Source organism: Anopheles bellator, chromosome 2 (assembly GCF_943735745.2).
Source record: "Anopheles bellator chromosome 2, idAnoBellAS_SP24_06.2, whole genome shotgun sequence".
NCBI classification, from domain to species: Eukaryota; Metazoa; Arthropoda; class Insecta; order Diptera; family Culicidae; genus Anopheles; species Anopheles bellator.
In genome coordinates, this window is record NC_071286.1 from 80,185,128 (window position 1) to 80,240,127 (window position 55,000).

A 55,000-nucleotide genomic window follows, 5' to 3' on the forward strand; every position below is an offset into this window, starting at 1 on the left:
CCCCCCACCAAATTCACGGAACTCAGCTTCCTGCTCAAACTATTATTTGCGGCGACGACGACGGCTGGTTGATTTGGGGCTGTTCCGAGAAGGCATATCGCATATCAGACATGTTTATTTAACATATTTAGATGTAATCGCTATCAAATGTTGGCTTTTCGGTTCAATAATTCACCAAAATCGATCCCTCATTTGTTCAACAACTTGCATCGAAAATCCCTAAAATTGCTTTTACTAATTTTATTACTCAATTCAAAATTAATCTATTGCGTTCGCTATATTCTAGTAAACTTGATTGCGTTACCTCCGGAGCGGCACATAAATCGAAAGAAGTTCAAGAGAGAAAAAGAATCGAGCATAAAACACCCAAAACACGGATCCGTTTAGCATGTTTTATGTTGCTCGTAAAAGGTGCCAAGTAAACTCGGCACACAACTCGACCGAAAAAACCACACAAAACCGTCACTTTAATCCCAATCTGGTCTGGCTGGTTGCAAAATAAATTAAAACGACCGAAAGCGGCACCCTGAGCCGTTGGGCGAATCCTACTGATGGGTGCCTCCGCCACCCGTTGCATCCGACCGACGTGGTCACTGGTACACGGCCGGGGTGGTGGTACATAAAACCGGGCACCATAATCCCACGCCGAGCTCGAGCATAAAACCCTTCGGAACACGGGCCGGACGGAAAATCGATTTTTCGCATTTTCATTCCAGTTTGCGCCGGCCGATGCGTTGCACCTAACTCGCACACAGACACGGACACGGACACGTGTTCGCAGCATGATTTTCGTTCCTTTGGCTTTCCCTCGGCACTAGCTGGAATGTGCTGCAAATGCCATCGCAACGCCACGAAAGTGATTATGATTTTGAGCCTTTCCGTTTTCTTCCGCTTCCGGTGTCCGTCGCGGGCCCCTGACTGTTTGTGGTTTGTGGTGAGGAAAAGAGCCCCCCCCGCGGACAAAAAAAGGAACCGGAAAAACAAAACATAAAGTTATACGACCGAGCGCGCTTCCCGGGGTGTCACTTGTCTTATCTCGTTTGTGGACCACTAGCAACCTTCCCCCCTGGGTGGCGTGAAGTAGAACATCGAAAGCCAACAAGCCACCTCCGGGGCTCCGGACAAAAAAAACGAAAACACGCAATCGACAAAAAAAGCCACGGAATGACGGCCATTTTTCGATGTTGCCCCGAAAAAAGCCGAACCGCACTTGGCACACATATCGCAGGGCGGCCAGCGCCGGCCTGCATATAAGCGAAACCAGACCAACTCTATTACATGCGCCCATCCAAACCCCCCCCCGGAGCGTGAGCGTGTATCTGTGTGTATCGACCTGCACTGGGGTTCCGCCGCGCGCCCGCTCGCCCCGTCGGTGCCTGCACTTCCTGCATCCGATTTTGATGGCTTTTGCAACGCAAACCCAACACTAACACACCGGCACACACAGGCGCACAGGGACGGTGCACGGACACACGTTCGTCCTTCAGGGCCATTCCGGTCGTTATCCCTTCTATTTGCCCTCGGCTCCGTCGGCCGCTCTCTCGTTCTCTCTCTCTCTCTCGCGTGCGCTCTCTCTTCCTATTTACGGCCAGCGCTATGTGCCGAGCTTCACTTTCACTTTCTCTCAGACATGCCCGACGGGGTGGGTGGGTCCGCGAGGGGGCCGCACCCTTCCCGCCCACCCTTCCTTCGGCATTAGCTCATCGTGCACGCTGTAGCATTTGGTACATTATTGCAACGGGTGTTCCGAGAACCGTGCGCAGAGACGACGGGGGGGGAGCTGTCCCGGTCCACCCTTCGGGCGTACGGATTTTCCAGGCCCCGAGGTTGCGATTTCCGTTGCGTTTTTTTCCACTGCAGTGCACCCCTTTTGAGGCCTCGGATGTCACCTGTGTTTCCGCGTGTGTGCGTGTCAGCACTCTCGGACCCTCTCTCTTTCGCACCCGCAACGGATTATCCGGCCCCCTGGCGGTGAACGCATACATCGAAAAGTGCATGCCAAAAACGGACACGGGTATCCTTCGCGCGCCCCGTCGGATGGAATGCTCATCGACCGCGGAGAGCTGGTGTGAGTGAGTGGCCAGTTTGTGTGTTGGTGCCAGAGAGTGCAACCCGTAAAGGACGACCATGGACGTCAGCACGGCTTCTGCGCATCACGAGGCAAGCCTCGCGATCGGCCCCGGTGGCCGTGGAAAAGCGCAGAGCCGGCCGGGCACGGGTGCAGCAGCAGGGCAACGGCGATGGGAAAATGGAAATACGCGACGCGGAAATGTGGGCCACGCACCCACGGAGAGAGAGCGAGAGCGAGAGAGCGAGCGCGTGCCGGGCGGAAGTGTGTCCGTCGCTCGGCTTTTCTTATCCAATTTCCTTGAATTTTCCACGAAAACGGCGCTGCTGCGTTTGGTTGCAGTGACGCGGTGTCCGACGCCGCACACATACACAGAAACGGTTGGAAGGGACACGATTTACATAATCGATTCGAGTCCAGTCCCAGAAGCCTCCTCCTAGGAGGGGTCTCCTGCCGTGCCCGGCTCGAGCCTTTGTGGGCTACAGGGCGCCCAACGGCTCCTCTGGGCTCCGGGCTCCTGGACTGGCAGAATGTTTGAAGATGCAGAATTGAAATTTATTTGCTGCCGTGGCCGTGTCGGCAGCGTTCTCGGTTCCTTGCCGACGGCCAACTGGAACGCGCTTGAAATACGCTATTTGTTTGAGTTTTATTGATCCATGCCGAGCGCTCGACGTTTCGCAGGCGATAGGAGGCACTGTTGAAGGGCAGACTTTAAACTAGTTTTGCCATTGGGAACCTCTACATGTGATGCAAATTGAGTTTATTTTGGAACTAGTCCCGAGCCGTAGATGTAACGTTGGTGATGAGAAAGACTAGCCGCAATGCATGGGAAAATCGATCCTAAAGACGCACTAAGCAGATTGTCCTTGATGGGTCTTGACGTCATAGTAAATTATGCAAAATAATAAATGCTAAAAGGAGTTAACTTATCTTTAGGACTTATTAATCCACGCGTTATGTTGTGGCGTTTCCGGTTAAATCCATACTGCAGGATTATATGATTCGGAAGTTGATTGAACCGTGTTTTGGGTGGCTCAAACGATTGCAATCGATTCTTTCTTCCGTTGTTGACCTTACTTAAGGCTGAGATCTTGAAAGGAGTAGCTATTACCACAACGCACTCGGTTCCGCATAATTAATTCAAATGGATCAGCTCCAATCGGCAACGATGCCGCCGGAAAGCTTCATAATCGAAAGACAAGCTTGAAAACATCACCCCAAAAAAAACGCCAGACCGCGAACAGGTGTGTGGATGTATTTTTATGTAAATGAGAACCGCCAGCAGAACAGAAAATGGCTCCGTTGTTCTAACTTTAGCTTCCTCGTCGAGCACCGTCGAGCGGGATCCGTGACACTTGTCACAGCTGTGGCTCGCGGTGGACGGACGGATTGGACGGATGGCACTTCCTGCCACCGGGTGGCAGTAAATTATAAATCACACATAGACAACTCCCGGACCAGTCGGGGAACACGGGTGGACACTACTGCGTCCACAGGAGGTCCGAATTTAGAAGACGGCTCAAACAAACCCCGGAATCGACTCCGAAACAACCGGGAAGGACGGGAAAAGTGCCCAGGCCAGGTGCGAATGTATTGATTTTTCCCGGGAAGGCCTCTCGGGTTTCGGGGCTGCAAGCCGGCTGCTCCTGTTGACACTCTAAAACAGTCGAACATGGGCCATCCTGGCTTTTCTCCCGGTTATCCATTATTCAGATCGGTCATCGGCAGCGACAGTACCGGTGCATTTTGGAAGTTGGTAGAGGTTTTCCGTGGCTTGAAGGAGGCGAGCAACAAAAACAAAAAGAAATATTTGTCGGCCATCGCAAAGGCCACAACCGGCCACACGTTGAGGTGTTTAAGTGAGCCAATCTTCGGGTAGCTTCCGGGGTGGAATAGAAGAAGCCGAAAGGGCGAGAACATGAATTAAGGGATCTTTAAGATTACACAAAGGAAATGGCTAGCACCGCTAGCTGAAGCCCAAGATGACTGAAGCCGCATCCTTCTTCTTCAATTCAATTTGATTTTCATTGAAATATGCAATGGACATTGGGCAGAATAAATTGTATTACGAGAGACACTTCAGGCTGCAGTCACCTGACATCGGCTTCGTAATTTTGGACTGGATTTTGACGATCCAAAACACATCCCTAAAAGTTGTCGGTAACAAAGCTTGAAGACTACTGGTCAAAGGCGAAATACATGAGCTTAAGCCTCTCGACGGAATTCCATGGGAAATAAAGCAGCTCACTCACTCAAGCTAAGAAGAATCATAAGAAAAAAGAATCATAAAGTTCTATTCAACATTAAACATTTGAAGTGGTCCAATACTTTCAAACCTTCGTGTATTGTTTTCGAAAAATTTAGATTGCCTTTTTGAAGTTGTAAACAATAAATTCCATCCTTTCCGAACGACTTATTGTTTCCTGACAACAACGTAATGTTAGTGAAAGTTTTCAATCCTTCGCGCCCGATACTGTTTATTCCGAACGCACTGACGTAACGTGGGTTAGCGTAATGATTTAGATAACTAGAAAATATGTGCCTCCGCAAACTCCGGACCGTCCCCGGCCCCGATCAGTGCATTTCGGTCGACCGCTGCACAAACAACAACAAGCGCTCAAACGAGCCAAAAGCAAAAAACAAGGACGAAACCCCCCCGAAGACATATTTCTTCACCCTTATCCGCCCTGTGCGTCCGTCCCCCTCGCCCACAGTACCCGGAGCGGCAGAGTTCGATAGCACGGAACAAGGACGAACGGCGGCATATATTCCGTCGCTTACACGCGACCATCTCTCCCTCACCCACCGGTGGGCTGTCAATTTTTCTGCAGTTCCACTTTCACTTTCTCTCTGCACCACAGCCAGGCCAGGAAGTATCCTTTTCGGCGGCTCCCTCCGACGGCTGCTGCACTGGTGTTGGTGGGCACTCAGTGAAAACTCACCCGTTGGTCCTTTATGTGGCCTTTATATACTCCTGGCTACCAACACCAGCGCACACTGTGAGAGTGTCCTGCGAGAATAACAAAGTGTGCCAAACCTTTCCATCGCACGATAGCGCTCTCTCACTCGCTCACTCTCTTTCTCTCTCTTTCTGTCCTTCGGAGCGGTCTATCTCTTTCGCTCTCGCTCGAACAAGGATAGCTCCATGCGAATAACCACAGACGAGCTCCCAGCTTGGCCTCCCTTTTTCACCGGGCTGTGTATCTGTGTGCGAGGGGCAGCGAACGGCATGCATCGTTTCTGGTCCACAGAGACTAACAGCAGCAGCAGCAGCAGCAGCAGCAGTATGCCATTTTTGTACATAAAACCGAACAGCATTCGGCTCTGGCATCCTGCTCTGGTGTTCCGGCTCCTGGGTCCGGGCCTGGGTCGGAAGCCCCCGAGGACGGTGGCGGTGCGTCCTGGAAAGGATGCTTCCTGCGTGCGCTCGGCGTTTGCTCTTGAACTATAAAACACACCAGCGCCGTCAGCAGCAGCAGCAGCAGCAGCAGCAACGTCAACAACAAAGAAAGCGAAGTTCGAGTTTCTGGAGGTGATTCTTGCCGCTGGGTGGTTGAAGCGGGGCCACGGGTGGTTCCGTACCGGGTTCGTTACTGCTGCTGCTGCTGCTGCTGCTGCTGCTGCTGCTGCTGCTGCTCTATATACCACATAGTACATCATGCTGTCATCGTTTTTATATGGGGACCCGGCACCGAATCGGGTTGATCGGCTGCACATGGCCCCGTTGTGCGTTCGTATTGCCACCAATCAACCTGGCGCTCCCTTGGGAGGGCGCGCTGGTATGGGCAGGACGGTGGCACACTGGTAGCACCGAAAGGGACGGACAGGGACTGGCAGTGCGGTGCTCAAATTGGAGAAACAGGAGCCCAACGAGCCACCTCTATCCATCGGTTGCTGGGCACGGTCGGAAGACATAGGACCTGAGCTCGAGCTGTCGTGAAAGTGAAAGCGACAGCCAGGCCCTTGCAGGCACTAGTACCGTGCCAATACAATCAGCACTGGGTATCCCCGCACTGGGAGCGAAAAGGACCGGAAGCTCTAGTGTGCCTCAAGGCGCACGGCTGGCATCAGCGTCAGCAGCAGGCGGACACAATTCCACAACTGCGATTCGTAGTTGCTGCTTGGGTTGCATGGCATGAACCGAAAACGGAAACCAGGGCTTCGGTTTTGTTGGGAATTTGTTGATTTGTTGGTGAAACTTGGATGGGGTTTCGCCGACCAACATTTGGCCTCGAGGGCTTCGACTGGAAGGAGGGTGTACTGGTTTCCTGGAAGCTACAACTACTAGACTTCTGGAAAAATGACGAGCGGCTCAATGACTCCTGACGCGCTGATCCTCTTCAGCTCGGGCTATGTCAAGACACCATCATAGAGCTGTTAGCTAGCATTATTCAAACAAAACACACAAAAACTGGCCTTCTCGCCAGATAGTGTAGATGCCATCACGTGCGCGATTCCGTCGAGGGTACGCTGTTATCGCTTAAAATTTCACTCCGCACTGCTCCGGAGTCTGCCGAGCGGTGCTACGACCAAAACTGGGAGCGTCAGGCTGCAGTACGCAAATGCAAATTCAACACCATTCAAGTCATTGCAGGAGCGTCCCCAGCGTGCTGGTGGAGCTCCGTCCGACTCTACAACGAGGGATGGTGACTGTTGTATTTTTCTTTTCACCCGGCCAGAGTCATCCTGTCGTGCGTGCGTACGACGAGATGACTCTGGCGGCCTTCCGTCGATGCTGTCGCTGTCCCCCCCTATACATCGCTCTGATGGCTGGGCCTCTAATGAAGAAATGTTGCAAAGCCATAACACTGGCAAGGCCTGGCCCCAGGAACGATGGAAGCCAACCGAGCTCAGCGACTGAACGGACTACGACGACGACGACGGTGAATGCACAGCAGCAGCCAGGGAAAATTGCTTCCGTCTGAACTGGCCCGGCTGGCTGTCCTGGCATGGGCGAAAATTATGATTTCGACAAAATTATAAAATACATCACGGCCATGGCGTGGGCCGCGTGCGGATGCTCTCTCCATCTCTCTGCTCGCGTGGTGCTCCCGATCCCGACCGGGGAATTGGAATTTTATGAAACGTTTGATGAAAAACGTGTTTTTCGGCTCTGGTTCCGCAGCTGAAGAAGCGAAGGACGGCAGCATTGGCGCGTGTGGGTTAGGGGACCACATGGTGGCCATGGTGCATTTTGGCAGCGCTCGAGGGTGGAGGGTGTGCCAGAAAGATGCTGGGGTAAATGGCATTACGGAGAGGGTTAGAACTGGCTTCCGTACTTCACCTAATTGGGCGAGTATCTTTTCTAGACAATTAAATAGAATTGAAGCGGCCTCCCTGTGTTTACCTGAATATGCTTAAAAAAGGGTTTGCTTTTTGGGAAATCTGCAAATGATTTAAAGACATTTCTCAAAAGGTTGCTCTAAATGTTGTGTAGAAGAACACATAAGGCAAGTACACAGCACACAGAACGGCGGCGAGGAGTACACTTCCGGAGTAGAACTCTCGCCGATGACGAACCGTCTTTCGAGTGCACTTCTAGCCGTACCGGCTGAAGGACTCTCGCCGCTCTTTTCCAGCCAGGTCCATTCAGGTCGCACCTCAGGTTTCGTCCGCGCCCGTCCCGAAAGGGCAATCGAAAAGGTCGTGAGCTGTCTTTGGGAGGAAAAAATCCGGGCACCAAGTTGTGGAACTCTGCAATTGCGAAAATGTGGGCCCGATTCGGTGGTGAGCCCTTGTTCCGGGATCGCACGTGTGCACTCGGGCTGGAGTAGGTACCCGGAAATGGGCTATCCGTCAGTCTGGCGTGAGTGATAAATTTGGCATGGTTAAGCTGAGGAGTTGGCGAAAAAAACGACGACGTAAACCAGAGTATGGCGGCAAGAAAGTTGAAGTGCAATTGAAAACGGTCCGGACGAACGGTAGTAGTTCTTGCCTGACCAGCGCCACACGCTGGGTTGGTTTCGGTTTGGGTGTGTCAAGTTCGGAAGAGAAACAAATGTTGCATTTCCGTTTCTTGTAACAAGCTACCAGTTCCAGGTTCGTGGACAATTTCTTCCGTCTAGTATGCTGGAGTCACGGTACTTACCGGGGGCGACACTAGGCCCGTGCTTGTGCCAGATGCCGGTAGCGGTAAGGGCACTTTTTTGCACCCGTCCCCGAAGAAGAACCAGAAATCGGAAGACGCCCAAAAAAGGCAAGACGAATCATAATTTATGACTTTTGGTGCGTTTTTCCTGCACCCAAGTGGAAAGGAAAAGTTTATTAACGGACAGGGGTTTGATAAGCGTAAAAAATGCTGGACCAACTCTGACTGGGAGGCACGTCGGCCGATACTACAGACAAGTTTAGTTCTCGTTTTTTCTCATGCATTGCCGAAAGATAATATTTCACTCCGCTGCTTTCTTCCGGGGAAGTCCTTCGAAAAATGGCTAAGGTCTTCGCTGGACAGCGAAGGAGTGTCGTAGAAAACGCCACGGCAGGTAACAATCTGAGATGGCATGATCCCACATTTAAGAGCCCGTGCACCTGCTAAACATCCTTTCCGACGACGACGCCACGGAACCAATCGCACCCAGATACGGGACGCTGTTTTCGCTGTCGTTGGCGATTTTTCAAAATTTATTTTCCCGACTCCTCCCTACGTGGGCTCGGCCAGTGTGTTATGAAACTGGAAATATTTATTGCGAAATATTCTCGCGACGGAAGGGGTAAAAGTTTGCCACTTTTACAAACAGATTCCTCCGCGAGTGGACCTCCGGCGTCGGCTGGCGGTTCGGCCGCCGATCGATAGGCTCGAGTGGGCACACTTCGGCCGTCGGCTTACTGGAGAGTTTTTGCATTTTCTACTTTACGATGGTTCCTTGTTGCTGCCTAACCCACAAAAGCTCCATGGTCTGGAACGCACCGGATAGCTGGCGAAGTCCTTTCGGACAGCGAACTGCCTAGGAACTGTGTAATCTGCTGGACTCGCGCGGCAGTTGGCGTCAGTTTTACAACAGCGGATTCCTATGGCCCCAGATTCGAGGCCCAAATGGATGAATGGGCGGTGATAAAATTCATTAGGTGGCTACATGCAAGAGAACACTGGGGCTGTCGGATTTTTCTGCTCCAACTCTCAGGTGTATTGTAATACAAGTCGAGCTGTAAATCTGGAACCGAAAACCGGGCCCCGTCCCGGCCCGGTTCTACGCGGAGGCTTCGGCTTCCTGCCGGCCCAGGTTGGCCACCCACCATGAAGGCGCCCGGCAGGCTCTACTTCTTCGGCAGCCGCTGCTAGTGTAATAATAATAAAAGTAATTACTCCTTTTTCTACCACCGAGCCAACCGGAACCGGGACAGTAGCACACGCCACTAGCCGACGCAGTGCCGCTGTAAACGTTGAAAGCTTTTGTACAGTCATAAAAATTAGTTTTAATAACCGGAGACTACGGCTGGCTGGTGTAGTAGTGCCCGTACTGTAACTGCCCCGGGAGGCTATGGTGTGCCGTTCTTCCCCCGCCAGCGGAGGTCGGAAAGGGCCAGTTGCGTGTGTCCCGACCTGTGTGGGCATGAAAGCTCTTCCTAATCAGACATCCGGAGCCATATCCGATTACGACGATTGCTACGGATTTCGGGACAGAAAATTAATCCTTCCGAAACGCACCGCACCGAGCGCCGTGGCCGGAGCTTCCCGGGTTCCGTGCATATTGAGGTTAGTTAGAATTGACGGTGTGGGATGATGCTAAGGTCATTTGATATTAATTTGCAGAAGCTTAATTTTTACGTCACTGCACTACAACTACACCGGCGGCGGCCGCTACGGATTTGGGTAGGTGACTGGGAAAAGGGGGCACATTTCTAGTTTAGCACCGGTTTACAAGGCATTAACCCCTGGGCTGGACATTGGAATACACGGCACGGGAGCATTTAGTGTTAATGGAAACATTGGTGAGGCTGAGTGAACCTCGCTGTAGTTTCTGTGTGGGGCATTAGGGTCACACGGGCCAGCTTTTGTTCACATTCGAAAGGACGAAAAGTCGGCCGTTGTTCGGCCGAGAACATAGTTTAAATAGCAGTTTTTTCGGAACCTAATTGCCACCGGAAGTCCACAGAGATTGGTAGACGTATGAGTGAGAACATTAGTTTTCAATTACTCACTGGTTCTTCCCTGCTCCGGGAAAGGCCTGAAAGTGATTCTCCCGGTCCGATATGGTCTATGGTGAGTGTGCTAAATTATTTAACAGATTTAACAGATTTAAAGAAGATTATTGAGTAATATTTCGTTGCCTGAAAGTACTTAATTCACGATATCACTTTCGATCGTTAATCGATACTAAATCTGGGTGCCCTATCGAAGTGTCAAAAATCTCCCGTTACGTAACGCTTCGTAACGCATTGATTTTGGGCGCCCTTTTTGGCCCTTTGACCGTTGATTTACTTTTGACAGTTTGATTGTTTACCGGTGGTAAAACGCTAGTCCTAACTTATAAAGTGATTCTACGATCAAAGTAATCGTATTCTATCAAAGTGAAGCGAAAATTGTAGCTCAGCGATTGCGCCGACCGCCGGCAAAGTTGGAGATCGCCGTGTGAAGCTCGAGTAAATTTCAATTAGCGGGACGAATAACTTTTTCCCACTTCTGCCCGGTTTCGGGTGCCGTTCATCATAAGCGCTCCACCGTTCCCCATTAATAGTGACCGTTTATCTTTTTCTCCATTTCAGATCTCATCGTCTGTGGCCATTTGCTGTAGAGAACCGGTAAGCGCTGGCGGCGGCTCGATAAGAGCTCCCCTTTTTGCAGAAAGAAATCAAAACACTCTGCCTGGCAGTCCCGTAACGCCAGCCCGCTACGGATGTGGAGCTGGAAGTGTAAAAGTTTTAACCGAAAACTAGTGGAAGTGGCCGCGAATTGCTTTCCGTGCGCGGCCACCATTTACACGTAACGTGACCGAGGAAATGAGCTTGAGCGGTGGAAATGAAATGCGATTAAAGATTAGCATAACATCACCGTGGGCACCGCCGGAGCGGCACACGAAATTGACTCATTTTTAGCTGACGTCGGCAGGAACGGCGGAGCCGGACTCCGGCTCGGAGGTGGAACTGGCTCTTTTGGTACCGGATTTTAACGCCCGGCAGTTCGTTAGCGATAAGAGTCCGGGCCTGGTCAATGTTTAGGACACGAAATGCCGTAGGCGGTCTAGTGCCAATGAATCAAATTTACTTTATTCATAACCGAGGAGCTTTCGAGCAATCAATTGACAGAGTCTCCGGCCTTTTCCCAGCCGGGAACCGAAGAATGGTTTATTCTAAGCCCTTTTTCCGCGGGTTTTGTATCAGTGTCCGAGTTGATTCTTTGCCGTTAAGGATGTCATAAGGATTCTATCAGTCACAGTGGCCCCGAGGTCCAGTAAAGGTTCGGCCACTTTTCGTCATCGAAAACGTGGTTCGTGCAATGAAGTCAGTGTGTCCTGCCTAATATTTTCTTCTTCTATGATGCATCCTGCATCACCCTTGATGGGATCGGCACGTGGACCGTACCATTAATGATGCTTGTTTATTTAAGTTTGAAGTTTTAATTACTGCGCCAACACTGGACCCGCCTGAGCCTTATGTGCGGGTTAGGTTCGACGCGAGAAACTTCTCGTCCCCACTCGGTGGCCACGCTAGTGGGCCGTCTTTTGCATGTCAGACATCTATTAGCGGGTGCCGCGTTTCGCTTGTAAGATTTCATTATTTGATAGTTGACTTTTGGAGTTCTGGTTAGCGAGCAAGGCTGTGCAGGGATTTTTCGCGGCAGTGCTGTCGCTATTATCGGGTGTTGGATTTGGCGCTACCAGCGTAACGTAGTGTCTTGTGCAGTCCCTAAGCCAAATCCAACCTTTGACCAAGCTCTAATGATACTGGTGCGAAAGAATTTCTAATTCCAGTTACAAATGTAGGATAACAGACTTCGCGGAGTCTAGCGTCAGACTGCTTGAGATGCCGTGGATTTTCTATCACACGCACCGCAGGGAAGGGCCTAGGTTCGACGCCCCAGAAACACTGCTTTGAAGTCGGCTTACCGTCCAATGCAATCGCCTTCGGTCGATCTCCTTCAGCTTCTTGCAAGTCCCGAATGTGTCACGCCGCCTAGAAAGGACTTCAATTAAGGGCCTGCGTTGAGTCTCGCACCCGGCACCCTCTCCTTGACGGCTTGCCCTCAGGGGGACACGAGAGAAACCCGGTTTTCTTCCAGCTGCTGGCACGTGTGACGCTGTCGTGCCCGAGCCCGGGGGTTATGGCCAGTAATTACATCGTTATCCGACTGCCCGGCAATGTGCACGCAACGCCGCCGTGCACACTTGAACCGACCGCCTACCGCTTTCCACCCTAGCCGTATCTGCGTGTTCGCGGTGCGTTATCGAAACGTGCGTAGCTCGAGTTTCCCAACAAGGCCGAACCAACGCCGCGTCGACTCTATCGATCGGCGGAAGTGCAGGACAGGTTTTCCCAGTGTCGCACCACAGAGGCGTTTACGCTTGTCCAGCGTTTCTCGCTGGTCCCACTGCACCAGATTGAGACAAGTTTCGGCCATTGGATGTGTTCGGACACTCTCGAAACTGAGCTTCATTATGCAGTTTTACTTCCGGCGTGCCACACAATCAACGCCGAACGCGGATCGGGTTTGAAACCCGGCACACGTTTAGCGGGCCTTTCGAGAGTGGCAAGTAGCAAGTATAATTAAACGACGGTAGGAAGGCCAACGAAAGGGGATATACAAAAAAACGCGGTTGCCTACCACACAACGACATGCGACCCGCGGAACACCGCGGAACAACGATGCGGTTCGTGAGCGGTTCGCTGCCCCGCACGCCGTTGTGGTGGCCCTCTTTCCGTTCGCTTTTTGGGGACACATAAATACATATTCAAATTTTTTGTCGTCGCCCGCCACCCGGTGGGGTGACGCACCCCGAGAAAACGTCACGCGTTCCCCCCGTCCCGTCTGGTGGTGCATTGGTGGTGCTTAACAGTGCGAACCGAGGCTTGTAGGGTTCCCAACGGGCGGTGCGCCGAGGCTGCAGCGAACTCGGCTGGGCGAGCGCGGGGAATTAGTTGCGTATAATTAACCTAATTAGCAAACGAGGAAGGAAGCCATTCCGGCGATTGCATTTTGGAAATGTTGGATAACTTTTGACGCGTTTTTGGCAATGAGGTAAAGGTGTTGTACCATTTCAGTGGGGCTTGATTATCTTGTACTGAAAAAGAAACATTTGTTCCTTCATCAGACTTGTGTCGTGCAGGATATGTGGATACCGATCATAGTAACCATCGGATGCGTGTGATTCGGCGGGCTTCTGTCAAAACCAACAAAACCCAATTCGCAAAACTCGTTCTGGTGTGCAGTTTTCCACGGCCTTCGGCGCAGAAAAGTACCATCCACCGAAACGATGGGAAGCCAACAGCCAGTCAAAGAAGAAGCAAAAAAAGGACGAACACGGGGCGGAGATCCTGACACGCACATTTGCACTTCCCAGCGGTGCGTGCATTTACCGGGCAACCGGACGGGGCCATCCGACGGAGCCGTCCTGCGTGGAGCACGCAGTGTGCGTGATGAATTTTCCTTCGCAATATTCAGCCGCCCAACGCGCTCTCTGTGCGTGCGCGTGTGTGCGTGTGCTAGAGAGAGACAGAGCAGGAAAGGAACACAGGATGGAAGGTGCAAATAGGAAGAGAACGAAAGAAGGAGAGGATGAATGTTTCGTTTTGGCGGTGGCAGCCACTAAAACCATTCGCCCATCCCTTTCTGCGGGCCCCAAACGCAGGCGGGCGGAAGGATTTGTCCTGGCCATTGCTGACGGTGCGGTTGCAGGTCGGACGGACGGACGGACGGGCGATGGGGCGTGCTGGGAATGGGAAACGCACTCGCCATTGCGAATGCGTTTCAAATGCGCATGAACCGATAAAATGACGCACAAAACAGCACCACCACACCATCAGTGCCGGGAAAGTTGGACGGTTGTTAGCGGTGAGCCCGCGGGCACAGTGGTGGCGCGTAGAGGAGCATCCCAGGCCCTGTACACGTCCTTCGAAGCTTGTGGTGGGTCCGGTGGCGGTGGAACGAGGGAAGGTTTGAGAGTTTGAACCGTCCGTTCAGCGTTGCCCACGCCTACTACGCTCGGCTCCGTCGACGGCCTCGAAAGCGTATCGCAGGAGCCTCTGGAGCCTCGAGCGACTCGAGACGCGTACAGAGAGCCAGCTCGCCTGCCTAGTTCGCAGGGGGGGGAGCCTTTTTCTAGCGATGGCCTCGAACGTTCCGGCTTCACAACCACCATCGTTGGGGGCGGCTCGCGACGGTGATGGTTCTGGTGGCAAGCGGTGCACTCTCTCTGCTTCCGCCTCTGCTGCTAATCGCTAGACGACCTCCGTGCCCGACGTAGAAGAACGCATTTTCCTCACGGACACGCACTCTGCTCCGTCGATTGCATGCAGCCGGGTGGCGGAAAACAAAGAACTGGCTTTTCTCGGCCCGAACTTTGTCTTGTTTGTCTCCCCTTCACGTCTCTGGGGGGAGACAAGACAATTGCGTTCTGTGTGCTCCGGACGGACTGACGGACGGACGGGTCGTACGCGGGTTGTGAGCGCTGCGCTTTGCGTGCCGCATTGTTTCCGTTTGTCCGGGTTCCCTGCGAGTGTATCAAGAGAGGATCCTCTCCACACCGCACACCGAGATAATGATAGAAGATTGAAGAGGAAATGGCCCGGGATTGGGAGGCCGATAGCGAAGCCGGCCATCTTCTCAAGCCCACCCGGCGGGCTGTGCACCGTTCGGTGCTTCCTTTTGTTGGTCGGTGTCTTCCATTTTCTTTACTTCCTCGGCGAACAAAGGAATCTGAGCAAAAGAAAGTTGCGGCGCCGTTGGGGCCATCGGTAACGGTGGGAGCCAAAACACAGAGTTGATGGGTCAGAGGGGTCTACGGTTTTTATTGTTGTTTCCGGCAGCGCGCCATTTGTTGCGGTAAATTTTTGATAACCTAAAAAAGTGCACCCCGTGACATGGTCAGCTTACGGTACGGGGTGGACCTACTCCCTGGGGCCGCAGAGTGTCACATGCGTCTTCTGCGGTTGGCGACCCTGGGCCAAACGTTGTCAGCGTTAGCTTGCCATGGTTGTGGGACCCCGTGACGTGGGCGCTGCTTTTTGCTCTCCGATGGTCCGATGGCTGCGGCTGGTACTGGCAACGTTGCGTTTGACGTTGTAGATGTCCCAAGAAAACGGTGACATTTGATTAACCTTCTGGGAATGGAGTTCATTTTTGGAGCTGCCTGGGGGTTTCCCGGACAGGTTAGTTGGAATCGTGGATCAGAGCTGCGTTAAATATATAATTTGCTCTACTTTTCCAGAAACCGTTTAGGACATCCATCGTGGGCAGATATTCACAATAATCAGGATATGCATTCCTGTAAGCCCTATTAGAGCCGAGATACGGTCGTGCTACGCACCAACCCCAGTGATCCTTGGGCAAACGCGGCAATAAGCGCACCTTTCTCAGCGACTGCGCAGAACGGCATGGCAACAGCATGGCACACGAGCCCCAAACCTTTTTCATAATGACAAAGCCCTCCTCCGAGAGGCCGAGAAAAAAGAAACAAACGCACCTAAAGTGGTGTCAAGGTCTTCGCGAAAGCTCACCACCGCTGCTGGCGCTGCTCAACAAACCGGCCATCCGACGACGGAAGACATTCCAAAAGTGAGCGCAAAAAAGCCTCCACATAGCGTAACCGGCCGCGCGTGTCTGCCGTGCGTAACGGGTTTTGCGCACTGCTGCGTAATTGCTCTGGAGCGGATGCTGTAGATTTGCGCCAAGGCTTTGAGCGTGGTGTGATCAGCTGATCATGCAGACGACGGCCAATCGTCGGCCAAACTCGGCCAGGTCTGATGGCTGGTCGCGATCGTCTGGTGGTCGAGGTCGTCACCAGGTGGACGTGGCGGAGTGCGTTACGCATCGCACCGTTTAGTTTTCAGCCAATCCGAGTGTCGGAGAGGAAAAAAGGCTTCCCTCGTGCGCGTGTGTCTGACGGTCGTCTGGGTCCCCGAGGCTGGCGGTCTCCCATGAGCCAACGCATCGCGGGTTCACGCATGTCATTCATGCGTCCGCCTAATTTCGCGTCGTGCGTAGCAACACATACACCTCGAGACCCGTCAAGGCGAAACCTCGTGGGCTTTTGAGGGCCCCTGTATGTGGGGAAAACAGCGGAAACACCCCACAACCAGTTACCCTTTTGCTGCTGGCCCCGATAATGCGTTTTCGAGTGGTGCGTTGTTGTGCGAGGTCGGCCACATCGACGCCACGGTTTTTGGTGCGCTTCTTCGTTCGTGCGTATCAAACGCTCCGTCTCTCTCTCTCTCTCTCTGGTGCGTAAGGCACTCATCTAATCCGAATGGCCACCACCTTGCCCCAAAATAGTAAGTGGGGGGCTTTTGGGTGGAACCGCGCCAGAGATGACAACTAAATATGACACGCACGCACACGTCTTTGAGGGCTATCCGTGTGTTGGTCTGTAGTTTCGGACCCGACCGCTCGTGGGGTGGTGTTTGCTAACTTTTTCGGCAAAGTAAGTGGTTTGGCTTGCGTATTGATTTACGCATTTTTTGACATGCCCTCTCTCTCGCGCGTTCATTCGCTATCTCTCTCTCTTGTGGGTGCGTGTCAACCAATTTTGGTCCGTCCGTTTCATCTTGTGTCGGTGGACGGAGTTTCTCAAAGTTTTCTGTATTTTGCTTCATGCATATTGAAATTAGTTCCGATTTTTTAAGCATCCCTCTGTCCGTGTTTAGTTTGAGTCTTATGGTTCTGGGCACCACCAATTCTGTGGTCTCCTGAAACTGTTTACCAAACGAACCGCACACCTGCAAGGGTGCGGTCAGGGCTCGAGAGAAGCACTCCGTTCCGATCGAGCCGAAAGTGCGTCGTTCGCAGCGACAGCAGCGCCGCTACGTCTTATAATTTAAAATGTGCGTATAAATATTGATGGCCGAAATGGCGCTCCGCTTTAGACTTCTTCCAGCTCTCCATCGCCTCCACGGCGCAGCGGTGGCTCCCTTGCAGGGAGCGAAGAAAGGCCACTGCAAATCGCATGAATTGCCACCTCATTGCCACGATGCTGTAAATCGGATTGATCGGCGATGTTTCGGGGGCGAATCTGCGAGACACACTCTCACGCACGCTCATTCCTTGCAGCCATCATCCGTGACATTTGGCCGGCCGGCGCCGAGGGAACGCATCGAATCGCAAAAAAGTGCGTGCCATAAAACCGCACATCGGGGCACAATAAACGGATTATTAGACCGTAGATCATTAGATGTGCGGTCCTCCTGAAAATGGCACACCAACATCGCCAATAAACGCAGCACGGGTCTTTCTCCGGACACCGGTTCGCCCGGGCGAAAGCATCATCACTCATTAGTGGGGTCCATGCGTGGTAGGATGTGTTTGTTGTCGGTGGCCAGTCGAAAAAAAGGCCGATGGTATTTATATTAGCATAATTCTGCCACGGTGCGTATGCGCTGGCGCTGGCCTTTTTATGGGCCAATCCGATCGATTTGCGAATTCTTTGTTTGGGCTTTCCACAACCGGTGCGTGAATGTTGCGTTTTTTTTGTTGTTGCTTGGTTCGGCAATCGATTTTATGGCCACCCTTCCGCCGGCCGATGGCTAATTACGGTCGTGGTGCGTGTTTCGGGAAAATGTTATGTTTATTTTCCAGCCCGACTTTGCTGATTTCAATCAAATGGTTGGGTCGGTGAGAAGGGATGTGCGCTCACCAGGCGTCTCCATGGCCCGGGGGCTCATTAATCATGCAACTTCAAGCGTGGTTCACCGTTCGCTTTCGAACACAAGTTTACTGCAACATCCTGTGCACACTCTCAAACAGCCAGCGCCGTGCTGGCCAGGGCGGTAATCCAATCCGGAGCCGAGATAAATGGTTTTATTTGCGCACCAACCCTCTTTATTGCCCACCCAACGGAACGACGCAACGTGCAGGGCCTTGAGGGTTATGTCTTGACGCTCATCCATCTTCAGGGCGCTGAAGCCGATCCGTGCGCCTAATTTTGCATTCGCACACGTACCCCCCCCGCCGCAGGAAAGGGTGTAAATTTTATGTTGCTTCAGGACACGGCGATAAAGTGCAGTTTTTATGAAAGAACCCGGGGTGAACGACTGGTGCTATCGCTTTTAGTGCTCAATCACTAGTGCAGCCCGGAGTCGTTCTCGCCGCCAAGTCGGGCCCGATTTTATCGACCGAACCTACCCGGGACGACTTGGGTGCGTGAGGTGCAGCCAAGAAATGGTTGCGTAAAACTCATTTGCTTGGCTTGGCTGCGAAGCCCTATAACCCTTTTTCGGAGTACCCTTCCGGTTGGACTCATGAATGCCGAATTATGTTGGGCGGGTTCGATGTTTTTCGGTAACGCCGGGTAACGGCCGGGCGTGTGACGACCGTCGTCGACGCGGCAACCAAGGGCCTGCAATAAAACTGCAGCACCCCTACACCGAGGTAACCGTAAACTCGAAAGGACACGGGGCGCGATAAAAAAGGGGTTGCAAACGAAGCAAGGAGAGAAAAATCGATACCGACGACGACGACGACGGCTATGCGTTTCTTGTTGCCGGCCTTCTTGCGGAACGCGGAGGGAAAGTAATAAACTTCGCCCACCCACATTTTCACGACCCACCCACGCCGCGCGAAAGCGAAAGTGAAACGGGTCGCCTCTCCCCTCTGTGCACCGGAACTGCGGCTGCACCCGGAATGACGGGGCGCACTATAAACCCCCCCCCTTGGGTGCTGCGCACTTGCAGTTGCGCATCGGCCGCAGGATGTGGGTTTCACTTTCACTTCACGACGACGACCGGGACCGTGACCGGGACCGGGACCAGGGCCGGGCCGGGGACTCCGGGCTGCTTATGTGTGGCAGCGCCAGACACCGTCCGGATTTTATGCTGCATTGTAAAAAGGAAACGGCACCAACGGCGCAGCAGCAACAGCAGTCCTCCGGTGGGTGGTTGGTGCAGTGGCAGCCGGACCCGGGTAGGGTGGGTTTCCCGTTTTCAAGGAAAAGACGTTCGTTCGGTCGCCCTGTACATAAGAAGCGAGTGGCACGAGCATTTTAATGGAATTTCCTTTCCCCGAGCCGAGCTGCTGCAGTTGTTGATTACATAAACCACCCGGCCAATGCTGACCGGCCACCGGTCGATGTGTGCGAGAGAGAAAGAGAGAGAGAGAGAGAGCGAAAGAGAGAGTTCTATCTTTCTCCGCCGTAAGGGATACGTTTGCATAGAAAATCATCCGTACCGTGAGGGTATTTAGTATGCAGGGCCCAGGAGTCGCCGTCGTACACCGATCCTTCGGAGACTTCCTTTCGATAGCCACAGGAAATGGGTTTCCCGTCCGCCTTGGACGGACGCTCGGAAACAACGCACCGTGTGTGCGGACGGCACACCGACCGGGCGGACGTTTCTCTGCCTTTGACAGGGATCCGCCGGATCACAATCCTTCCGCTCCTGCTCGCTCGCTCGTGGCATTTATTATGCATGCATGCCACAGGACCTTGGCGCTCGCTTGGTGTGGGCTATGTTTCCATGCTGCACGCCGAGGGGTTGCGCATAAATAACGGGTCCTGGTTCGCCTGCCCGCTGGACCGGGGGGCCGGCTGCCTCATCTGCAGTGCCGATCCGGGCAATCCGACCAAGGCGGGAGTAAAAACATAATGCACTGCAGTAGCGACGACCCACACCCCCCCCTCTGAGCATAATGTGGCCTCCGGCTCCCCGTGAGGCATGGCCCGTAATGATAGGGCCCGCGGTCGCTTGCATGAATTAATGAAACTTTTGGCCCTCGGCATGAACGAAACAGGGTAGCGGCGGTGGCGGCCTAGCTGCAGTGGCCAAGGCTCTGCAGTCCAAATTGCAGTTGGCTGCAGATTGGCATCGTTGCTGTGTTCGTTGCTCGCACGCAAAGCGAGAGAGAGACAGAGTGGAGGTCCTTTTTATGATGCAACGTAAAATGTTTTAGCTTCAATCAAACTCCAGGACCCCTTCGAGCAAGATAGCGAAGGCAGGCAGGCCAGGCCAGGAGGCTAGTAAAATGGCAGTGGGCAGACGGCACATAAAAAAGGCAATCTACTCTTGCGCCGTAGGATGTGGTGGCCCGGTTCTGGTGTCCTTTACGGGCAGGCTTTCATTAAAGGATGAGTTTTCTCCGAAACGACCGACCGGGCCTCTTATCGGGCTTCTCGGCTCTCTATCGCATCCGCAATTAAGTGCGAGTGCTGCACGCCAAATGCAGTCCTTGGACGCGCGGCCCCCGGGAGCAGGAAGTGTCATACCCATCTCAACCTGCCCGGAGCAGGGAAAATGCATGGAAACATTTTAATTACATCGTAAAGCCGCCGCGGGCCCGTTTTGGCCAGAAGGGATGGAACTCTGAAAGATTACTTTGCCGAAATGAAACGACGGACGCCTCACGGGGCGTGCCGGTTTGACTTTAATCAAGAAACCCGAACCCCATCAACCATTAACCGTCGGTTTATGCTCGGTTCGTCTTAAAGTCGAATTTTAGTTTATTTTGGCAAACTCTCAAAGTGCGTTGTTTCCATTGGCAGAATGCAAAGCACAAAATTGATTCAATTACCATTAATTAGGTGCGAAGTAAGCAAATTAAAATCGGGTTGCATCACCAAACGGCCAATATCCGGTGTTGCACTTGAGTCCACCGGGAGGTTCCATTGTGTGGCTGGCCGCTTTCGGAACGCGTTGAGTTCCGACGTCCGACGCACGGGCCAGGTGTTACATCCGCCGGCAGTTTTGGGCCGGGCCGATGCACACCACCTGCCGGGTGGACCTGCCGTTCCCAATGTGCTGTGGGGACGTTGTGATGCATTGTGTGCATGGCGGTGCGAAACCAAACACCGAACATGTGGCCGACCGGTGCGCCCTACCCGAAAAATGCGGCCTCGCGGGCCCGATGTGTGTTGTGGTTCATGCATTTTTAATTGCTGATTAGTGCATTCATGGATCGGCGGAACGGGACGGGGGGCAGTGGTGGTCACCACGGCCAATTCCAATTGTGTTTTGCCGGGGGTTGCCGAAAAACGGTTCGTTGGTCAGCGACAAACGAGCGGCACGACGATGCACGATCGTCCAGTGACACCAATGGGGTGGTGATTTTGGCTGCTAACCCTTACAGGATAAGGTTGAAAGGTGATCGTTTTGCATTTGAAATATTTTTTTATTCATTATTAGAACATGAACTTGAAGCACTCAAGTTGTTGCGTGGCTCGACGTGACGTTTTTAGCAAATTACTAGGTGTAGTAATTAATTCGTGCGGTTGTACAATAAATCGCATTTCTCACTAAATTTCACAAATTTATTTTTGATGAAATATGTGTTTGATAGCTACTGTCATTAAGCATCTAACGCAGTATAGGTTTTTTTTTGTTAAAGTGTAAACAACGCCATTTTTAAGCATTTGAACAGCATGTCGAATTTTGTTCCTGGTAAAGTGTTTTTTGCGGGGAGTACTTCTTCATTGCTGCTTGCACGGCTGAAAAAAGGGAATCTTGTACTGAATCGTCAGTGGTGATGAAAAGGGGAGTTACTACAAGAATCCTAAACCCAAAAAGGCCTGAATACAGCCTGGCGAACCAGGTCCAGGATACGCTTTGGCCATAAAACGACGAGAATGAGATGAAAGACACGATAAGCTGATTTTTCAAAATTACAACGACCCCACATCGCTAAATCGGTCAAAAACTATCTCAAAAATGTCGGATGGGAACTGTTAGCGCTGTATTCACCAGATGTTGCTCTTTCGGACTTGTATTCGTTCCGATGCATGAGTAACGATTGGCAGCACAGTGGTTCACTTATTATGACAGTATTGACAAAAGGTCTCTGAGTGGATCGCTGATAACGTTAAGAAGTTCTATCCACACGGAATCGAGGAACTACCTTAAAGATGAAAGAAAGTGGTATCTAACGACGCACAATTCTTTCGTTAAGGTAGTCATACGTTTGGTTGTTGTAGTTAGGTCACAAATGTCGAATAAAAACCGAACTAATTAATTCACACTCCCAATATTATTACTAATTAAAATAATATTAAATCCATAAACAAAACGTCAACCAATTTGTTTCCCCAATAATCAAACCGTTTTCTTCAACAAACGGATCAAAATGGTAACAAAAAGACCGAAACAAAACGGAATTCATTTTATGTTTAACGTAAACCTCAAGAGCCCTTCTGGACCCTTAGCCCTTGGGCTAGTAAAGGCCAATCGACTACCTCGAAGCGCGTGAATTCATTTCTGTGCACTGCCATTTAAATTCCAACCGTCCGTCGAGGGTTAACCGCAAGTGCATTCCGTCATACGCGGCGATCGTTAGTGTTGCCACCTCAGCATAGCCGCGGGTCGTTGGCTGGCCGTTGAGTTGAGGCTATGCGGCGGCGTACGGTCGGAAGTGCTCTGCCCCCCTCCCCGGGCAGCATTGTGTTCAGCCACCCACCAGGCCCCCTGCAGAGGGGTGGGGTTGTGTTTTTGTAGGTCAAATCCATTTAAAAAATTTCGACAGTCGCTGTCGTGCTCGTGGGTTTAACGTTGTCCCTCGCGTGTGCATTATTGCCGATTGCGCCGGGTCGTGTCGGGCGACGTTTTTTTTTTCGACGCTGGGCGAACTATGCATCTGTGACACTGCACGCCACCGTACGATGGCCACGATTTAGCACGATTGTTGAGGCGTTTTTTTTCGCCCTCTCTCTAAGACTCGTTTTGTCATGCTCGCCTGGCCACATGGTTTTTGTCATGGAGCGCAATCAAAGCCCGCGGAGCGTGTGCAACGCGCGATGCACTCCGGCGACGGGGTTTAGTGGCCCCAATGAGTGTTCAACAATTCGTCAACAGGCAACAAAAAAGCGGACCTTTGGAACCCACTTTTAGCGCCATCAGTTGCTGGTGGTTGGGTATTAGTTTCACAAATTGCAACCGCGATCGGTATGATCGCTGCAATTAGCATCAGCATGCTCGATTCCGAGGTCACCGAATTGTTTGGGGTATCGTTTCAAGGCCTGAAGCTTTCAAGCGTGTTGCGATGGGCTCCAAACGAGCTGATTGAAATGTTGGCCGCAGTTTCCCATCTCAACGTTTTGTGGTTTATTGGAAAACTTTTACCACGAAACCCTGCGAGGGAGTCACGTTACGTTTCAAACTATCGGGTCCCCGCACGGCGCACGCCTCACGGATTGTTTCGCCCCGGACGCTGGAGTATAAAGTTCAAATATTTGTCCAACTATTTCGACGTTCGTGGCTCCAGTTTGCTCACAAGACGCACGGAGATTGCCGTGCGTGCCGCGACTGGAGGCAGCGAGTTTCTCACGCTGGCAACGACGGCTCAATATCGGTTTATTTTCCAATATTTGCACTCGCACGCACGGTACGGCCTGAGGACGCATCGGGCACAGCCTTCGCAAGAGCAGAACCAGAGACTCGCAGGGACCGGGGACAATATTGACACAGCGCGACAAGAAACTGCGCAAGATGCGTGTGCCCCTCCTGTTCCTTTTCAAGGCGTCTCGGAGTTTGGTGCGGAAGTTATCGCCGCGGCTAGGAGGAGAACCTGGCCACTAATCCTCCCTTTTAGTGCGCGCAAATCTTTAGTGCGTTTGCTCACCGGATCACCGAACGCTGCACGCATTTGTCGGCCCAGTTTTAATGTAAAATTTGCAGCCGATCGGGACACATTTCGTAGAACGCATCGTGACGGAAAGCTGTTCGCCCGTCGTAAGTGGGTCACGGAACAGCACCGACAACCGGCTTGCTCCTGGCCTTTTTTCCCCCTTTTATGTACCCAGTTTGTCTATTGACACACTTGCTTGGTTCTACAACATGAAAGCAGACCAAAGAAAGGCAGTGAAGGTGTGCAATTTTCAAGACAGACTCAGGCCACTCCATGGATCTTTTCGGGGGCAGGGTGCTAGAAACCGGATTTTCTTCGACCTCTGGTGCCTGTGTAAGCCAGGAGAGCACACAATTTAGATTCGGGGACCTTTTTTCCCGTTCGTTTTGCACAATTCTATTCGCCGGTTGTCGCCGGTGGCGAGATTTATTGACATTTTGCTAGACTTTTTTCCAGGACTTGGGGAATGATGGGATGAGGATTTTCGTTTCGAATTCAAGTGGCCACCACGGGGCCTGGCTGGGTCCGCTGTGACCTACCGGATGCCCGATCGGAGATAAATCAAAGATTTATGTGAAGTTGCGTGCACACAAAATGGCCACGTCACAGACGTTCGAATAAAAACGCTCCGTAGTAACCGATTTTCTACCGTGTCCACACATTTCAGATCCTTGCGAGGCCAGTTCAACCACCAGTCTGCTGCGCGGGGAGAAGAGAAAAAGCATCGTGGCGACCGCCAAGCAAAATAAACGAACAAACAAACAACGGTTGTTGGCCGGTTCGGAATTGGTTACAAAAAAATTAAACCACAAATTCGAAATCGCCAACTAGAAGCGGAATCGCCCGCCATCGGGAAACTATTCGGCGGCTTTCGGCCTCGTGTTTGGAAGCATTTTCCGTGCGCAGCGGTCACGGAGAAGGAGAGAAAAATTCAAAAGTACCAGCAGCAAAAGAGCCGCCCTGTGTCTACATCGCCAGCAAGCAACGAACAACGACGGCCCCAAACATGGATCAGCAGCAGTACTGCCTCAAATGGAGCAACTACTCGTCGAACCTGGCGGCGGCCTTCTCCAACCTGTTCGACTCCGCCATACTCACCGATGTCACGCTGGTCTGTGGAGGTAAGTGTCGATCCTTCTTTCCCCGGGCGGGTACGGGAAAACCCTTCGAGAGAGTGTCACTCCGATTCGGAGATGTCGTTCGTACGCAGAGTCCGATTTTGTACGCCACTGGAAATTATCACAAACCCCTCGTCCTGACGTGACGAGAGGCTGACGTGCGTAAGCGAGTGCCGACGAAAAAAAAACGTCAGAAGCAAATAAAAATCACCCGGACTGCCCAGGGACAAAGACAGGAAATGTGAAACGGATTTTCGAAGGATTAGACATTTATTTTAAAATTTCATTCCGCTCCGTGAGCCCGATCGCCCGCGCCGTGAGGACTGCCGCTGATCGATGAGACGAGGACGCGTGGTTCGCGATTTATTTTAACCCCTTTTTTTCGCTTCGCTTAGAGGATGTCCGGATCGGGTGTCCTGGATGGAGGCCGCCTAGTGGCGATGTCCCACGTGCGGCCCGGTTATGGGGCTTCCGGTTCAACGACGGCACCGTTGCCTGTGCGGCACATGATTGAAGCATGTTCGTAACCTTTCACGTGCTTGGCCGGATGAAAGTGGATTCCCTTTCCTTGTGGGCTGCGCGGTTGGTTGTCGCGATTTTTATATCTTTCGACGTCGCGCGTCGGTTTTATCGTGGACACCCCAAACACCGGACAGTTTGCGCCGTTTGTTGGCGGGTCCTTTTGACCGGTGTTGTCACATTGTAAACAATGAAGCACCGGAGCGTGTGTGTCTGAGGGACAGAGCAGCGCCCGATGGCCGACCAAAGGTGTGAGCCTACACAGCAGACAGCAAACACACTTGCTTTTCATCAATTCTAATTTAATTTTTACTTTAAACCCAGTTCACACCTTACGATTGTTTTCGGACGGTAATTTAGTAATTCTTCCAATTTATTCTGTTTTTTTTTCATGTTTTATTAATGACGTTGTTCATTTTATTATTTTCTTACCGTTTGTCTGTTTGTTCGTCAGTTCGCTTCGATTCGAGTTGTGTTTGTTTAAATGATTTAATGTGTTCATGTTATGTATTTGATATGAGTTTTCTATCTTTGGTTCTGTTTTTAGTCTGTTTTATTTTATTTAAATACCATTTGGTTTTGCCAATTGTAACACTTCCTTTACGTTTCAATTTCGTGTTGTTTTAGTTACTTTCGCAGGTGCACCATTTTGATTTCTTTGTTTTTGTTCAACTTGTTAACTTTATTGTTCTACTTTATTCATCTTATGTCTTGGAAAATCCATTTATCCATTTTTTTTATTAATTTACTTGGTGCTGCGGGACAGAATCTGACGGCTTCAACCATTATGTGGACAAGCTCTCCCAGTTTTGGGGTGGATCAAATGGAAATGTTTAGAGCCGCACGATCCGTTTCCTGCGGCTGGACAAGACTTTGCAAAAAAGGGAATTGGTGTGCGTTGCTCCCGTGGTAGTGTCACGGGCAGATAGCGGTGGGGCGGACACGTGGACAGCTGGCGGGGTTTGTGTCACAAACGCGGAAATTAATTTTTCTCGCGACACACGCGGACTCCACCGAAAACAATGGGAAACAAAAGAAGTGGGTTGTGTGTGGTTGGCGTGGCGATGATGGTTGATTTTCGCTGCCACACGCGTCCTCGTGTATATGTGTTGTGGCCAGGCGTTTGTTTGCGTTGTCGTTAAATGTCGCTTCGAAAACAGAGAGAACGAAAAATGGACAGCAGCGCTGGCTGTTTGAGACCCGAGGCGCTCGGGTTCAGCGATGGGGCCCGGTCCACCCCCGGTCGGTGGTAGGTGGTTTCCTGTTTCCGGTGGTGGAAAGGCTCTCGCTCTGCATATGGCACGCACCGCTGCGGGAGAAATTTTCTTCACTGTCCAGTTGATGGATGTTCTTTTTTTCTCCCAGCTCCGGTCTTACGTACTTTGCTTTTAACGCACTCCCGGGCACTCCCGGGCACTGTTCCGCGTGGCCCGCTCGCCCCGTGCTCTACATTACCGGTTTCCGTGTTCCGTCTTCCCACTCGCCGAATCGCACAAACCAACAACACCTTCGCCGCGTGGCACGGGAAATTGAGTGGAACTTGCGACCGAAGGACACTCTGGCTGGCTGGCAGGCAAGCACGCAGGATGTGATGATGGTTGGGCCAGTTGAAAAAAAAAACAAATAACGGCCAAAGCATCCTCGCGGCCAATCCGCGACTCGCTGATGTGCCCGGTGGTGCGCTTATTTTTGTTTACGCCTCCCCGAATCAAGTCCGTTCGTCCGGCCGGCGCCGTGTCCGGCTTAGGGCAGCAAAATTGAGCCGGTGGATTAAAATTTAATAATGTTTGGTCGGCGGCGTTAACCGTCACCCTACGCAACCAGTCGGCCGCCGGACGTGGAGGAAAATTCTCGGTAGTGTGTTGTGGCGTGGTGTACGGGACCCATCCGCGGGACTCGCGTTGTCTGCCACAATGTCACTGGGAGTTTGTAGTTTTTTTTTCTTCGGGAAAACTCCACACTTTCAGAGCAATAGCCGTGCCGTTTGAGCCGCGCTCGTTTGGGCCAGAATTTATTATAAGTTTTATTGCAATGGTTTGTTGTTTGGATTTCGGGGAATCCGCGAGCTGTGGCTGCGGCTTCCTCTTCCGGTTCGGGAGGTGAAATGGCAAATGCGGCAAGTTTCGCTAGTTAAGTGGATCATTTTATGGTTGTCGAAAGGGCACCCCGTGAGCTTATCATCTGGCTGTGGTGTCCTATATTTGTGTGTCCTTGAAGCGGGGTGCCATTTGAGCGGCGATTCGTGCAATCGTTTGCAATCGGGCACACGATTTACAGTGAAACCGTGGAGAGCATGTTTTACACCTCGGTAGCTAATTAGCTGAAGCTGCATTTTCACACGGCCATTGACCGCTTATGGGCTGCCTCATGTTTTCGGAGGTTTCTGTTTTTCTTTTTTCTTTATCGGTTTTCCGTACAATCCTTTCCGGCCAGTCCTTTGAGTTCACCAGGGAGACTTTTACGCTTGTTTTTCTTTAAATATAAATTAATTACCTTAGTTCAGTAAGGTTCAATTTCTGCATTGTAGAAGTTCAGATATTTTACTAGGGAGGGTATTCAATGTATCTGCCAAAGTTAAATTTGAGCTAGAGCTGTTCATTTGGGCTAGTGAAGTTCATATATGACAAAAGCTTTTAACGCAGGATTCGGTTACTTACAACTTTGTTAATAATACATTTGGAATGCTAATTGTAATAAATTATTGAACTGTTAATGATCAATCTTCTCTCTAATTGTAATGCGATAGGAATTGAGCTCCGACAAATTGGTTATTGCAAATGCTGAAAAAAATAATCACTTCAGTATTTTACGACATTTTTCCTTCAGTGTTTTAGTTCTTTTTAGTAACCTACCTATTTGCGTACCTAACTTTGAATGTTTGCGAACTGATTGGTACAATTTTTAGCCCTTTTTTGGTTGTTGTTTCACTCACTTGTCGTGTAGCTTTATTGATCGCTCGCCAAACTACTTTCCGCTCCGGTGATTCATTTCCACTCCGAAGGAGTGAAAGTGAAGCCCGAAACATTGGCTAATGATCTATCTAAATGCCAAAAGGCGTCCTCGGAAAAGTGCTGCTCCGGCAGCTGAAGCCACTCCGGCTGGCCAGCCCCCGTCCACCCGGCGCAATCTCCGGTCGCCACAACTCGCGCAGCCCGAAAATAATGCGTAGCCTCGTGGGGTGGAGCGTGGGCTATTTTGCGCCCGAAAGGACACCTCACAACCCGCCGAGCGGCCCCGTCCGTCCTCCCAAAAGGGCTCTCGGTGGACGAGGATACGCATCTCGTTCCTATCTCGCGCTCAGGCCCCCCTGCCCATGGTGATGCAAGTGTTGGGTTGGCGTAAAATTTGAAATCCGGCCACACGGGCCAGGGGAGGGCGATTGGAGCGGAGGGGTACATAATGAATCCTGCCGCTTGTGATGGCGCGCGGGCGTCGTCTAAAGGGACAGCGCAGTAGAGCAGTAGTGCAAAGGGCCGCGAGCGGAAATGATAAAAACCGACACGATTTTGAAACACGAGAAAGTTTTCTCGTCCGCGTCCCGCGCTTTTCGCCCTTGCCACCCGCTCCACCCGGGGGGGTGTGAAAATGTTGCCCTGCCCCGCAAAAGGGGGGCCCAAGCACTTATTGGCCGTTGTTCCCCCGCCGGTGATGGTGGTGGCGGTGAATTATCCTGCTGTTGCTCTCCGCGGGACCTCCCGGCCGCCATCGTGATCGGATGAAGGAATGGCACAGCGTTCCATCCCACATCCCGTGTGTCTGTGTGCGGCGGATGGATGGCCCGGGAGTAGTGCCGCGCTCTGATAGCGAAGCAGCGGCATCGTCTGCGTCGATCTCGATGCGTATCATCGCAGTTCGCGTAACGCATTACGCGGCGGCCGCAGGGATGCGTGTGACGCAGGCTGAGGCTGGCTGGCTGACTGTGTGGACCCCATCATCGCCACCGAGTCACCGAGCAAACTCTTCTCCGTAATTATTTTCTTCAACTTCACCCATTTTCAGCTCGCTTGCGGTGCGCACGAGGACGGGAAAGGATTACCCGGGCCGACCGAACGTTCCGCCCGACGAGATGAGCGAAAGGGCGGAACAACAACAAACAATTTCTCTCGGGTGCCGGAGCCGGAGTCGGAGCCGGAGCCCCGCCGTGCTTTCTATCATCCCCGGCCTAGGCTTGTGGCCCGTTTTGTGACACGTTTTCATCACGTCCGTGTCGTCGTCCCGCGTCACCCGCGCGCGATGGGAGGCAATATTGAAATTTTCTCGCACAGAAACGCGTTTTCACTTAACGCGGCCCACGTTGGCGCAGGGGACGCTACATTACAACACTATCCTTTCGTCCTTGCTGTGTTGTGTTTTTGTGTGTGGCCGTATGGCCATTTTTTCAATCCTTGTCGATGGCTCGCTGAAGCAACGTTAGGGTTCGTCGCTTATTCCATCACTCTCACTGAGCTTGACAGAGTATCGGAAGAAGGAATGTCCTGCCGCCGGGAGTCCTTGAGGTCCTTTTCGTGATAGTTTTGGAAGGTACGGGTAAGGTTTTCTTTCGTTGCCAATTTATTCGTTAAGTTTCTGATATGATTCTTCAATTACAGTTCAATGAGCCAAACTTAGAAGGAATCTGACGACGGGTTAATGAAAAACAAAGCAAAGTCCGTTCCAGTGCAACCTACGGGGTTGGGTCGAGAAAACGGCCACCTTACGAGTCGCAAGATGCGTATCGTGATTGTGAAGGACGCTTCGGATGAAAAACAAAGAAGCAAAACATGGCGCGGAAGCCCATTTCCGCCGAACGCGCCGTCCTTGGAAGGTCTCCCTGGGATACGTCAATTTCCTCGCCAACGTGTGCGCGCGTGCTCCCTCCCCCCAATCCCGATGCCTCCGTCTCGTCACCGGGGCCGTACGAAGCGAATGGAAATGTCAGCAAAATTCACATCGCGCCGAGAGTCCTTGTTTGCGCGATAGGGCGGTGGAGAATTGGAGATGGAATGTGCCATCCGGAGAAGAGGGACTCCCCTCGGGTTTCGATGAAGAGCGCAGGAAACCCATTTTGTGGGCCGAAAGGATGCCACCACCGCCGAGAGGAGCCGATTGTTGGCGTAGGCGAACGATATTCAAACGGGTGCCGCGCTCGAACAAGTTGACAATTCGGGGCCGGGGTCGCCTGGCACCGGCAGCCCCGCCAGCAGAGCAGCGCAGCATACCGAGCAACCGAGTCTCTCGGCAGCCATCGACCGGCACAAGCCGAACAAGCGAAACTATGGCCGCTCGTTGGCCGTCGCCACCGCCGTTGCGTGCGTCAAACTACAGGGCCGGCCGGGCGCAATGTGATATTTGCTTTGATGTGGAAATTTATCTAATATCATTTCCCCGGGACGCTCGCTGCAAGGCACAATACTTCAGTGTGTGCCTTATTTACCGGCCCGGAGCCTTGAAGCCGCAGTCTGCTTTCGGGTTGTCGGTGAAAGGAAAAACAGGGCTACAGGGTCCTTCGAACGAACAGCTCACCGGGCGGGCCTCCGTCCGAAGATGAGTAAATTGAGTGACCGGCAAGCGATCGATGGGGTGTACCGGAAACAGTCATTGCATTCACCGATAACCGAGCTTCATCCGCCATCGCCGTGGAGAGCGTACAGAGCGTATGCAGGGGTCACGTTTAATCCTTCAATTTTAGTTGCACGCCGCGCGACCGATCAGCCGAATCCGGATGGAGGCGCCTAGTTGCTTGGCGGAGGCGATTTGTTTTCCGGTTCGAAGTATTTTTCAATTTCCATTAGTTCCGGTTCCGGGCACCCTCCGTTGCTGCCGCACGGCAACGTGAGTTTTGCGTTTAATTTTGTCAAAATACGCCGCGGCCTTTGCAAAATCAATACACCGCCGCGGCACGCACACGATATTTGCTACGCCGGAAGTAGAACGCGAACGCTGGGCCGGCCGGGAAGTTTCCTCGGCCACCAGCCAACATATACCGGCTGGGTTTAATTTGCCAAATTGAATTGGCAAGTTTTTCCGGTCCTCATTCCCGGGACCGCACCCGCGGGGTGAGTGTTCCTGGCGGGACCGGAAGGTATCCATCTTTTTGCGCTACGCTCGTGTATGCGTGTGTTGGGTATAATTTTCTAATTTTTACTCTAAATTCACCTCCGAATGGTGGCCGCGCGTCGCTCCATTGCCGTCCCGCCGTCCGGGTGCCTCGGTGGGCAATCATCATCATCAGCAGAGGGCTGCCATGGTACCATCGGCATCAGTCGTGCCCGGAATGCCCGAGGAGCGCGCAAGGACCTCAAAGGCGCAGTGTAGTTGTCATCACTCTGCCGCGCCGTGCATGCGTCACTTTTTTGCCCCCCGAATCTGTCCGTCCCACCAGATGGGGGAGGCGGAACTTTTCTAAATGATAAACTTTGCGCCGGTGCCTTCCGGACCAGGCTGGGCTGGCGGCCGGAACGACGGGCAGGAGGCTGTCCAATAAATGTCAGGCGATTCTACGGGCGCACCCGCGCACCGTCTTCTTCCCCTCCTTAAATGTGTGTCCCCCGTTCCCCGTACTCCGTGGATCTGACGCGTGTGGGACGAGAGTTACTTTCGATTAGGCTCTCGGCAAATATCTCGTCCCGCAGGCCCGGAACTAGAAATCGACGGATCGCGGGCGGGCGGTGAAAACAAGTGTTTTGGGTCGGTCGGTCTGTTTTTTTTTCCGGTTGGTTCTGTCGGTTGGTTCTTCATCTTCTTCGGCTCTCGCTTCCCTGATTGAAGGCTTCGTCCCAGCGCCCGGGATGGATCGAGCCACCGTCGTCGCCACCGAAAGTTTCCCATCCTATTTTAGACTTCATCAGACTTCAAACGCACGCACGGAAACGGTTATGGGCGCCACCGTGCGCGCCGGGAAATCCCGTGGCTTTTCGGTTTCGGCGGCCGGCCGGGAAATGAGGTGGAAAAGCGCGCCCGTCACGCTTTCTTCCCGGACCGCCCGGGTCCCGGGTTCGTGGTTCAATTTTCGCTGGCTGTGAAACGGAAAAGCCACTCGTGCGCCTTTTGCTTTCCCTCCTCTGCCGCATTCGGCATCCGCGGACCAGGGGAATGTTTCATTTCGTTCCGGGGCGTTTCCTTTCCGGCCTTCCCCGCGGGGGCTCCCGCCGCACGGCGCAGGAAATAAATTAGTTAAGTTTTTCCCTCACCCGGGTAAGCGCCACAGTTTCCCGGGCGTCATCCCGGGCGGGACACACGGCACGGCACGGCACGGTATGTAGTGCAGTAGTGGTGTCCCGGTGTTGCTGGACAAACTTTACATTTTGTTTGATGAGCTCCCGGCCACTCCCAGCTGCTCCGGCGCGCACAGCTGAGCTTCTCGGGTGGAGCCACTCTCCTTTCCGTTCGCTTTCTTGCCGGCGATGTGCGCATTCCACGTTGCGTTCGGCGCGATTTTCCACCCCACGCAGCGCCATATGAATAATGAATGGGGGAACCAACAGAAGAACGGGTTAATGAAATAACGAAACGGTGATGAGAAAGTGCGGTTCGTCTTTTGCCCACCATCTCTTCGGCAGGACAACAGGCGGCAGCGCGATGACAAACTGTCTGATGACAACGAAAACCGGGTGGCGATAAGTGCCCGACTGCATTATGGGCTGTTGGGGTGATTTTTAAAATTAAACGTAAACACCGGCCACACGGCCACGTAATTGAATCCCTTGCCATGTGCGCCAGCGCTCCAAAGCCAATGTGTAGTGGTTGATTTTTGCTCACTTCTTTTCACTACAGAATGAAGCACGTCCAAATCGCTATGCTCTGTTTTTGGTGGGATCGGAAGGTTTAGATCTACTATGAGCTACTCATATCACAAAAAGGCACCATAAAGTGATTGTTCGTGAAGATTCGTTGGAACAAGGATGGGAAATATTTTTCTAATGAATTTACCTTCTTTTTAGTTCTACGAAAGTCGAAACCTCTTGAGCCGATAAATTAGACATCAACGGATCGAACTGACGGCTCCCCGGCGGGAGTATGGTGGGCACATTGAACGGCCGCAGCTCACGCAGCATCATCCAGCATCCGTCTCCGGCGAGCTGGAAAGAGGGAATTAATCCTTTTGGGGGCCCTTCAGTCCAAACTCCATCCTTCGCGCTGAAAACTATGCCCCTCGCAACCGATCGATTGCGCCCCTTTTTTCCGTTCGCCGATAATCACGACACCGTACCGTAGGCGAGGCACTGGGCACTCGATTGGATGAGTTCACTCACGTGTTCTGCCGGTTCTATCTGCAGCCCCACCTGCAGACCTCTGCATTGCCACTGGCGCCCGCACGGAGAGCAATGCCTCAAATCGTCAAGCCGTACAACTTTTGCGCAGAGTTCCGCCCTGTCATTCGGAAGAAATCGCGCCGCGGTGAGAGGTGGCGGCCTGCGTGAGACGTCGAGACGTGGCGGAGGATGGCAAAAAGGATGTTTTGAAACTACTTTCCCTGACGGGGCAACACCGACTACAAGAGGATCCTCCCCGTACGCTCCCGTCTGTCCGTGCGACTGTCTTTGGCAGAATGTTGCAATTTAGGCCGACGAGCGAGAACGATAAGCTCCATCGCCGGGAATGGGAAAGGATGTACCTCATTTCCAGCGGAATGTGTTTTTCGGTTCCACCCGATTCGACAACGTTTGTGATTTGGGGCCCACCGCCATCCTCGGGGGCTGCTTCTTCGGCTGCCTCTCCTGAGTCTAGGGCGCCCGCCGAACCGAGTTTGCGTTGTTTAGATTGGTGTTTGCGGAGAGCCTTATCTTGCTTCGCGTGGCTTCTTCATTTCTATTGGTTTTTTTGCGTTGCCATTGCTGCTGCTGCTGTTTCGGTGCGTGTGGTGAATGAGATTTATTTATTTTTTGCTCTCTTCCTCTGTCACTCCGAGGCTCCTTCCGGTTTTTGCGTTGAAGACAAACTTGGAGGCAGGTTCATCATCAGGACGCTGGCAGTGCTGGCCTCAGTACGATGAAAGTGTTTGTCCTTTTTTTGCGTCCCTTGAAGGGCAGATGAGTGAAAAATAAATAAATGAAACGGCGCCACAGCAAAAAATGGGAAAATTCCGGCCACCACTCGCACACAGGGGGCTGTTGGACTGTCCGCATCGGCTCCCGGGTTTGACTGGCTGTGCCAATGTTTGGAAAATGAAATCCTGATAACGCCGCCGCCGTGCTGCGCACGGCCAGAGGCTGCTCACTGCCAGCCGCAGGTCGTTAGTGGAGGCCGCACTTGGTCCTCTTGGCCAGTCCGGCGACGGCGGTGGTGGCCTATGGTTAAATCGTGAAATGAGATCCTTCGCCTCTAACCAAACGCACCACCAAACTCCAGCACACGATGAGCGATGGCGATGGAGGCGCAAACAAAAAACACAACCAATGGCAACTTACGACACACGAGAGAGGCGCCTGGTCATCGGCATGGTCACCTCCCGTTTCTCGCACAGCGAAAAAAAAAGATAAATTCTGCGGAGCAAATTCTTCATGTTTTGGACGTTTTTTTTCGCTTGCCTTCATCGTCGGCCGCACGCGCTGGACGCGCCCGGTAAGAGTCCGTCTTCCTTCCAGCGCTTCCGCTGCGCGTATGTGTCAAACGATCCCTTCCAGCCAACCCCCAGCCTCCGGAGCGAATCGGTTTGCGTGTTCCTCCGTACGGTGGAATCGAATTTTGTGTCGGTCGTTTTTTACTTGTCCGTTCGGGAGGAGGTTGCAAAAAACCTCCCTTACGCCGAAAATTATGGAGGCGACTACTGCCGTGTTCCCGCGTTCCCGCGACGGATGTGCTTTTCGGATGCGGCGTCCATCAAAACATCGTCCGCCCCGCAACCCGATTGGGCGGGGGTTTTTAAAAATTTGCGCTACCGATCGATCGATGCCGAAGGACGAGTCTTTTCGAAGGGGCAAAAAAATGCCTGAGCCCAAAATTGGCCAGGGGTGTGTGTGCCGGGTTGGAATTGATATTTTGGACAAAGGATCCCGCGGGCGGCACGGCGCGGCGCAACCAGCATCATCCAGGAAGGATACGCGCGAGGACGCAGTTCCGCGGGCTTCCTGGCGAAGGAATCGATTCCAATCCCCACAGCGGTATGGCCTTTCGTTCCACGCGAGTGTGTATTGTGTCCTGCCTGTTTCAGCAGGGAGCGGCAGGATTCCGCTCGAAGCGCTCGCTAAATGAACGTCGTGTGTCTCCGCCGGCCGGGCAGCGGTGGGCCGGGACGCGGAGGGTTCGGATGATGGAATCGAATCCCCGACAATACCTTCGCGGACGATGTTTGACTTTCCAATTGACAGTGATACGCAGTGTCCGGGTCCGGGGCGACCGTCGTTGATCCTTCGTTGCCCGCTATGCTCCAAACATTTGCGCACATTGATTGGTCACAAGTTTGGGATTTGCTGTTTTTTTTCTCTCTCTCTCTCGTCCCTTTCGTTGCTGCGCAAGGACATTTTGAAGTAGACAATTCTTTCGGTGGCCAGCCCGTTGCTGATGGGGAAGTGGCTGGCTGTTAATGAGTGAGGCGGGAACACGAAAGGAAATCCTAGTCGACGGGTTTTCCTGCTGCTGGCTTGGTCGCCGGTTGATTAGAGATTTATTCCGGGGCAACGCGTTCGCTTTAATTAAACAACGGTAAAGTGTTCGCCGTGCCGGGTTTCCTGTGTTTTGTGCTACTGTGCGTTGGCATTATACTAAAAGACGTTTTTTTTCTTATTCTCTTTCTCATTTTAGGTAAGAATCGGCCCTGCGAAACTACGCATCACAGTTGGTGAGATTAAATTGGACAGTGCGCTTAAGCGATAGTGTCGGACTACAAACTAGTGTCGCCATTCGCCAATTTCCCGTTAAACTTTCTCTTCGGCACCTATTCACTTTATCACAGCTCATCATTCAGGTCCATTTTATAATTACTTCCATGGGATGGAACTTTTCTATTACCAGATTGATGCAAGCCAAGCTTGCCGAGGAGATTGGCTTTAGGATGCTAGTAGCCAATAGGTCATAATACAGTCTAAAGGAACTGTTTCGCTCACATCTCTTTTTGAGAAGATCTGGAGAGGAAGATGCTCAGATTGGTATTGGATCCCGTAGAACTCGCTGCTACAGCGAGCTGTACGTTCTGTACAGCGATGCCATGACCTAAGTCTTCTTAGACTTCTTAGTTCTAGGACAAGTTGCGAAGGCATTCTAACGCAAGCGGTTGAAGGATTCTTTACTGCGAGTTAGTTTTAAGCCAATTGAATCGCAAAGCAAGGCAATGGTCTGTGCTGCCGTCCCTTATCTAATGATCAAGGTTGGGTCACCCTTTAACGCTGTGTACTTGTTGCTCCCGAAAAACACGCACACACCCACCGGAAATGGCGGCATTATTGATGACTGACCCGGACCGGTGCCCCCATTGATCGATTATTGATTGTTATGGGATTAACCATAAGGTGGCAGGGAGCCATCCTTATCGGATCGTGTTGACGAGTGAATTATCGTTCATATTCATTCACCACCACCACCACGGCGGCGTGGCGCTCAATCCATGACGCACTTCCTGAGTTCCTCAACCACTTGTCGTCGTCGGTGCCGCAGTCACCGACTATGAAATTCCGTCACAACTTTCTTCGGCGCCGCGCGGGGATAACTTTATACGACCGCCGAGAGAATGGCCGTCCATTTCCACTCCGGCCGTTCCGATTGGGGTCGTCAACGACGTGTGGCTCCCGTCTCCCTCGTCGACACACGCACGTACTTTCACGTAACATGTGAACCTTTCCGCGTCCTGCCGGGTGCGTGGTGGTGGTATCGGAATGTTGCCGGCAACCGGCGACAGGGATAAGACGACACCACACCATCACCAACGCGACAACGGCGATTCAATAAAGCCGTCTTCATTATTCCAAACAAACACGCATAAAAATTCTTCAACTTCCCGGACCTGCTCAAGACGGTAATAAAAAGCGGGCCCCGGAAGACCGTCCCGACCCGGAGGGAACCGTCTGCCCGGGAGCGCGGGCGCATGTATTACGTAGCCCGAGCACCGTGGGCCCGGGACCGTGGATGGAAGCGCGAAAAGTTTGTGTCGGTGTATGTGTGGGGTAAGGAGCGGCCGGAATTTCTCGCCCTCGGAAAGGAAATCCACCGCGCGCGGCATTTTCTCCCTTTTTCACGTCCTAATGTGCCGCGCCGCCGTCTGGCTGCCTGGCTGCGTTCCTTTTTCGGGGGCCTTCTTCGGCTCGACTTTTATCGCCCGTTTGTGGGTCGGCCTCCCGAAGCAAAATCCGATATCCTGTCGTCTTCGTCGGGGGCCGGGGTCGGGGCGGCGCACAAATAAAGAAAACATAAAATGTGAATAAAACGATACATTTCGGCACTCTCGGCGGCGGCGTCGAGTACGGCACGCGCTTTGCGTAAAACCGTCTTTACGGCAACGTGTGTCTGTTGTCGTGTGCTGGCCACGCTTTCTTCCCACCAACAATGAAGCGTCGGTTGGCTCTCCGTCCGTCGGAAGTCCTTTCCGACTCCATCGATGGCTTTCGGGCGCGCGCTGGCGTTAAGTGAAGATATTTATAAACATATGTTCTTCGGGGGGGGCACCCCACTTCCTCGAAGCATTCGTTATTGTTTACGCTCTCTCTCTCTCGCTCTCGCTCTCTTGCTGGGGTCGGTTCGATTCCGATACACCGGAACCGGTCCCGTGTAAAGGTGTGCCAGTATTCGGCTGCCGGTCGCTATGTCGAGCATCTTCCGGAAACCCAAACAAAACGTTGTGAAAATGGCTCAAGCTGGGGCTTCCAGTGTATCGGGGGGTCATCCGCGGGGACTCCTGAAACCCCAGGTCGCCACCCTCCTATTGATGATGGTTATCTTGAGGCGTGAAATCAATGAACTGCCGGAACACATACACGTACACCTTCGCCGGTTTGACCCCGAAGGCATTGGATTCTTCAAAGGAGTCGGCTACCAACATCCTTACAACCTTTTTTGGCCCTCGGGGTATGTGTGGTTCGTGGGAATATTAAAAGGCAGAACAGACGATGGTTTGATAATGACACAACAACATCTGGGCTGTTCGGGGCGGGCGCGCGTTATTGGTTCCGTGGCTCCCGACCGCTTTAATACGGCTTTAATGGGATGCATATCTGATGACGCCCGCCTCGCTTTAAAGCTGCCCAATTTCGTGAGTGAGGACTTTGCTACTGGTGCTTCTTCTGCTTCGTAAACAAAGCGGGCCGTCCTTTTGTCGGATGGCTCCGTGATGGATGGCTGCTGGATACACGCTCGCTGCGGCACGAGAGTAATGGAGATCCTTTCCGTTTCGTCCCGGGAGTTTCCACGGTTTCCAATATAAGCTATTTTTCCTGCTAACCACAATTTCGTCCACAACGCCGGAGTGCCGACCGGCAGCTCGCGGTCCCCGCGAGAGGCTATTGATTAAAAAAAGTGAAGGGTTTCCGCCAATGAGCGCAGCCACGGCTTCTCGGGGGCCACGCCAAACCGGAACCGCAATTTCGGGGGAATCGGGTTTTTTGCCCGCTTCTCGGCCCCAATTTTGACAAGATAATGCATCGAACGCGGAGCGTCGGACGCGCCCGGTATCGGTACATGGCCCCGAGCCTTGGGTTTCTGTTTGATTTTCCCTTTTTTACGTTTCGTTTTAGCAGCGACCGCATTGATTCAGCACCGCACCGAGATCTGATTTGCACGCACCGTCCGCGCGTTATTACTTCGCCCGGCCGGTGACGGGAACCGACGGAAAAAGGGAACACAGGATGGGCTCAATTTTTTCCGTGCAAAAGATGGCTGGGATGGATGGTTCGCCGCCACCTATGCAGATCGTGAAGGGCCATCCCATGGCCCGTCAGGCATGGGATGCCGTCGATCGGCTTCGAGTGCCGACGGCGGAGCGAAAAAATCATATCTCAACCTACCGATTCAATGGGCGGGCCACTATGCTTTGTTTCCCTGGCGCGCACGGATGCGTGCCCGTGGCCATGCCATGTGGAGCTATCTGTTCGATTTCGGCTCAGTTCCGGCCGCCAGTTTGCCGGCGGCGGCGGCGGCGCCTCCGTCTGGCGTTCGCTTGATATTTATTTCGATTTATATTCATTTTCCATTTTCATGGAAATGTATGTATTCCGAATTTATTTGCCCGCCCGTATCTCTCGCTGTCGCGTTCGGACGAACCGGGAACGCACTCCATTCCAATACACGCGTGTCTGTGTTGCTATCAGCTATTGTTATCCTTTTTTAAGGTCCCATTTTTCCCCTGCTCTCTCTCTTCGTATTATTGGCCCCATCGTCATGAATCGATGCTGGAGGGAATCCTGGTTCGCTAGCCGCGTTGCTACGAGCGCTCCTTTCGTTATGGAAAAATGCGTGAACGGTGGCTGCGAGAGTGGGAAATGCTACGACGTACGGCGTATGGAAAGGATTGAATAGGAAAGGAGGTTCATCCCTTCCGAGACTGCTGCTTCAGGACAGTCATGCATCAGTGCCGGAACATCGGAACACCGCGGCCGTGGGGGGCGTGTGTTTTTTCAACTGCACCAACTGCCTGCTGCCTTCTGCGACTGCGATGCGCTTGATTTGATTTCGGATTCCTCCATCATGCTTCCCGTGTTCGCACGCGGAACGTTGTCTCCGGCGGATCGATCGCCTGACTGCGGTGCACACTTTGCTTGATTTGGTTTCACTTTCCTTTCGAGGCGGGTCTTTCCGTGTTCCGAGTGACGCATTACTCGACTTTGCAATCGAAACCGGCCTGTGTCGGGGCTACCGTCATCAGCTAAATGAATGCTCTTACGTGTCTTCGAAAACGTCATACATCAACCTGGGGTGACATTATTGAAAATGGCCAATATTGGGACGCCCATCGAGGTAATGGACGCGGTGCGCCATTCCCCGCGTAGTTGCATGATGGCCGTTTTTGTGGCAGAACGGACGTGTCCTTGCTCGCATGTCCCTTTTGCATTCGCACGCCGGGAAGCCGAGAAGTGAGCAAATTGAAATTGATGACTATTTGTAAAATGCTAATTTCATGTGTATTGCCGCTATCTGTCATTCATTTGACCAGCAGCCAACGGCCTGCCTATTCCGGTGCCGGACACCAACACTGGACGTTCGATTTTTGCGTTTCTCACTTCGATTCCTAACGTGGAGGACGTGCTGTGACGCCGAGGGGCCCTTTCGAAAACCCCTCTTTTTTATCGCATTTCATTTTTGCATTCGAAATCGACTTGTGCAACTCTTCTTGCCGGCCAGTTTTGGGGGATGGATTTTCTTGCCCGAATGGCTCCAGCCACTAAGGACCACTCATTGGCTCAACGTGCAGGAGTGCGTTTCCGTGCAGTGCCCAGTGAGACCGGAAGTGTTTTCCCCCGGCTCTGGGATTAGAATTTATATGTTTTTTGCATCCGGTTTCCGAGACAAACTTCAAACAGCCACCCCCGAACCGAATGGGCAAATGACACTCCGTAATGGAAGACTGACCGGTCGGCCCGGCCGAGATGTTTAATGAATATTGATTTAAAAGCACTTTCAATCGAAACTTCAGCAGCGCGCTGGAGATGGGCAAGTTCGGACTGCCGGATGCCAGGACCGCGCCACCAGGAGCACCAGGCATCGTCGGCCGCATAATGGCATTGGCAGACCTGGCGCGAGTGATAGTTCCGTTCTCCGTCGCGGGGATGTGACCGCCCCATGGAAATTGATTTAAAAGAAGGACCGCGTCCACCGGAAGCAGCTCAGAGGATGTTCAATTTAGTCACGTCCGAGCGGGAACCGTGTGTATGGGGGGAACCAAGATTGGCCACCGGCCAGTTATGAGGGCGGCCTTTGTGCGGAGGAATGCTTTCACTTTCTTGCGCCAACTGACCACCGGTACGGATGATGATGGATGCTGATTTGAATTTCAATTTTCGCTCGAATGATTTGGCATGTGTCCTGTGTTCGCCCGTGTTTGCTCTCGTTATGGTGTCCGTCATCGAGCACCGGCAGCAGCAAAAAGTGTCCGCAGGTCGTGCATTATTGTGCGATGCGATTGCGTTTGATTGGCCGACACTAACGACGACGGCGACGACGTGCTAATGTTCCGAGGATTTGTCACACGGCCAGCGTCGGAAGAGGAAGTCGGATTCATGTCCGTCTGTGTATGTACAGCGGGCTGTATCGGGATGTCGGGTGTTTGCGCCGCGCTCGTTCCAGCGATTATGAAGGATTGTCCAGCTATAGTGCCCTGTTCCATCAATCCGAACAAATAGTGGCCCGCCGGTGAAGGAAATTAATCAACGCTCTTGCCGCCCGTGTGCCTGGTTTGAATGGCTCTTTTGGGGGGTTTGGGTAATAGAAGATCAATATCGTTTCATTAGTTTACGCAGACGATGGGGGACCAGTGTCGTCGGAAGCCGTTCCGCTATTAGTCGATTTGACGGGATTTCTGTTTCGATTTAGAGGTTTTTATTTTATTTTCGCGAGCGTTTTGGAGTTACCATTTTTCCTTTTTTTGGGCATTTTGAAACAAAATGGCATCAACTGTTCAGTATATCGAACGCTTATTTAGATTTAGGTTAAATGTTCTTTACTGATGGCTTCAAGTTTCCTATACCAAGAGTTTGTGCGCCTTTTAAGTGGATTATCGTTCGATGTTGCTCAATAATCTTGTGTGCCTTTTTCAGTTTTCTCATGCATCGCTTGTTGTCCTGTTGTTCGGAAAGATGTGCCAGCGAACAGATAAATCCAGAGCGAACCAGAGGATGCTGTCCCTCGGGAGGACGATAGCCACCAGCAAACCGCTCCCCGAAACGGACGGGGTACAGTTGCTTCATTGCGCCATCATCGCGTTTGGCTAATTAAGTCGTAGCCTAGGGAGTGCTTTTGTGTTTGGTTCCATGATTTGCCTGCTTATCCATCCATCAGCTCCGCAAACATGGCCACGAATGGGTTGCCTGCCAGCCCATCCGGTTTCCGCCGCGGGTGGAGACCCACCCAGCAGGTCCGTTGGGTGGCTGTTTTTTTTTTTGCTATCTGCGCCCTTTCAAACGACGGAGCTGGCGACATTTTGCGTAGTGAACTGACGTTTTTTTGTGGCATTCTTTTAACTTTTAGCCAGGCCGCGGCCGTACCTGAAGTTCCCCGGGACGCACGACAGAAAGAGCGAACGAGACCAACCGAGGGCCAGTATTGTCGCGATCGGTCTGTCTCGGCCAGGAATCGAACCCCTTCGGTGGACAAAATCCCCCGAAAAAGAAAAAAAAACCAATGCCCCGTTACCAAACGACAGCGAACGCGGGAGTCCTGCTGCCAACGATTGTCCTGCCGCTAACGATTGGGTCTTTGGGGTGGCCGGCACCGTGTTCAGGACTGTGCAGCATTGTTCGGGCACGGCTCACACAGTTCACGAGCTCGAGCTCAACCGGAACCAACCGGTCGCGTGGGGTACGCTCGCGAGCGCTAGACTTCCGCTTCCGCGCCAGCATGCCAGACTTCCACCCGGTCGCGGGTTGGCGAAATACGATTTTGAGGAACACGTCCCAGCAGCGAGCCCAGCGGTGCATGAAAATTCGCTGGAAAAGGGTAGCCGTGCGACCAATGCTCGACGGTGGGTCGCTTCCCGGTAGCGAATGCGATCGGCAATTGGTTTTCCGTTGGCCAGTCAAGCCAGCCCTCGGAACACAGAAGCCGTATGATATTTTGTGAAATATTTATCATTGTAGGTGGGTCCCGCCGTGGCACGGCGCCGAATGGCGCCGTTTGCAGAGAGTGGCCGTCAAAACCGGACCGCCTGAACCGGCCGGCCGACTACGCCACTACTACTGATCGATGATCCTTCCACTTCTAAGTTTAAAAAAACAAACGGCGGGCGAGGCCGGAAACAGGTCGGAAGCGGAAGAAGGGATAAAAAATGGGCCGAGAGATTTGCGGCCCTGGACGCTGGTGACGGCCTGTTTTCCGGTGGTCGCGGTGGGGCGATTCTTCACGTTTCGTTAGCCACTACTGGCCGCGACTGGGCGCTCGGGTCTGCGATTTGAAGCATACGTCAATCAATTTGGTCAATCAGCGAACGAACAGCGATGGTGGTCGCCATATTTTGACTACCCAGTTCGGCCACCAACCAGGTCCGGTGGTTAAATTCTATTTGGTCGATGGTCGACAAAAAATAAGCCCTAAAAATGGAGGAATAAAAACTTGCACCCCGCAAAATGGCGGAAAGAAATGAAATTCCGTGTGCCATTGTCGTGGACAGGATGAACCACCGGGGGATTAGTTTATGTTGCTATCGCTTCCTTAAGCATTCGTATCCGAAGCTTATGCTGCTGTTAGGACTTGCAGAACTGGTCGTAAACCTAAATCATCTAAACTAGTTGTTGATTCCTAGTGAACGGCACCACGAAGCACCTCTTTAAGAAGGTCCTCTCATTGAAAATGATTTTTAAATTTGGCTTTAAAAGGGAAATTCCTATGGGTGCTGGGAAAACCCACCACCCTAACACACACATACACAAAGGCAAAGAAAATCCAGTGTTCGGATGGAGTTTCTGACGAATCCTGGCCCGCGCCGCCCGGCTGTTGTAATGAGAGTGAAAACAAAACTCATAAATCCCGTCGCGCGGAGGGTGGCGCGTGACCTTGAGGTGGGTGGCCGAGAAAGGGTGGCCCAATGGTTTCCAAACAATGACGCAACCTTTCCGCGAGGGTGGCACGCTTTTTTTGTCTTCTTCCACACTCGACGGCGCGGTCGCTGCCGTACTTCCGGGAAGGAAAGGTCCTTTTTCGCCATCGTAAATGTCGTCTACCGTACGTCTGGAGCTGGCGGATTTGGAGCCGCGGAAGGACCGAGGGGCGTCGCGAAGGAGGTGACCGAGGGCGGGAGAACACAAAAAAAACCTAGACACACACACAGATACATACACGGCCGCCGGCGTCAGCCGAGAAGGAGCCATAAAGCTTGTTGAGCATAATAAAATAAAATCACCAACCGAGGTGGGCCGCCCAGAGAGCGGAGCCGGAGCCGGAGTTCGCCGGAGAGTGAGTGGCTGCGAGCCGCCGGAGCCACCCAAATGTGACGATGGCAGGATCATATCCATCTTATTTCCGTTTCACTTTCTTTTCTTTCTTTCGCTCGATTCGCGCGGGGGTCTCTCGGAGAAGGGATCGGAGTCTCCGATAAAAAGTAAGTCGACAGAGGGCACGGCGGTGTCGTAAAAGCTGAACTCATCCTTCGCCGCGCCCTTCGCCACCCCCTGGGCGACGCCGCCACCACCAACGGGATTCGGTGTCTGGCGAGCGCGGGATCCGTTTCCGTTTCTTATAATTTACTTCCCGCCCCTCGGTCTCTCTCTCTCTCTATAATGAAGGGCCGCATAAATGGGGGCTGCGCGCCATAAAACCGGGCCACGATGAGCATCCGGGTGGGTGGGTGGTTGTATGTGTGGGAACATTATGTTTATTTGTGCTGGCCTCGTCCTTTCGCTTTCATCTCTTTATTTTACTTTTTTCATTCATCATCTTCGACGCACGACCCACTGACACCGTGAACGGAGTGGAAAAGTTTTGCCAAAAGACTCGGCCGGCACACGGCATACGAGAGAGAGAAAGAGAGATCTCTCTCCTTCCGTCGGATGCGTTGGGTGTTAGTAAATTAATCAAATAATTCCTTACACTCTCTCCTCCGGGTCTAGGGTTTTCCCGAAGTCGCCCCGAGTTTGGTGGGGCGCGTCGGATGAATGAAATTAATGAGGAAAATCATGACCCGAGATGGCTTAACACACATTATCGCACACATACACAGCGACGGGGATTCTCCGTGGTCAGTTATGGGGTGGCCGGCCGGCCGGCCGGGCCGGTCAAAGGTCGCCCGCACCGGGTGCTTTTCCGGAATTTCCCATTTTTCTCGGTCCCGCACACCGAAAAGGTGTCAATCGGAGCGAAGGTACGGCGCGAAGAAAAGACGGCGGCATATTTAGGCTGTGGCCAAAGATGCCGGCTTCCTGCGAACACCATCGGCGGCGGGTGATAACAATAATAAAATCATTCGCGGGCGAGCGAAAAAGTTATGACTCCGGGTGTTGGGGAAGCGAAAAAAAGGGTTTTTCTTTTGTGCCGTGGTGGGGTGTCATTCTGGGAATTTGTTTTTTGTTTTTTGTTTTTGTTTACTGCCGTTTCGTTGCTGCCGAGTGGAAAACTCGGAAACGGAGGCTCCAATTGAGGAGAGCAGGAAACTGACCTGCCCCTACGCGCGGCTTCGATGAGGAAGACGCGACCAGCGATGTCCTAATTTTGCGTTAGCCTCGGCCCCCGGAAAGAAGGATACTCCAAGGCGAAGGTAAAAAGGGACCGGGGCCAAAGCCGGCAGCTCGGGGCACCTCGGGGATGACCTTGAAGGAGAAACAGTAGCGTTGGGCTTCGCTTAACATTTTCCGATTGTGGCGATGATGGCGATGATGCTGCTGCTGATGATGAGGGTTGCCGGTGGATTGATTGTTTTCCTGTCCAGTTCCGGAGCCGTGCAGCATGCGGAGTTTAAGACGCGCCGTCGATTCCAAGAAACCCCACGCCCCATCAATCGATCATGCTGAGGAAAGCGCCGTACATCCCCTTTAAGCGAAAGCAACAATGACCACCGAAGTATGTCCCAATGGAGGCTATTTTTCGAAATGTTGTTGCACCCCGGATCTCTCAGTCCGCTGTGACCCACTTCAGGCAGCATAAAATGCAGCCCGAGCGAGTGCATGCGTGAGCTGCGTGTCATTGCGCCATCAGCGACGAAGGGAGGGTGCATTGGTGTCGCGTACACAAAGTGCGCGGCCCCCGAAAAAGCATAATCGCTCAAATGGCCCTGTGTGCGTGCGCTCTTCAATGTTTAATGTTTGGTTTGGGGAAGGTGTTTTTTTTTTCTCTCGCCCTCTTCTCGATTGCATTAGAGCGCGCGCTTCGCCGGTCGTGACACAGTTTTTCGGGTGCCTCGCGCTCACGGGCAGTTAGTTGCATTCGAACGGAGGGCCGATCGTTCGCGCCCGTTCCCGACATTTGTGGCCGGGCCTGACGCAACCTAGAATCGCGTTTGATACGCGCAGCGGAGGTCATACGACGCGCGCACCACCAGGCGTGCGTGCGTCTTATGTTGCATGTGCGTGACCTACTTTGCCGTGGCCCGGGAGTGGCCCAACCGAAAACGTGCCCGAGTTGCCGGAAGACACTTTACTTCGCGCGTTCGCTGTGCCCGCACGGGACAGACGCAATGCGCTGATGGCGGGGGCAAGGGTAGCCAGTGCAGGGCGGTCACAGGCGCTTGCGGTTGGTTTCAGCTGCTTCAGTGTTTTTTTTGCTTCTTGGCCCGCCCGCCCGCTTTAGTGCGAGCATCAGCGGAACCGCTCGGGGGTGGTGGGGTTTTTCGGGTGCCGGGAGACTTTTTCGTGAGGCGATGCGAAGTTTATGTTTAACAAGTTGCATCAATTCGCAGGCAACCGCACAATGTAAACAGGCCCCGTCGGCAGTTTTACGCCACAAACTGCGGAGTAAAAGAAAAAACCCGGGAACTGGTCGACGGTCGAATGGTATTGAATCCTCGGATTGGTCGGCCTTTTCGGGGTTGACCCACATTGACGTCCGGCGGGAGGGGGAGTGCTGGCGGAAGGATGCAGTGGAGATGCATTCCGAGAAAGTGTTTCCATCGAGTCAACAAACAGTCGGATTGCGAGCCGAATCAATGTTTTGAAAGATTTCGGTTTTGAAGCGGCTGTAAAGTTGTCTGTTCGCAACCGACAGGGTTGGCGGTTACTAAGGCCGCGTCGTCATGCTATCAAAACGTGGATCAAGTACTCCTAGATGTTACTCTCCTCTTTCAATCGCGCAGTGCAAAGTAGTGGAACGAATTACTTCTTGAACTCTAAAACCGTGAGTTATTAAATGGTCGCCTTCGTCAGTTAGTTTTTTAATTGCTCACCAGCCTGGGGATTTTTGTTTCAAATGCCAATTGCGATTGATTCGTGGAACTCCGCCGTCAGCACCGGACGGTGCCGGCGCCAGGCTTAATGGGTACACATTTCGCCTCCAGCCAACTCCGGACTGTGGGAAGAAAAATATTGCCGAGAAAAAGTGTCCCAAAAAACCTGAAACCCACAGCAGCAGCAGCAGCGGAGGGTGACGCATCTCGCAGGCGGCCTTCTCGCACCGAAATCTGTCAACCATATGCAGCGGACCGAACACTTCCGGCAACGGTTTCGGCCCGTCCTCACCCGGCCTGGCGTTTGGTTCGGAGGGGGCGCCATAAATTGTGCAAATAAGTCGTGGCGTTCCGCGTTCGTGTTTATCGTCCGCGCTTCTGCTGGCTGGGGCTGGGGGTCTCTGGCAGAGCACACGCCTTATTATGTTCCGATGCCGCCGCGGAACCGCGCGTAACACCAACACACACGGGCAAAGGAATCTCCCCGCCCCAACCGCACCGCCGTTGCACCGCCGCCTATGATGATGATAGCCGGGGCACATGATGATGATGATGTCATAGGCCCTCTATCGCTGCGCGCGCTCCGAAGGTTTCAAGGTCTCGCGGGAGCGAGACGGAACCAGGCGGTGTTCGGATTGGTGGTGCTGCCCTCCGAATTTCGGGAACCTCCAACAGGCACGGAACGGCACATAAAATTGGGTCGGAAATCGACTGCATTCTACGCGCAACTGCGCCACAGAGCTCCACAGCACGGGGCACCGCGCAACCTTTGGCCCCAGGCACGCATCGCATCATCATCATCCGGCAAGCAACGCAGTGCGCGTTGCGTTTCGGCCTCGTTTTTTTCGGGGAGATTTTTGTTTATGTGGGGCCGCGCACATCGCACAAGGGTCTCTCTTTCTCTCTGTCTCTTTCGTGCTTGGCTTATTTATAGCGATCCGGTTGGTTGGTTGGAAGTTCTGGTCCTTCTCTGGGAAGGAGTTGGCGTTTCAGGTTTCACTTTCTTGCCCTCGGGCGTGCGCGCGCTGCTGCCCCTGCGAATGTTGAATGACGAGATTCTGGGAGGCCATTTCTTACGCCGTCCCATAATGGTATCTCACATCAACAACACCGGACATGTGTATGCTGCTGCACGGGTACGGGTGGAGCGCATCGGGCGCAATTCTCGCCATCGCAACACGCGCCTGCTTGCTCGCGGGTCAACGCTGGTGTGCGTTAGATTAGGCACCAAAAATAGGTCAGTCAGTCATTCGGTTGTTACGCGAGCGCTTCTGAGCGGGACATAAAACCCGCACGACGAACGCGGGAAGAACGTAGAAAAAAAGGCTGTTTGTATCGCAATGGCGATTGCGTTGCAGCTGCAATCGATTTGCTTCACCCCAAACGGCCAACTTGCGCAACTTGGTGGCGGCAGTTTTTTTTTCGATGGCCCCACAACGGTTCCCGGAAGATGTGTGACATGAAACGAAGCGGGTTTAGATATTTGAAATGATGTACTAATGAGCCGTCCGGACTTTCATTATTGTAAACCTTATTCTATGACATTGCCCTTTGACACTCATCGCAATGAAATTCCCTTTTTGGTTTAACGCGGTCCATCTAAAATTAAACATTTCACTCCACTTTTTCGTTGCAGAAACGGTATTCAAAGCGCACAAAGTCATACTGGCGGCATGCTCGAAAAACTTTGCCGATTTGTTCGAGCGAGCGCCGGTCGGTCCGGGACAGATCATCGTCATGCTGGAGGCCACTTCCGCGGACAACATGCACGCCCTGCTCGAGTTCATGTACAAGGGCGAGGTGCACGTGTCCCAGAAGGCACTCGAGAGCTTTCTGAAGGCGGCCGAGAACTTGCAGGTAAGTGTGTGCCGACCGTCGATGGGTGTTCCCGAAGGCACACTCTACTCTGCAGCTCCTTTCGCTAACTCTCCACTGCGCCGTAGGTTAAGGGACTCACCACGGAGCACGGACGGTTTGCGAGTGCCAACGCGAACAACAGCCAGCAGCCACCACAGTCGTCATCGTTCCACGACCCTCCGAACGATCTGCCATCGCCCGCCATCCGCCGACAGCAGCGCAACAGCCTCTCGTCCTCGCTAGAGTCGATCAATCGGGCGGTGAAACGCGAAACGGACAGCATAGTGGGCAGTGTGGGCAGTGGAAGCAGTGGTGCGGGCGCGAACCACGGCGCGGGAAGTGCGACGGATCGGTGTCCGGGCGCGTCCAGCGGTGGTGGTGGTGGCCGCAGCAGCGACCGAAGCGACGGCGCTAGTGGGGGCGGCGCAGGAGAACGTGGTGGTGGTGGCGGCGGCGGAAGTACCCCTTCGTCCAACTTTTCACCATACTTGCAGCCGTCCTACCTGCAGCCGGTGTCCTACGATAGCCGGAAGCGCGCCCTTCGCAGTCCGTTCTACGAGCACCAGGAGGCGACCCGGGACAGTGTGCTGCGGGACGGGAAAGCGAGCGCCGGCAACGGCAGTCCAGTGAGTGGCAGCAAAAACTATCGCCCGTCCAGCAGCGGTTCCTCGGTGACGCCCACGGAGGCCGACACCATCCACCCGGACCGGGACTCGCCGCAGCAGTCCAAGTGAGTAACGCTCCCGGCGGTGAAGCGGTGGTTTCGGGAACCAGGGCTAACGTTTAATGCGCGGCGGCCGTTTCTTTTCCGCAGCCGCTACGAAAATCACAGCCCCAGCACAACCCATCATGGCCATGGCAACGGACCGGTATCGTCGAACACGATGGACCGGGATGATCGGAACGATCACAATGGATCGATCGACAAGGTGAAAAACGAATGCACGGAAGGAATGGAGGTAAGGAAAGGGGGGAACGCATGGACTGGAGGCATGGAACGGACGATCCCGTGACGCTGACTTACGATCCCGTGTTTTCTACCACTCTACGTACTTCCGATAGGCGCGGGCGGAAGACTTGCGAGTGAAAATGGAACTGCGGCCCATCCAGTCACCGCTGCGATCGTCGGCCCCGTCGACACCGACGACACCAGTCGGCTTCATGCACGTCAAAGGTGGCCTAGAGGCTTCGATACCGTCGGCCGAGATGATGGGCGTACTGAGTGCACCGCGGGACAGTGTCACCACGGCGGACGGTTAGTCGATCGCACCGAAACGCTCGCAAGCGTCGTAGTCCCGAGGCGCCGTAGATATTGATCTGTGGATTTCACTGATTCCAGTGTTTGCTTACGTTCCAGGCAAAAAGCTGCAGTGCCCACTGTGCGATCGGCAGTACGGTTACGAAACGAATCTGCGGGCGCACATCCGCCAGCGGCATCAGGGAATTCGCGTGCCATGCCCGTACTGCAGTCGAACCTTCACCCGCAATAACACCGTGAGAAGGCATATCGCGCGGGAGCACAAGCAGCAAACGCAGTTCCTGCCGAGCCAGCTGCACAGCTAAGCGGCCAGTGACTAACCGCACAACCTGCATATAACCCGCCGCCCAGTTTCCGGGAGGAAAGAACGCCCCTTTCTGGACCGTCGTTGTTGTTCCTATATAAGTAAGCGAACCGGAGTGTCCGTGCGGTCGAGCCATACACGAGAAAAGCCCCCTGTTCTTTGACTTGGCCATCCAAAGATACTGTAGCGCAAAGAGAAGAAGAGAATCTTACGCGGCCGAAAGGTGTGACCGGCGAACCCATCCACCACCTATGGACGCCAACATATCATCAGCCTTCGAACATCCTTCGAGTGCAGCCTCGTCTGTGAGTGGCGCGTACGTGATCCTGGCCAGTGACGACTGTGCTTGGCGCAGGGTTGTGGTACCGCCACCGCGTTTGGTAAGAGAAGTGGGAAATCCGAAATTTATTTCCTTAAAGGTAGGTCAGAAACTAACAAAATACGAGCAACAGCAACCGCAAGCATTGATGCAATGGGAAAGACACTAAAGTCAAACAGAGTACGAGAGAAACACCACAGCATTAACCACCGGAAAATGTTATTGAATCCGGGATTCTGAAGGCAGCGGCCGCTCGCAATTTTCGCCTATACAAGGCGCTGCCACGCGTATGCATAAACCTTAGCATGTACGGCGAGAGAAAAACGAAACGGAAAAACTGGCTCTCACTGAATTTGGTTGGCCGACTAGCTGATAGGATTTTTTTATTTTTCGTTATGAACGAACTCTATAATGTTATCGACTTAATTCAACCAACAGTACTCCATTTTAAAAACAAATTTGGAGCATGATCCGCTCTACTTCTTCGAATATTTTGATTTAAAATTTTAGCTTTAATTTAACGTTTCTCGCATGGTAACCGGACAGGTTTTCCCGCTCAAAACACTATCTTTGTGTATTGTGCGCTTCTGTGCACGGCATCCCTATTCAATCCATCCCACTCCCACATTACGTTTTTCTTACACTTCAACATAGTCCATGAACACACACTAGTTAACGATCAAGCAGAGCAACGGTTATTTAAAAACATTGGTTTTTACGTTGAAACGGAGAAGCTTCCATGGGCTCAATTATGGACATGGGATTTTTGTTTTGTCTCACATAAAACGAAAACGTTCCTCCAAGTATCCCGTACCTTAGCGGGTGCAGTCCGGAACCCAGTTACACCCACTCAGGCGACCAGCATCGCCAAATATCACGAAGTTGAAGAGAGGAACCCGAAACTACAATCACCACAAGTGTCATTATACATAGAGTGCTGGACATTGCGCTTGCTGGCCCACCAGCAACCAGCGTGGAAGTACAAACTATCCACAATAGGCTCTAAATAGAATCTTGCTCCTAGAACTCACAAATCGACAAACATTATACATATATTCATTATTAGAGAAGGGCCTGGGGCATAGAGTAATAGAGAATATTAACCGAGTAGATGATTTCTGTTTTAAACAAACGTTCACACATAAACTTTCAGCCGATTGTGTTGATTGTTTTTGTTTTATAGTATCAGATTTGCATTTCCTTTAAGAACACGGCGAACGGACTCACAATCTGTGCGGGTCGCATTCAGTTCGACTGTGTTCTCGGCAGTGACTGTCGTGTCGCTTGATGTTTGTTTAGTTGTTTTAGTTTTTCTTTCTACCAACTGAACTAGGAACGGGAGGAAGAACGAAAAGTACATACATGTGTATCGTAGATCGAGTAATAGTAATCATAATTATACGGCATCCGGACGATGGGAAGAAGTAATACACATTTTTAATGAATAATACATACGTACCTGCTGATAGTAAGAAAGGGAAATAGAGAAACCATCGATGGGGATGCGATTCGATAGCTTAATGAGAAATATTTAACTATGCATATATGTGAAAGTATATTTAAAACCATACTACTACTACTTCTGCGCTACTACCACCACTACTACTACTATTTGCCGAATTGGACGTTGGAATGGTCAAAGTGTTAAAACAGACCGTTAGAGCAAAGAAATATAGCCACAAACAGTTCATCTGCTATTGATCAATTACATGCAAAAGCAGACGTAACAATAACCCTCGGTAACAATAGTAGTGGGAAGAAGGGTGGCAGCACACAGCAAGCAACCAGGGCAAGCAAGTGTGGTTGCTGCATAGCTGCAGATAACTGATTTAAAAAGACATTTTTACCACAAGCAATACATGCTCGTCGAGGTGTTAGTTTGCTGGCGTATCTGCTTGCATTGATACGATTCCGATTGTGTTGCAGGAACCTTCAAACACCCTGCACGTGAACGGAAGAGCCAGCCTAATGAAACAACATGCAAAGGAAACATGGTGCCTATTAAATAGTTCGACTCTAGTTTAAATACTTCCGCTACAACTACCTTCCCGTCTGCTGCGCGATTCGTTCTTTTACTCACATTGTGCGGAACGTGAAACTGGAAAGACGTGGGGAAAAAGAAAAGGGATTGCTGCAGTAAAAGACTATGTCTCCAAGAAGCACGCAATAGAATTCAAGTTCTCACTGAACCGCGCTCTTCAGAGAGGCGTCGTCAGTGTGATATGTTGATGATCTCATTTTTATAGCATTATTTCACTTTATTTTACCGAAAACCCTCAAAACAGACACTTGCTTCAAACTCGTTTCCAATCGATAGTGCAGAAACAGAGCTCAACTTTTCATTTCCTCTTCGTTTCATTTCTCTTCAACCTCAGCGACACATTCACCATTCGTCCTTTGGAATCCTACCTACCTACCTACCTTACCTGTCGGTGTTGGTGCTATAGCTCAACGATTATCATTGCCACTTTATCACAATTCAGCATTACGGCCAATCCTATTCAAGAGAGTTCGGAGCAGTCGACCGATGTTAGCCACCGTTGGCTAACAAACCAAAGTCTCGACTGAATGCCTTCGATGTGTTCGAGTTTTCCGTTTCGTTTCGCCTCGCTTGGAAGTGCATCATACAGAAAGCCAATGAAAGTAAGGAACTGTTTTTTGTTCGACCGAACAAAATCATGAATACAAAACCAATAAAAATGTTGTGATGAGAGGTCACTTCATCAACACATGGCAAACAGAGGCAAGCAAATGAAAACTAGACAATTGAATCAAACACAGTATGAGTGAAACAGGCAAAACAAATAGGAACACGCAGCGGATCGCTCGCTTGGGCGACGATCCTAAGGTTTACAAGCATTTAGTGGTGGATGGAGTTTCACTATTATTAAGTTTTTTTGCCGTATTTTGTATAAACTCGTTTAACATTTTGTTTACCATTGAAGAATCGAAACGAAGTTACCGCAACTTTGCATACCGCGACACCACGTAGAGGCAAAAGAGTAATTTAAAAGATGCTACTATTGTTTCTTAATTTACGTATATCGTATAACGACACAGAGGAATTTTATTTTCGCATTCAATAGTATTGTAAGATTGTTTCCTTATGAGTTGCTCTGGATTTTGTTTATTCTCTCGCGGATATTTGTTACCTTATTTTTTTTACTCCAGTAATATAATAGAACTCCACAACCACTAAGTTGGCAGACAGCAAGTTGATAACGAAGAACATAAGTGAATATGCTTCCCATGAACCTTCCCCTTTAACTAAGCGCTTAAACGAAATAGAATCCGTTAGTTCAATTTTTAAAGAGAAACTAATAGTTAAACACCGTTCGCATCATAGGTGCTATCATCGGACGGTGATGATGATGAGTGCTGTATTAGTATACAATTAACGGGCATGAAATATCTTTGCGTACTGTTCCGGTACGCTACACACCGACAGATTTATGTTTATTGTTGAAAATAACCTGTTTCTGTTTATAGCTCAACAATTGTTTAGTTTTGAGTGCATATTTTTCTCCTAATCAAAACTGTTTATCAAACACTGTTATATCCAGATAGGAGGATGAAAGGGACTAAATGGCAACGCATAGCGCGTTACCAAACTCGTGGAAGAATCGGAGATGGAAAGCAATTTAAATAGAGAAAAATAACTGCCAATTCAAACGGGTCTCTTTTCCGCCAGACATTGAGCAATTGCTTTACCGAGCTATGATTTACACAATCTGATTCAACAGCCACTAGGTATTACACTTTTCTGTCACAAGGAACTGTTTTTACGTTGTATTACGAACCGTACAATTGGTTTCTTCCAAAGCTAGCGCAACCATACGAGAACCGGGCTCGTGTGGCGGCAGCAAACGTAAAACAACAAGGAACAAACAAGCATGGAAAACTTTCTTGCAATTAGTTGATGAAACAAAACAGCTAGCCTACAAACA

General features: G+C 52.1%; 1 protein-coding gene across 1 annotated transcript; it reads left to right on the top strand.

Moving 5' to 3' along the window:
- The first annotated feature begins 24,765 nt into the window (after nucleotides 1-24,765).
- Nucleotides 24,766-50,735, top strand: LOC131210854 (zinc finger protein chinmo). Its single transcript, XM_058204159.1, has 6 exons — nucleotides 24,766-24,880; nucleotides 48,952-49,172; nucleotides 49,259-49,902; nucleotides 49,987-50,131; nucleotides 50,235-50,427; nucleotides 50,512-50,735. The coding sequence occupies exons 1-6, from the start codon at nucleotides 24,766-24,768 to the stop codon at nucleotides 50,733-50,735; spliced, it is 1,542 nt and encodes a 513-aa protein (XP_058060142.1).
- The last annotated feature ends 4,265 nt before the right edge of the window (nucleotides 50,736-55,000 follow it).

Bases quoted from the DNA above. Each gene is read 5' to 3' on its own strand.
- LOC131210854 (XM_058204159.1), top strand. From the start codon at position 24,766: ATGGATCAGCAGCAGTACTGCCTCAAATGGAGCAACTACTCGTCGAAC. The intron at 49,173-49,258 runs GTAAGTGTGTGC...ACTGCGCCGTAG, and splicing joins AGGCGGCCGAGAACTTGCAG to GTTAAGGGACTCACCACGGA. The intron at 49,903-49,986 runs GTGAGTAACGCT...TCTTTTCCGCAG, and splicing joins GACTCGCCGCAGCAGTCCAA to CCGCTACGAAAATCACAGCC.